This window comes from Lycium barbarum, chromosome 4, assembly GCF_019175385.1.
Source record: "Lycium barbarum isolate Lr01 chromosome 4, ASM1917538v2, whole genome shotgun sequence".
In the NCBI taxonomy this organism is placed as follows: domain Eukaryota; kingdom Viridiplantae; phylum Streptophyta; class Magnoliopsida; order Solanales; family Solanaceae; genus Lycium; species Lycium barbarum.
In genome coordinates, this window is record NC_083340.1 from 78,854,346 (window position 1) to 78,926,434 (window position 72,089).

Here is a 72,089-nt window from a genome sequence, read left to right on the forward strand (position 1 = left end):
AGTATAAGATTAATGAATGAACGCTTGATGTGTACGATGGGTAATAGTACGAGCGGTGCTCGGTGGTTATCCCCGGGTACCCGTCATGGCCCCTAGTCGAGTCGTGACAAAAGTGGTATCAGGGCAGTTCAGTCCTAGGAAGTGTCTACGAGTCGTATCTAGTAGAGTTTTGTTTATGGTGTGTTGCGTGCCACACTAATAAACAGAAGACTACAGGGCATTTAGGAAAAATGACCATTCTTCTTCTTACGAGATCGTGCGATAGAGCCGTGCATAAGATTTTCTCCTCCATAGGGAAAAGCTACAGCTGCCCAGAAGGGCAAGGTTACAATGAAAAGGTGGGTAGAAAGGGAGCCGCCAATGAATGTAGAAGAGGGGGAATCACATAATGAGGCTCCATCTAATGCTTCTTCCACTCCGCCTAATTTAGAAGAACAAGAGAGAGTTTCAGCTCCAGCTCCTATCAGTTCCTCCACTGGCTACTTCGGGTCAACAAGTGACCGAGGCTATTCATCTATTGATGCAGTTAGTTGCCGCCCACGCACAGCGGTAGGGTTCGGGTTCAAGTGAAAGGGTCGTTAGTACTAGAGCCCGTGATTTCATGAGTTTGAATCCTCCGGAGTTTTTCGGGTCAAAGCCGGATGAAGACCCGCAAAGTTTTATCGATGAAATGTTGAGAACATTAAAGATTATTCATGCCTCCGAAACTGAATCTGTGGATTTAGCATCTTATAGACTCCGAGATGTGGCGGTATTATGGTTCAATAATTGGATATCATCAAGAAAAGAGAATGCGCCTCCTCCCGTTTGGCAAGAATTCGTAGATGCCTTTATCCGCCACTATTTGCTGCCCAAGGTCCGCCGAGCTAGAGCAGATAGATTCTTAAATTTGAAACAAGGAAATATGAATGCCCGGGAGTATAGCCTCAGTTTAATTCATTGGCTAGATATGCCCCGACAATGGTGACATGGGAGATAGGGTACAGAGGTTTGTGAGTGGCTTAGGGCCACATTTATTTAAGGATTGTTTGACGGCTTCATTACAAGACGGGATGGATATTTCCTGCATTCAAGCCCATGCCCAGAATTTAGAAGGACAACAACATCCACAAAGGGGTGATCGTGATATTTATAGAGGGCGAAGCAAGAGGGCCATATCTATGGGGGCAGGTAGTGATTATAGAGGGGGATCGAGGCAGTCATATCCCAGACACTCAGGCCAGTTGGCAACCAGTGCACGTCTACGATTTGCAGGTAGGAGATTTGACCTCTCCATTCCTTCAGGACAGGGTTAGAGTTCGAGAGCTTCAGGTTCCCAGTTTGGGGGTGATTATAGTCAGAGGAGACCACAAGTTCCACGATGTAGTCAGTGCAGAAAATTGCATTCGGGGCCATGTCGCCAGGGCACAGATGCTTGCTATGTTTTTGGACAGACTGGGCACTTGATGCGTGATTGTCCCTCGAGGTATGGTAGAGGTGTAGGGTTCAGCCCACAGGATCAGCAGCTGGTTCCTCTTCAGTGCACCCGGTAGGGCAGACTCCCCAGATTCCAGTGGGTCGAGGTAGAGGCAGAGGGGGAGCATCTACTTCAGGTGCCACTCAGCCCCGTATATATTCTTTAGCCGGACGACAGGATCTTGAGTCCTCCCCGGATGTGGTTACAGGTACATTATCCGTATTTTCCCATGATGTGTATGCATTGATAGATTCGAATTCTACCCTATCTTATATTACTCCATATGTTACTGGTCATATTGGGATGAAACCTGAGCCAATTAAACCTTTTGGGGTATCTACTCAGGTTGGTGATCCTGTGATAGCTAGACAAGTTTATAAGAATTGTGTAATCGTGATATGCGACCGCCAGACGAAAGCTGATTTAATTTTGCTGGAAATGTTAGATTTCGATGTGATTATGGGTATGGATTGGTTGTCCTCATGTTATGCTAATGTTTATTGCCGAATGAAAGTAGTTCGATTTCAATTTCTGGGAGTGTCCGTGCTTGAATGGAAGGGTAATACAACATCTCCAAGAGGTAGGTTTATTTCCTACCTTAAGGCAAGAAAGATGATAGCTAAGGGCTATATTTATCACTTAGTCCGAGTTCAGGATATTGAGGCAAAGTCGCCTACTTTCCAATCTGTTCCGGTAGTGAATGAATTTCTGGATGTATTTCTAGATGAACTTCCAAGCCTTCCTCCAGAAAGAGAAATTGATTTTGCTATTGATGTGTTGCTGGACACCAAGCCTATTTCTATTCCTCCTTACCGAATGGCTCCGGCAGAATTGAAAGAGCTAAAGGCACAATTGAAAGATTTGCTTGAGAAGGGGTTTATTAGACCCAGTTCATCACCGTGGGAAGCACCTGTCCTATTTGTAAGAAAGAATGATGGTTCGTACAAATGTGCATCGACTATAGGCAGTTGAATAAAGAACAAATATCCTCTCCCAAGGATTGATGATTTGTTTGATCAATTACAAGGTGCCAAGTGGTTTTCTAAAATAGACCTAAGGTCAGGTTATCATCAAGTATGAGTTAAAGAAGAAGATATTCCCAAAACAGTTTTCAGAACGAGATATGGCAATTATGAATTCCGGGTGATGTCATTTGGGTTAATTAATGCCTCGGCAGTGTTCATGAATTTGATGAATAATGTATTCAGGCCACTCTTGGATTTATTCGTAATAGTATTCATTGACGATATTCTGGTATACTCTCACACAGAATCTGAACATGCTGACCATTTACATATTGTTCTTGGAATTCTTCGAACTCGAGAATTGTGTGCAAAATTTTCAAAGTGCGAGTTTTGGCTGAATTCGGTGACATTCATGGGTCATGTTATTTCAGATGATGGCATTTGAGTTGATACTCAGAAAATTGAGGCTGTAAAGACTTGGCCAAGGCCTACGACTTCTACGGAAGTTCGTAGTTTTCTGGGATTGACAGGTTACTATATATAGAAGGTTCGTAGAGGGATTTTCATCTATTTCAGCCCCATTGACGAAGCTAACCAATAAGTCAGCTAAATTTCAGTGGAATGATGCTTGTGAACGCAGCTTCCAAGAGTTGAAGGACATATTAACCTCAACCCCAGTCTTGACACTCCCACAAGGGCCAGATGGTTATGTTGTATATTGTGATGCTTTCGGTGTTGGGTTAGGATGTGTACTGATGCAACACGGTAAACTTATCGCTTATGCTTCGAGGCAGCTACGGAAACATGAAAAGAATTACCCAACTCATGATCTCGAATTGGCTGCAGTTATTCATGCATTAAAGATGTGGAGACATTACTTGTATGGTGTGCATGTCGATATTTATACGGACCACAAGAGTCTTCAATACATTTTCAAACATAAGGATTTGAATCTGCGGCAGAGGCGGTGGTTAGAATTATTGAAAGATTATGCTGTGAGTATTTTATACCACCCCGGAAAGGCAAATGTGGTAGCTGATGCGCTTAGCCGCCGATCGATGGGCAGCCTATGTGAAGTTCCTCCGGAGAAGAAAGAATTAATTCATGAGCTCCACCAACTAGCTAATCTTGGAGTACGTCTAATTGATGCAGGTAGTGCAGGAATTAGTATTAATAATCCCACAGTTTCGTCCCTGAATATGGAAGTGAAAGAGCGTCAATATGAAGATCCTCAGTTGAGCCATTATAGAAATACATTTCATGAAAAAGAGAAGTCCCCATTTGGAACTTCTATGGATGGAATTCTTAGATACCGAGGCAGGCTATGTGTTCCGAATGTTGCAGAATTACGTCACCGAATTCTAGAAGAAGCTCATTATTCTCGGTATTCTATTCATCCAGCAGCGACAAAGATGTAATATGATATTAAGTTAATTTATTGGTGGGATGGAATGAAGAAAGACATAACATGATTTGTAGCTCAATGTCCAAATTGCCAGCAAGTGAAAATCGAACATCAAAAGCCAGGAGGATTACCGCAAGCAATGGAAATCCCTACTTGGAAATGGGAAGTGATCAATATAGATTTCATTATGGGATTACCCCATTCCCGAGGAAGGTACAATTCCATATGGGTAATCGTGGACAGACTCACGAAAGCAGCTCATTTTCTCCCAGTCAGAACCACATACTCAGCAGAATATTATGCAAGGTTGTATCTCAAAGAGATTTTGCGACTCCTTGGTATCCCAATATCCATTATCACAGATAGAGGGGCACAATTTACAACTAAGTTCTGGAAATCTTTCCAAGAAGGCTTAGGTACTCGAATAAAGCTCAGCACGACATTTCATCCGCAAACTGATGGGCAAGCCGAACGTACTATTCAGACCATGGAAGATATGCTACGGGCATGTATACTAGATTTCGGTGGTAGTTGGGATTCCCGAGAACTTAACCTTCGAGAACGAATGTTCCAAAAGAGAGGGGGGGGGGGGGGAGAATGTTACACCTCGAAAAAATTTCTCGTTGATGTACAGTGGATAGAATAATGAAGGGCATGAAGTATACGATGTATTGATAAGTAAGAAATAACATTTGAGGATCCTAATTGAGATTTCAAAGGCATTTGAGATAAGAGAAGAAAGTTGTTAAGGAAAGCAAGGTATTTGTAGTGTGTCGGGACAGATTTACGAGTATCGAATTAATGAGAGCTTAATGATGTTTTGGAGAAGAGCTATAACATCCCTTAGATTGTTAATGAGGTGTTAAACAAGTGTTAAGAAGGTTCCATAAGGATTGGAGGTCAAACGAGCCGACGAGAATGAATTCTGGAAAGATGGGCAACATACGGTCCAACATACTGGCCGTATGTTCTGCCCAGAATGGGACCTTAACTGGACCAAACATACATAAAAGATACTTCCGTATGTTGGTCCGTATGTCCGAGTCGGGTCAAATTATTTAGTTGATATAAGGGACCCCAACCTCATTTATTTCATTTCATTTTTCACTCCACACCTCAAGAACCTTCTAGAAAGCTCTCCACTCTTCATCCACAAGAACCCAAGAGAAATTGATGATCAACTTCATCAAACCAACAAAATCAAGTGTATGAAACACATTAAAGTTCATCCAAGCCAAGGAATTCCAATCGATGTGAACTAGGGTTTTGGTGCAAGAGGAGTATTTCCACTCAAGGATTATTCCTACACTATCTACTGTAAGTTTTATGATCTTTTCATGTTGTTTAAGGTAATGAGAGGTTGAAAGACTTAGATTATGGAAGGAGATAGAAAATGGGTCACAAAGATCGGAATAATGAGATTTTGAGTAGTAGTTTGGAATGAGTCATGAATATTGATATGTTGAGATTGTAAGTATGCTATGAGTGACATTTAGAACATGGGATAATATTATATGTGAGAAAACGCAATAGTGAACTATGACCATGATTATGGAGGAGTTGAAGTGAAATTGTGAAATGTGGATACTGTAGATGAATGATGATTGTTGCTTATAATATTGTGAATGTTGTTATGGATGTTTGGGAGTAGATATATAATATGAGAAAAGTTGTATAAACAAAGGAACTGCTGCCCAATTTTCTCTAGCATTAGTAAGCAAGTTCATATAATCGATTAGCTAATGTTAATATGTACTTTCTTGAAGGTAGAAACGTGAGCATCGAAGGAGAACAATCAAGCGATAGAATTTCTAAACGAAAGAGGTATGTAAGGCTAATCATTTCCTTCTATGGCATGACTCCTATGGAATGAATCCTCCTAGTCTGCAAGAATCTTTCTAAATAAAGGAAACTATGAGTACGTGACCGTAACGAGTTATATATGTATAAGTTAAAGCAACGAGATACGATATGAGCATGACAATACTAATGATGAATCTAAGTCTAGAAGTTATAAAGCTCATGATATGACATTCCTACGAAGCTAATGATCCTTATATGATTCCTATGATATAATTTTCCCTACCTCTCCATGACTTTCTTACATTCCGGGAACTATGAGTCAACGTTGATAAAGAGATTCTTATGAGATAAAGATGAGAAATATGTCATGAATACGATGATAATGATGACGATGAGTAAGTATAAATAATCTTAAAGTGAGGTACGATGTCCATGAGGTTAATGATCCTAAGTATGGTTCCATTGATGCTTTTCCTTGTGTACACTCACCTTAAAATGTTAGTCCCCTCAAGGTAAGATATGATGATTATGATCACTCCATAATGTAATCGGGGGTTCACGACCTTATGTCACCCCGACATAGCCATAGTTGTCTTCAAGTTCTAATGTATGTTTTGATGATAAAGATATAGTGATGCTAGTTATGATAAGTCTATGATGTACTCACGATGATAAAATTCCACCGTGCCCAAATGGCCGGACATGTCACCGCTAAAGCTGGTTTCTTGTGATTCCACCGTGCCCAAATGACCGGACATGTCACTGCTAAGGCAGGTTGCTTATGATTCCACTGCCTAGAAGGCCGGACATGATCACCACTAGCGGCCGGCATATGATGGTTACCCGGATGCTGGTTAACTATGATGATATATATATATATATGATATGGGGATGTTTGTGCTATGATGATATATGTAATACGATTATATATGATGTATGTATGAAATGCATCCATTCTTAAAGGTTAAGCAGGTTATATCTTCATCTTATGACTTATGATTCCTCTATTGTATTCATTTCATTCATCCCTTACATACTCAGTACAATATTCATACTGACGTCCGTTTTCTTTGGACGCTGTGTTCATGCCCACAGGTAGGCAGGGAGGTGATCCGGACTCGTAGGAGCTACTAGCAGACTTTGAGAGCACCCCATTATTCCGGAGGTGCCATTGATTTATTCTTTTGTGTATATACATGTTTTGGGAATGACGGGATCCTGTCCCGTCCCTATGTCTAGCACTCTAGTAGAGGCTCGTAAATACGTATGTGTGGGTAGTATGGTGTCACGATGTCCATATTGTATGTATATTATTTTGATAGCCGAAGGGCTTATGTATATAAAGTTAATTATGTTTAAAGTCAAAAATGGTTTTCCTATGATTTGAGTATAAGATTAATGAATGAACGCTTGACGTGTACGATGGGTAATGGTACGAGCGGTGCTCGGTGGTTAGCCCCGGGTACCCGTCATGGCCCCTAGTGTTACACCTCGAAAAATTTCCAATCTCGTATAGTGAATATACTAACGAAGAATACGAGTATACGATGTTTTAATCAGAAGGGAAAGACATTTGACGGCCCTAAGCAAGATTTCAAAGGCGATGGGAATAAGAGGTAGGTTATGAGCCTAACGTCTATTTATGGGTTCTGGAAATGTGAAAAAGTTACAGATTTGTACTTTAGTCTCATTGATGAAATACAGACCGTAAAGTGGTGTACGGCCCATAAACTGCCATGTCGTATTTCAACATTCCAAAACTTCAACTTTCTTCCAAAGACTTGAATGGTTAAAGACGACGTGAAATACGGATCGTAAACTGAAATACAACCCGTAAACTGTGTCGTAAACCACCATGTCCTCAGCCTGATTTCTGGTTCTGTTATGCTTAAATACACCCACAGAATACGGGCCTTAAACTGAAATACGGACCGTAAACTGGGTTTACGACCACTGTGCACTTCAACTACTATTAATTTCGGATCAGATTTTAAGTCATTAAAAAGGAGACCCAAGCTCATTAATTCATTTCATTTCCACGATACTTCTCTCTAGAAACCTCTAGAATACTCTCCACTCTTCATCTACAAGAAAACAAAGGAAACCAAAGATCAATATCAAGAATCCAAGTGAATCAAGTGTATGAAACTCATAAAAGTTCATCCAAGTTAAGAAATTCCAAGAGAAGCAAACTAGGGTTTTGGTGCAAGAAGAGTAATACCACTCAAGGCTTGTTCCTACAACATCCGATGTAAGTTCTATAGCATTTAAATGTTATTTAGGGTATGGAAGAGCTGAAACACTTGGATTATAGAAGGATGTAAGAAATGGGTCATGAAAGTGTGAATAGTAGCAATGTTGAGTAAAGGTTTGAATTGAGCCATGATCATTGATAATTTGTGATTATAAAAATTTTATGAATGACATTTAGAACATGGAATAAGTATCCTATGTGACAAAATGCAACAATGAACCATGGCCATGATTATGGAGAAATTGAAGACAAATTGTGAAATACGAATATTGTAAATGAATGATGAGTGTTGTCTATCATATTGAGAATGTTGTTATGAACGTTTTAGAGTTAATATAGATTATGGGAAGAGTTGCATAAACGAAAGGAAATGTTGTCCAATTTTCTCTAGCGTTAGTAAGCTGTTTTTATGATCCCTAGCTAATGTCGATACAAATTCTCTTGAAGGTAGAACGTACGCACTAAAGGAGAACAAGCAAGCGATAGCTTAGTAAATTACAAAGGTATGTGAGGCTAGGCCTTTCTTTCTAATGGCATGAATCCTATAGCATGACTCTCTTTCCTCTTCATGAGTTCCTATATTCCAGAAAACTAAAAGCCTATGTCTATGAATAGCTATATAAGATAAGAGACATGTTATGAGCCCTATAATGATACGATGATCCTATAATGATAATGATGTTATTTATTGCTCATACTCACCTTATAGGTTAGTTCCTTCAAGGTGAGGCAGAATGTCGAAGAATGTTCCATAATGAAATCGGGGGATCACGACTTTACGTCACCCCGATAAAGTGTAGTTGTTCTTGAGTCCTATGCATGTACTATGATAAACATATTATGATAAGTATATTATGATGAAAATATTATAATGAGTATATTATGATAATGAGCATATGATGATGATGATACACCGTACCTATATGGTCGGGAAGATACACACACACCACTATAGTGGGCAGCTTATACCCCGGACGCTGGAGGCCTGGACGCAGGCTAATGTCATGATTATCACACCGATCTGGATGGGCAGCTTATATATAGCATCACACCGTACCTATATGGATGGGCAGTTTATATCTATACATTATGCATATATGATATGATGGTGAGTATGAGTAAGACAGTATGACTTATTTCCTTTATACCTGTCAGTCAGACACGGATGTTCCATATTGATATCTCTTTTATATCGTTGACTTATTTCATTGTTTATGCCTCTCATACTCAGTACAATATTTGTACTGACGTCCGTTTTATTTGAACGCTGTGTTCATGCCCACAGGTAGACAGGGAGTTGATCCTGATCCAGACTTATAGGAGCTAGCGGCTGATATGAGAGCACTCCATTGTCCGGAGGTGCTTATGATCTTTCTTTTATGTACATGTATATTTTGGGCATGACGGGGTCTTGTCCTGTCCGTATGTTTGGCACTCCAGTAGAGGCTCGTAGATATGCAGTGTGGGTTAGATAGTCTCACGAGATCTCTATTATGTGTATAGATATATTATTTTGACGGCCGAGAGGCATATGTATATGAAAGTATTTATGTTTTCAAATGGAAGATGATTTTCTCATGATTTGATTATGAAATTGATAAAAGAGCATTAAATGAGTAAGGTCAGAAGAAGAACTAGCGGTGCTCGGTGGTTAGCTCCGGGTACCCGTCGCGGCCCCTAGTTGGGTCGTGACAAAAGTGGTATCAGAGCAGTTCAGTCCTAGGAAGTGTCTACAAGCCGTGTCTAGTAGAGTCTTGTTTATGATGTGTTGCGTGCCACGCTAATAAACATGAGGCTACAGGGCATTTAGGAAAAATGACCATCTTTCTTCTTATGAGATCGTGCGATAGAGCTGGGGATAAGATTTTACCCTCCCTAATAGTGTGTTGTGATTTCAGAATGCCACCAAAGGGAAAAGCTACAACCGCCCAGAAGCGCAAGACTACGACAAACAGGCGAGTAGTAAGAGAGCCACCAATGGATATAGAAGCGGGCAAATCACATAACGAGGCCTTATCTAATAATACTTCCTCCACCCCGCCTAATGTGGAAGAACAAAGAGGAGCTCCAACTCCAATCCCTCCACCAGTTGCTTCGGGCCAACAAATGATCGAGGCCATACATCTATTGACACAATTCAGGACAGGGTCAAAGCTCGAGGGCCTCAGATTCTCAGTTCAGGGAAGATTACAGTCAGAGGAGACCCTCAGTACCGCGATGCAGCCAATGCGGTAGACTACATTCTGTACAGTGTCGCCAAGGTTCGGATGCTTGTTATACTTGTGGCCAGGTAGGGCACATGATGAGAGATTGCCCGTCGATGAGTGGCAGAGTTGGGGTTCAGCCCATAGGTTCAACAACTAGTTCTTCCTCAGTGTGCCCGGTAGGGCAGACTCCTCAGATGTCAGCAGGCCGAGGTAGAGGCAGAGGGGCAGCATCTACTTCAGGTGCCACTCAGCCCCATATATATGATTTACTCGGACGACAGGACCTTGAGTCCTCTCCCGATGTGGTTACACCATTATGTATATTTTCCTATGATGTATATGCCTTGATTGATCCGGGTTCTACTTTTTCCTATATTACCCCATACGTTGCTAGTCGCATTAGGGTGAAACCTGAGCCAATCAAACCTTTCGAGGTATCTACTCCGGTTGGTGATCCCGTGATAGCGAGACAAGTGTATAAAAATTGTGTAGTTGTGATATGTGATCGCCAGACCAAAGCTGATTTGATTGAGCTAGAAATGTTAGATTTTGATGTGATCATGGGCATGGATTGGTTGGCATCGTGTTATGCTAATGTCAATTGCCGAACGAAAGTGGTTCGATTCCAATTTCCGGGAGAGCTCGTGCTTGAATGGAAGGGTAAAGCAGCATCTCTGAAGGGTAGGCAATAAGATGAAAATGATAGCCAAAGTCTATATTTATCATCTAGTTCGGGTTCATGACACCGAGACAAATTCGCCAACTTTCCAATCCGTTCCGGTAGTGAATGAATTTCCGGATGTATTTCCAGACGAACTTCCAGGTCTTCCTCCAGAAAGAGATATTGACTTCGCCATTGATGTGTTTCCGGACACCACGCCTATTTCTGTTCTTCCATATCGAATGGCTCCGGCAGAATTGAAGGAGCTAAAGGTGCAATTAAAAGATTTGATCGAAAAGGGGTTTATCAGACCCAGTTCATCGCCGTGGGGAGCACCAGTCTTGTTCATGAGAAAGAAATATGGTTCCCTACGAATGTGCATCGATTATAGGCAGTTGAACAAGGTGACGATAAAGAACAAATATCCTCTCCCAAGAATTAACAACTTATTTGATCAGCTGCAGGGTGCCAAGTGGATTTCTAAGGTAGACTTGAGGTCGGACTACCATCAAGTGAGGGTTAGAGAAGAAGATATTCCTAAGACAGCCTTCAGAACGAGATATGGCCATTATGAGTTTCGGGTGATGTCGTTTGGGTTGACTAATGCTCCTGCCGTGTTTATGGATTTGATGAATAATGTGTTCGGGCCACTCTTGGACTTGTTTGTGATAGTATTCATTGATGATATTTTGGTGTATTCTCGCACAGAATCAGAACATGCCGATCATTTGCGTATCGTACTTGGAATTCTTCGAACATGAGAACTATATGCAAAATTTTCAAAGTGCGAGTTTTGGCTGAATTCCGTAACATTTCAAGGCCATGTCATTTCAGATGACGGTATTCGAGTTGATACTCATAAAATTGAAGCTGTGAAGACCTGGCCAAGGCCTACAACACCTACAGAAGTTCGTAGTTTTCTGGGATTGGCAAGTTATTACAGGAGATTCTTAGAGGGCTTTTCATCTATTTCAGCCCCATTGACGAAACTAACCCCAGAAGTCAGCTAAATTTCAATGGAATGATGCTTGTGAATGCAGTTTCCAAGAGTTGAAGGACAGATTAACCTCAGCTCCAGTCTTAACACTTCCAGAAGGATCAGATGGCTATGTGGTGTATTGTGACGCTTCCGGTGTTGGATTAGGATGTGTGTTGATGCAGCACGGTAGAGTTATTGCTTATGCCTCAAGATAGCTGCGGAAGCATGAAAAGAACTATCCAACTCATGATCTTGAATTGGCTGTAGTTGTGCATGCGTTGAAGATATGGAGACATTACTTGTATGGCGTACATGTTGATATCTATACAGATCGCAAAAAAGCCTCCAATACATTTTCAAACAGAAGGAGTTAAATCTGTAATAAAGACGGTGGTTATAATTGTTGAAAGATTATGATGTGAATATCTTATACCACCCCGGAAAAGCAAATGTGATAGTCGATGCGCTTAGTCTCCAATGAATGGGCAGTTTATGTGATGTCCCTCCGGAAAGGAAGGTTCATGAGCTCCACCAATTAGCTAATCTTGGAGTGTGTGTGGTTGATTCGGGTAGTGCAGGGATTGGTATTAATGATCCCACAGTTTCGTCCTTGAACATGGAAGTGAAAGAGCACCAATATGAAGATCCTAAATTGTGCCATTACAGAGACACGTATCATGACAAAGAGAAGTCTCCATTTGAAGTTTCCACAGATGGAATTCTTAGATACCGGAGCAGGCTATGTGTGCCGGACGTGGCAGAATTACGCCGACGAATTATAGAAGAAGCACATTGTTCTCGGTATTCCATTCACCCAGGCGCAACCAAAATGTATCATGATCTTAAATTAATATATTGGTGGGATGGCATGAAGAGAGATATAGCGAAATTTGTGGCTCAATGTCCAAATTGTCAACAAGTAAAGATCGAACATCAGAATCCAGGAGGATTATTGCAAGCAATGGAAATACCTACTTGGAAATAGGAAGTAATCAACATGGATTTTATTGTGGGGTTACCTCGTTCTCGAGGCAGGTATGATTCTATATGGTTAATCGTGGATAGATTGACGAAAGCAGCTCATTTTCTTCTGGTCAGAACCACACACTCAGCAGAAGATTATGTGAGGTTGTATCTCAAAGAAATTGTGCGACTCCATGGTATTCCATTGTCCATTATCACAGATAGAGGAGCACAGTTTACAGCCAAGTTCTGGAAATCCTTTCAAGAAGGTCTGGGTACTCAAGTGAAACTTAGCACGGCATTTCATCCGCAGACTGATGGACAAGCTGAACGTACTATTCAGACCTTAGAAGATATGCTACGAGCATGTGTGTTGGATTTCGGTGGTAGTTGGGATGATCACTTACCCCTTATTGAGTTTGAAGCATTATATGGAAGGAAGTGTAGATCCCCGATTGGATGGTTCGAAACAGGAGAAGTACAGTTGATAGGTCCTGAATTGATTCAGCAAGCGGTATAAAATGTCAAGGTGATCCGAGACCGATTGTTGACAGCCCAAAGTCGCCAAAAGTCTTATGCGGACAATCGCCGACAAGACTTGGAATTCCAGGTTGATGATTGGGTATTTTTGAAAGTGTCGCCAATGAAAGGGGTGATGAGATTTGGCAAGAAACGGAAGTTAAGTCCTAGATACATTGGACCCTATATAATTATCCGCAAGGTGGGTCATGTAGCCTATGAATTGGACTTGCCTTCAGAGCTTGAATCAGTCCATCCAGTCTTCCATGTTTCGATGCTCCGCAAGTGTGTTGGGGATCCCACAAGGATTGTCCCGATAGATGATGTGCAAGTGACAGGCAAGTACGAAGACTTCAAACGCCAACAACATAAGGTATGTACGCTTACTTTTCATGTTTTTGGGTCGTGTGTGGCCATAGATATGTTGATATTGTGATGTAGCCCTGTGAGGCAATGATATTATAGGTTGATATAACAGGATGGTAGTGCCATATTACAGGGGAAACTCTGGCAAAATTTTTCTAGAATCCCCGATGTCTTAACATTCGCGGATGAATGTTCCAAAAGGGGGGAAGAATGTTACACCTCGAAAAATTTCCAATCTCGTACAGTGAATAGACTAACGAAGAATACGAGTATACGATGTTTTAATCAGAAGGGAACGACGTTTGACAACCCTAAGCAAATATTTCAAAGGCGATGGGAATAAGAGGTAGGTTATGAGCCCAACGACTATTTATAGGTTCTGGAAATGTGAAAAAGTTACAGATTTGCACTTTAGGCTCGTTGATGAAATACGGACCGTAAAGTGGTATACGGCCCGTAAAATGCCATGTCGTATTTCAACATTCCAAAACTTCAACTTTCTGCCAAAGACTTGAATGGTTAAAGACGACTTGAAATACGGACCGTAAACTGAAATACAGCCCGTAAACTGAGTCGTAAACCACCATGTCCTCAGCCTGACTTTCTGGTTCTGTTATGCTTAAATACACCCAGAGATTACGGGCCGTAAACCGAAATATGGACCGTAAACTGGGTGTACGACCACTGTGCACTTCAACTACTATTCATTTCGGATCAGATTTTAAGTCATTAAAAAGGAGACCTGCTCATTAATTCATTTCATTTCCACGATACTTCTCTCTAGAAACCTCTAGAATACTCTCCACTCTTCATCTAAAAGAAAACAAAGGAAACCAAAGATCAATATCAAGAATCCAAGTGAATCAAGTGTATGAAACTCATCAAAGTTCATCCAAGATAAGAAATTCCAAGAGAAGCAAACTAGGGTTTTGGTGCAAGAAGAGTAATACCACTCAAGGCTTGTTCCTACAACATCCAAGGTAAGTTCTATGGCATTTACATGTTATTTAGGGTATGGAAGAGCTGAAACACTTGGATTATAGAAGGATGTAAGAAATGGGTCATGAAAGTGTGAATAGTAGAAATGTTGAGTAAAGGTTTGAATTGAGCCATGATCATTGATAATTTGTGATTATAAAAATTTTATGAATGACATTTAGAACATGAAATAAGTATCCTATGTGATAAAATGCAACAACAAACCATGGCCATGATTATGGAGAAATTGAAGACAAATTGTGAAATACGAATATTGTAAATGAATGATGAGTGTTGTCTATCATATTGAGAATGTTGTTATGAACGTTTGAGAGTTGATATAGAATATGGGAAGAGTTGCATAAATGAAAGGAAATGTTGTCCAATTTTCTCTAGCGTTAGTAAGCTGTTTTTATGATCGCTAGCTAATGTTGATACAAATTCTCTTGAAGGTAGAACGTACGCACTAAAGGAGAACAAGCAAGCGATAGATTAGTAAACGAAAAAGGTATGTGAGGCTAGCCCTTTCTTTCTAATGGCATGAATCCTATAGCATTACTCTCTTTCCTCTTTATGAGTAGGAATATTCCAGAAAACTAAAAGCCTGTGTCTATGAATAGCTATATAAGATAAGAGACATGTTATGAGCCCTATAATGATACGATGATCCTATAATGATAATGATGTTATTTATTACTCACACTCGCCTTATAGGTTAGTTCCTTCAAGGTGAGGCAGAATGTCGAAGAATGTTCCATAATGAAATCGTGGGATCACGACCTTACGTCACCCCGATAAAGTGTAGTTGTTCTTGAGCCCTATGCATATACTATGATAAACATATTCTGATAAGTATATTATGATGAGAATATTATAATGAGTATATTATGATAATGAGCATATGATGATGATGATGATACACCGTACCTATATGGTCGGGCAGATACACACACCACTATAGTGGGCAGCTTATACCCCGGACGCGAGAGGCCTGGACGCAGGCAAATGTTATGGTTATCACACCTATCTGGACGGGCAGCTTATACAGCATCACACCGTACCTATATGGACGAGCAGTTTATATCTATACATTATGCATATATGATATTGTCACACCCCGACTTTACTAGGGTGTGATGGGCACCCGACCCCATATCCGGAGCCGAGCGAACCCGCTGACTCTTGTTACATACTTAACTTCCTTAGACTCTTATATCAATAAAAATGGAAAACATAGTAAAACTTTCAAGAGATTTTTTTTTATTTTTTTTTTCCATCGTATTCAAATCAAACAGAATCTGTAATCACATGGACTTTATGATATAACATATTATCGACACTCTATACCCACGACTCTGTCTGCAAAGTCTCTAACATCAAACAAACATCATGGCTCGGATACTCTGACTCGGCAGCACTCCAGAACAAGTGGAGCCTGCCAACTCCGCTGGAACATCTTCTATGATAGCTGTGGCTCATCTGGTGTACCTGCGCGGCATGAACGCAGCCCCCGAAGAAGAGGGGTCAGTACGAGTAATGTACTGAGTATGTAAAGCATGAATAGTACCATAATAAGGAATATACAGTATGAACAATAACAGAATAGACATAAGGAGCTTATCCTGGGACAGATGTAACCTGTACATATGAGTGCCTTTCTGCGGATGCCATGCATGCTTAGTTTCTTTTTCAGAAAAACGGTGCTTCTTATTTACATATACAGAAAAAACAGAACGTTTTAGGAAACGGTGTCCTTTATTTACATTCACAGACGCCGAGTACATCGGCTCTCCCACCCCCCTCCCCAACAGTGTCCCAACATATTATATATATATCGCATATACAGACACCGTATCCGGCTCTCCCATATCCCGCGTCCGGGCATCCCGCGTCCGGGACGAAATCCAGCTGAATCAGGTGGTGATATAACAGTAGCCCTTCCCCTGTTCCCCATATACATATACATATTCATATTCATACACATATGAGAGCCCAAAGAAAATCATGTGTCCATCGGAGTGACATAAGGTCGAAATCCTCCGATTACATTATGGAATACTCGGGTCACTTGTCTCACCTTGAAGGAACGATAATTATAAGGCGAGACTATCAACGAAAGATAACTTTAAGAGGAGACATAGAATAAGATCATAGGCATTATAACCGTCAATTCATATGCTTTGAAGTCTTTTAGAAACTAGTGTCATAGCTACAAAATAGAATTAAGGTTCAAGAACTAGTATAACACTTTCATATTCACATTGGATTCTTAGCTCAAGACTCTTAGTCGTGGAATCATTCTTGTCGTACTTATCATAGGCATATTCTTTTTTTTGACATCATCGTTATCATTATCATCATGGAAGTATTCTCGTTGGGATACGTACAGTACTTGTCATTTGGTAATGGAATAAGGATCGAAGGTTTCTTTTGGATTCAGCTTCAAAGTAAGTCAAGCGGAGCAATAAGGTAATGAGGTGGCGCACCAAATTTACATATGTTACATGTCATGGCGTTACGTGTGAGGATTTTAGGGTAGTCGGGTCCTATTTATGCGAGTTCTAGAGGTTTAGGAAATTCTTCCAACATTTTGCACACTTTTTAGTTCAATTCTACTGATTGAAAAAGAGGAAACTTTAGGCGCGGATTTCGGAAGGTAGAGTTATTCCCGAGGCTCACATCCAACATATTCCATCTAAGACATGCCATAGAAAGAAGGGTGAAGCCTTACATACCTTTTCCGCTCCTTATGCAACTCCAATTTCACGTTCCAAATCCGCCAAAATCTATAAATTGGTCATGTTTACCAAAACTTGATTAGAGCCTTTAGAAGTTAATTCTTTAAAGTAACACTTTGTCTGCCGAAATTTCGGCAGCATTTCCCCTGTAAATGTACCAACCCCGAGAATACGGCTCGGCCCCAAATCAACAACAACAATCCGGGAATTTGACCCGGCCAAACCAACAACAATACTAACAATCATAACAACAATATCGACAAGTAATTCAAAACGTCCAAACCAACACCCAACCTTACCCGAAACCTTCCAACTTAATGAATACGACAACAATGCTTTTCTTTCTTTCCAATTCATAAACTATGTCAACAATTCCATACATTACCACATTATCTTCATAAATATGAGAAAACATATTGGAATCATATTATCTTTCAAAACAGCCCACAACACTACAACTTCGACATAAGTCATTAAACCTTCATTTTTCACCATGGCGTTCACAATACGACAACCAATTCATGCCTAATAAAATCAGTCCATTTCTTTCACACAAGCAGCCACCATTCGGCCAACACATTAACACACACAACTTCATGCATTTCATCCATTTCAACACATTACGACATGTTCAAAACGCTCATAACCATATCAGCCAACACTAAATAAAAGTAGGCCATTACCTAACATACAAAGCAGCCCATTTTCGGCCAACACATCAACAAGCATCATATTCATGAGTTTTATTCATTCCTACACATTACAATATGTACAAGATATTCACAACCACAACAACCAAAGTACCAAATAAAATCAATTCATTTGCCCTACACACCCCACTACATTCGGCCACCACTACATATATATGTATTCCATGAATTTCATCCACTTTTACATACTACAACACACATAATCACCCAAAACACATGAGAGGAGGATTAAATCATACCTTTTTCCTTCAACTTCTCATTTGACTATGATCATGAACTTGCAACAAAGAGGGGGTTTCTTGCTCCAATACTTGTACCATGTTAAAGAGGACCTTAAATTTAGTAGGAATACTAAAGGAAATTATTTTTTTGATCAAGAATTCAAAGGGGTGATTTCCCAAGCCCTTGGCCGAATGGCCTAGGCTTGTTTTTCTCTCTTCTTCTTTTTCCTTTGTCTTGAAGTAGAAGGTGAACTTGTATATATATGTATATATCTCCAAGCATGTGAGGGGCACATGCCCCTCTCTAGAAATTTCTTGACTTTTCCACCTTTTTTTCTTCAAATTAAAGAAAGAAGACTAAGTGTCTTCTTATGTACACCTTAGTCCCTATTAATTAAAAATGTGCACATATTCCACACAAGTCACACGGCCAACATGGCCTTTCAAGAACCTCCATGAAAATTTTTGTGACATTCCCGTCTTGCCCTCCTACTTTCCTTAATATTACCATTTTGCCCCTAACCTTCCGCATTGTTACCATGTACCATTTTGCGAATTTTCCTTCTTACCCTTGGCCTTTCTCAACATTTACATTCTAGTAATGTCCATAATTGATATTTATAACCAACTTGTACATTAACAAAATTTTTGAAAATAGCCTTACCCTTAACTTGCCACGACTACTTTGGAATATCTGAACGTATGAAATACGAGATATAACAGATATGATGGTGAGTATGAGTAAGACAGTATGACTTATTTCGTGTATACTTGTCAGTCAGACACAGATGTTCCATATTGATATCTCATTTATATCGTTGACTTATTTCATTATTTATGCCTCTCATACTCAGTACAATATTCGTATTGACGTCCGTTTTCTTTGGACGCTGCGTTCATGCCCACAGGTAGACAGAGAGTTGATCCTGATCCAGACTCATAAGAGCTAGCGGCTGATTTGAGAGCACTCCATTGTCCGAAGGTGCTTATGATAATTCTTTTGTGTACATGTATATTTTGGGCATGACGAGGTCTTGTCCCGTCCGTATGTTTAGCACTCCAGTAGAGGCTCGTAGATACGCAGTGTGGGTTAGATAGTCTCACGAGATTGCTACTATGTGTATATATATATATTATTTTGACGGCCGAGAGGCATATGTATATGAAAGTATTTATGTTTTCAAATGGAAGATGATTTTCTCATGATTTGATTATGAAATTGATAAAATAGCATTAAATGAGTAAGGTTAGAAGAAGAACTAGCGGTGCTCGGTGGTTAGCTCCGGGTACCCGTCGCGGCCCCTAGCTGGGTCGTGACACCTAGTCGGGTCGTGACTGTCACGACCCAGCTGGGGCCGCGACGGGTACCCGGGGCTAACCACCGAGCGCCGCTCGCCTTCATAAATTTCATAAGCGAACTCTGATTGTTTTAGAAACTTTCGTGGGGTGTGGGGGGGTTCTATAATGAATGATGTCCATAGCGATATTTGAAAGGTACTTGGTATGATTGTTGCTTTAATTTTACAAAAAAAGCTTCTGAAACGTTCGTAGGAGGGTCTGTACTTCAAACGCTCATAACTTTCTTATACTAAACCGGATTGACCCGAAACTAATGATTTCGAGAAAAATTAGTTTTATACTAAAGGAAACATAAAGTTTGATTTTCAAAACCACTCCGAAGGGGGTGCGAGATTTTACTATTTCGTTTCGGGTACGATTTATGTTTACACTCCATAGCATTATTTCTTTGTATTGATATTTGTGGATTAAGTTGTGTTGACACCATCATCATTAGTATTATATCGTAAGTGGCATGCCCGAAGGGTCCAGGGCTAGTATTATTATGTCACGAGCGGTATGCCTGAAGGGGCCAGGACAACTATTATTATGTCGCAAGCGGCATGCCCGAAGGGGCTAGGACTAGTATTATTATGTCGCAAGCGGCATGCCCGAAGGGGCCATCATTATTATAATGCCGGACGCGGCATGCCCGAAGGGGCCATCATCATTATTATTATGTCGGAACCGGCATGCCCGATGGAGCCAGGACTAGCATTATTATGCCGGCGGCATGCTCGAAGGGGCCATCATCATTATTATTATGTCGGAACCGGCATGCCCGAAGGGGCCAGGACTAGCATTATTATGCCGGCGGCATGCCCGAAGGGGCCATCATTGTTACTATGCCGGAAGCGGCCGTCCGAAGGGACTATTATGATACTATATTCACATTGTGTATTCTAAAATTTGGGCATGATGTACTTATATTGTGTATGCTAGAATTTGTGTAAGGCACTACATGGCACGGTTCAAAATGTTGTTCCAGGTTACTCCGGGTTGCCTCTAAACTTGTTTACTGTTACAACTCTCCTTGTTTATGATTCAGTGACGCTTTACATGTTCAGTACATATTCCGTACTGACCCCCTTTCTTCGGGGGCTGCGTTTCATGCCACGCAGGTACACCCAGATAAGTAGAAGACCTTGCTAAAGGTGTTCCAGCAGGATTGGCGTGCTCCATCTCAGTTCGGAGTGTTGCCGGATCAAAGTATTTATGTCATGGTATTTTGTATATGTTAGTGACTTTGCAGACAGTGTCCTGTGGATAGGGCGTCGGGAAGTGCGAATCATTTATAGATGTTAAAAGAGTATGTATTTTCTGATGATTTCAGTTGGTAAAAAGTACGTAGTTGATTGAAAGTTTTTCATAATCTGTATAAAGATAATGACCTCAATTTGGAAAAGTCTCATGTTTTTAAAAGTTTTTGAAATGACAGGTTTTGGTAAAGCGAACGTGTAAGGGTTCGCTCGACTCTGATGAGGGTCGGGTGCCCATCATGCCCTATCAAGATAAGGGTGTGACAAAGTGGTATCAGAGCAGGTCGTCCTAGGAGTTTTCTGCAAAGTCGTGTCTAGTAGAGTCTTGTTTATCGGTGTGTTGTGCACCACATTTATAAACAGGAGGCTACGAGACATTAATAGGGCGTCATCCTTTCTTTCATATCTAAGATCGTGCGATAGAGCCCAGTCGTAGGAAATGAAGTCCCTTGTACTAACCTTGATTTCAGCTAAAGGACGACATCGAAGGAAGAAAGCGACCGATGGCATTCGCAGTTACAAAGTACAGTGGTAAGTAACGGTGCGGAAGAGGCATGTTGGATATGATAAGAATATTGAAATATGATTGAAATGTAAAGTTGGGGGATGAAAGTGAAGGTGAATATTAGGGATTGAAAAGGGTAAATTAGTAATTGTTAAGGAGAAAGACGTGTTACGAGAATGTCTCGGAATCTGTAAGACTTCGACTTGCTTCAGATCATGTAATGAAGGTCACGCGAAGAGGTGGATGCGATTATAATGCACTGGATTTCACCGAAGTTTCATGGTTAAGCGTGCTAGGGCGAGAGAAATTTTAAGATGGGTGACCCCCTGGGAAGTGTACTAAAAATTCCATAACTGTAGATATAAGAGACAAATGGGAAGCTAAAGTAGCCTAAGGGAAATTAGAGTATACAGAATGGCTGGAAACCTTAAGAGGTCGCATAGGACGAGGCGGACATGAAAATAAAGGAATAGCTTATAGCCACACTGGATCGTCAAGTGAAGATTGCGTACCAAAGACGTGGCTTTTGTTAAGATACCGTGGCAAAACAATAATAGAGAGGAAATGAACTGGAAAGCCGAAGAAAAGATGAAGAAGAAGTACCCCTACTTATTCCCTATGCCTACAAGTAATCTGAATTTCCAAAGCGGATATGTGGATTGAAGAATGAGCTGTATGCGATAGCTATAAAAGAGACCTCCCCGAAGTATTATAATGCACCATGAGGCCAGTTCAACATTCGAGGACGAATGTTCTAAAGGGGGGGGGGGGGGGAGGATGTTATATCCCGTATTTTTGCGCATTCGGATAATTCAAGATAATTGCGGGAAGTGAAGGACAAGGCTATATTTTGACCTTGTTAGCACATAAGTTGCTTATGAAAATTTTGATGTGGAAATATTAGGAAAGGCTAGGGGTAAAAAGGGAAATTCGCAAGATGACTCATAGAAATACGGAGGAAGGCTAAGGGCAAATTTGGAATTTGAAAAATAAATTTTCATGAATCACAAAAAAAAAAAAAAAGTGGGCTTAAGTTATGGGCCAAAGTGGCCGGCCATGATGGTGTGGGCCAAGGCCCACATGGATGCTCTAATAAGTAGTCCAAAAGATAACTTATTAGTCATATTATTCATCTCCAACCTTAGAAATTTCAAGAAACTTGGAGAAGGGGAACAAGGGCCATTCGGCCATAGCAACCAAATAAGAACCTTGAAAAATCTTGATCAAAAAAATATTTTCTTCTAGTATTCCTACTAATTTGAAGGTCCTCTTTAACGTGGTATAATTGTTGGAGCAAGAAGACCTCTCTTTGTTGCAAGTTCACAATCATAGCCAAGCGAGAAGTTAAGGGAAAAAGGTAAGAATTTATCTTCTTTTATATGTTATGGATGGTTGTGTATGTTGTAGTATGTAGAAAATGGGTGAAATTTATGAAAATACGAATATAAGTTGTGGCCGTGTATATGGGTGCTATGTAGAAATTCTGAACCAATTATTTTATCTAGTGTTTTGATTGTTGTTGTTGTGGATTCCATGATAAAAATGAAGGTTTGATGAATTGAAATGGAGTTGTGATCATTGTGGGATTAGTGAAGAAGTTAATGTGACAATAGTATGGTTTCTTACATTTGTATGAATAATATTGCTAAAGTATAGATTGTTGGTGTAGTTTATGAATTTGGAAGAAAGGAAATGTGTTGCTAGTGTTCTTGTGGAATTTGGAAGGTTTCGGGTGAAGTAGTATGTTGGTTGGGTTGTTGTGAATATTATGTGAATTGTTTGAAGTATTCTTGAATCATGTTAGAATGTATTTTGGAATAATTGTTGAAGTTGGAGTTATGATTGTTGGTAGTATTGTTGATAATTTGGCCGAGTTGAATTCTCGGATTTGTTGTTGATAAATTGGCCGAGTTAGATTCTCGGGGATGGTGTATTTACAGGGGAAATGCTGCCGAAATTTCGGCAGAATATAAATGAATTCATTTGAAGGACTAAGACAAGCATATGTCGATGAGTCTAATGATTATGTCGATTCTCTTGAATGTAGACTAGCAAGTTTGGACGAATAAGCGTAGCTAATTGGACGTGGCACAGGTATGTAAAGCTTACCCTTTTCTTTCTTTTGGCATGTCCTAGAGCTAAGCAAGCTATGATACTTATCTTGGGGTAACTCTATTCTTGATTCTGAGCTTGTTAATGATTATTATTCACTTCTTGATGTGAGTATACTTAGTATAGCCGAGCTTATTGTATGATTGAATAACAAGAAAAGTCTAAAGAGTTCTATAAGTAGTAATGTCCCTAACTTTCGTAGACGGTCTCGGATTGTTTGAAAATGGTCGTAGAGGTTCCTATAATGAATAATGTTCATAAATTTCATAAGCGAACTTGGATTGTTTTAGAAACGTTCATGGGGGGGGGGGGGGGGGGGGGTTCTATAATGAATGATGTCCATAGCGATATTTGAAAGGTACTTGGTATGATTGTTGCTTTAATTTTTCAAAAATAGCTTCTGAAACGTTCGTAGGAGGGTCTGTACTTCAAACGCTCATAACTTTCTTATACTAAACCGGATTGACCCGAAACTAATGATTTCGAGAAAAATTAGTTTTATACTACGGGAAACATAAAGTTTGATTTTCAAAACCACTCCGAAGGGTGTGCGAGATTTTATTATTTAGATTTTCAAAACCACTCCGAAGGGGGTACGAGATTTTATTATTTAGATTTTCAAAACCACTCCGAAGGGGGTGCGAGATTTTACTATTTCGTTTCGATTACGATTTATGTTTACACTCCATAGCATTATTTCATTGTATTGATATTTGTGGATTAAGTTGTGTTGACACCATCATCATTAGTATTATGTCACAAGTGGCATGCCCGAAGGGGCCAGGGCTAGTATTATTATGTCACGAGCGGCATGCCCGAAGGGGCCAGGACTACTATTGTTATGTCACGAGCGGCATGCCCTAAGGGGCCAGGACTACTATTATTATGTCGCAAGAGGCATGCCCGAAGGGGCAAGGACTAGTATTATTATGTCGCAAGCGGCATGCCTGAAGGGGCCATCATTATTATAATGCCGGACGCGGCATGCCCGAAGGGGCCATCATCATTATTATTATGTCGAAACCAGCATGCCCGAAGGGGCCAGGACTAGCATTATTATGCCGGCGGCATGCCCGAAGGGGCCATCATCATTATTATTATGTCGGAACCGGCATGCCCGAAGGGGCCAGGACTAGCATTATTATGCCGGCGGCATGCCCGAAGAGGCCATCATTGTTACTATGCCGGAAGCGGCCGTCCGAAGGGACTATTATGATACTATATTCACATTGTGTATTCTAAAATTTGGGCATGATGTACTTATGTTGTGTATGCTAGAATTTGTGTAAGGCACTACATGGCACGGTTCAAAATGTTGTTCCAGGTTACTTCGGGTTGCCTCTAAACTGGTTTACTGTTACACCTCTCCTTGTTTATGATTCAGTGATGTTTTACATATTCAGTACATATTCCGTACTGACCCCCTTTCTTCGGGGGATGCGTTTCATGCCACGCAGGTACACCCAGATGAGTAGAAGACCTTGCTAAAGGTGTTCCAGCGGGATTGGCGAGCTCCATCTCAGTTCAGAGTGTTGCCGGATCAAAGTATTTATGTCATGGTATTTTGTATATGTTAGAGACTTTGCAGACAGTGTCCTGTGGATAAGGCGTCGGGAAGTGCGAATCATTTATAGATGTTAAAGAGTATGTATTTTCAGATGATTTTAGTTGGTAAAAAGTACGTAGTTGATTGAATGTTTTTCATAATCTGTATAAAGATCATTAACCTCTATTTGGAAAAGTCTCATGTTTTTAAAAGTTTTTGAAATGACAGGTTTGGGTAAAGCGAACATTTAAATCGCTCGACTCTGATGAGGGTCGGGTGCTCATCATGCCCTATCAAGATGAGGGTGTGACACTTTACTCCTTAATGCTCGCCTCGTCCTTCGATCAACTTATTAGTATACTTTCTCTACTTTCATCCTTAGCTTTCCTTAGGTTCTGGTTCCTTCCTTCTCGAGCGCTCTTCTCCTCTTGTTATTTACAGTATCACCCCTGAAGTTCATGAAATATTCCTTTAAACGTGCAAATCCGTTCTATTCTTAAGTCATCCTTTAGGAAAGCTTCTCCATGTCCGAGGCAACCATATCAATATGACTACACATTTATCCCTTTATATATATCTTTCGAGAGTTGGAAATCTTTTAGCATCATAGCTTGGCCTAATCATTCTTTCTCTTACTTCACATTCCTCGTCGTGGTCACTATCCTTTTAGCCCCACTTATCGAAATCTGTTCACTAACCCCACACATTCCTCTTTTGTTCCATACTATCACACTTTACCCCTTTCACATGCCTACCTTCGAATTTTTACCCAAATTGTCCCGTGCTTTGCCTGTCGTCTCTCTCGGAGGCTTCACTCACCCATATTTCTTACTTTTGACATTTTGATCTCCTTACCTTCCATATACTCACTTTCTTTCTTTTCCAAATGTCATTGCATTAGAACTCTCCAAACCTAACATGTAGTGAAAATAACATCAGTTTACATGGTAACGTTTGTCACTTGAACTTTATTACCCTATTCGATCAATGCCCTCAATATACCGCAACGCCGGTTGCTGGGATACACATACCCGTTGATACATCCACATATGGGATATCATACACATTCATATATATATATATATAATTACTAACACTTCGCTTACAAAGTATTCCCAAACGCTATTCAAACTCATCCTCGTTCTAGAGCTGTGATGTACTTTCTTTCCTTTCACCGATCTAGTCCAACTCGTCCTACACGACCTCTTAAGGTCTCCAACCACTCCGCCTACTCCAGTTTCCCTTAGGCTACTCTAATTTCCTATCTGCCTCCTATGTCTGACTTTGTAAGATTTTTAGTACACTTCCCAGAGGGTCACCCATCCAAGGATTTCTCTCACCCCAGCACGCTTAACCTTGAAACTCTGATGAATCTGGTGCTTTAATGCTGGTTTGGCCACACACACCTTACTGCATGACCTTCATCATATTATCTATAGCAAGTTAAAGTCTTAACGGATTCCAAACCATTCTCGTAACGCATCTCCCTCCGAGTTAGAAAGGGTCTCTTACTCTTCCGACTACACAATTACCATTTTGGCCTTTTTAATTCTCAATATTCACCTTTCATCTGTATGTATGACTACTTTCCGTCCTAGATTTCCAAATACCCAATTGTGGCGAAAACACCTTGGTCGCCGTTACTTATAAATACTTGGTTATCGGCCCTTTGGATTTCCGCTCGCCGCTGTTAAGTGCTAGTCTCCAGCTTACACATACATAGGAAATTTCAATACAAGCTTATATACTTGCAGCTGATCGGTCTCTAGTCTGATCTGGTGGACTATAAGGTGAAGTGTGCTCCTCGTCATCGTTCACCCTGGTTTACCGACGGCCAGGATAGAGGGCTAGAGTAATCCGTAACACTCATCGGGGAGGCTGATCTGACGTAGTGCTCTGCCATAGGAGCAGCTCGTACGGCCTTGGGAATCTACTCCTCCGGTGTCCCAGACGAATACTCGGACGGATCTGTGTCATAACTGCCCTCAGGGGGTCCTCCTCCCTGAAAGTCAAAAACTCTGGAGGAATCGTCACTGGGTCCTCCGAGGGATCAGTCTCAATGGAATAACTGAGGCTCCTCCTGCTAGGTCTTGGATCTGATCTGGGGGCCTTCTTAGCGCCCCCACTGCCCGAAGTTGATCTCTTCATCTTTTCATCAATCTGCGCCAACCTACAGGAAAAGAGGTCAAAAGAAATCTTCCCTAGACTCTGGCTCTGTCGCATGATCTAAGATAGAAGGAAAGGTCAATGATTCCTAAATGCCCTGCAGCCTCCTGTTTATAAATGTGGCCGGTTTCACACCCATAAAAAGGACTCTGCTAGACACGGCTTGCAGACAACCCAAGGACAGAACTGCTCTGATACCAATTTATCACATGTGCCCCACCTTTGGCAGGGCGTGATTAGCACCCGGCACCTAACGGAAACCGAGCGAACCAACTTATAACTTACATCCTTCGGGTCTCAAATAGAAACAATCGGATCAAGAGGCTAAATACGAACATAATATCATGCATAAGTATATGTACATTGGACCCATGATGCAAACATTACTATCGTCACACTATGACTAAGCTGTACACAGGAACTGTCTGCAAAGCCTCTATGAACTTGATTGAAGTATACAAGTTGGGACAGGGCCCCCGACATACCCTGGACAAAATCATACATATATATATATATATATATATATATATATATATATATATATATATCTAGATTCGGCAGTGCTCCAGGAAGAAATGGAGCTCACCAATCAAAACTGGTACCTGAAAGCAGCCTACTGCGGAAGATCCTCGTCTCGTCTACTTGCACCTGCGGGCATGAACGCAGCGTCCACAAGAAGGGACGTCAGTACGAACAATGTACTGAGTATGTAAGGCATGAATAGTAGTATGATATCAGAGTGAAGATAACATAAGATAAAGTAAGTAATTATACCTCGTACTCTTCTCAAGATCTTTGTTATGTAAACTACTCGTCTACAGGAAAAACATTTCATACACATCCACACACAAATACATTTATGCATTCACATACACTTACTATACATACATCTGTCATATCCGTACCCGGCCCTTTCAGGACTCGGTGTTATCCGTACTCGGCTCTTGCGGGACTCGATGTTATGCGTACTCGGCCCTTGCGTGACTCGATGTTATCCGAACTCAGCCCTTGCGGGACTCGATGTTATCCGTACTCGGCCCTTGCGGGACTCGATGTTATCCGTACTCGGCCCTTGCGGGATTCGATGTTATCCGTACTCAGCCCTTGCGGGACTCAATTTTATCCCCAGCTGATCAGTGGGAGTGCAATGAATACATACATACATATACATAAAAATACATAAATGAAATGAACATCATCATTAGCATTACCGTTATCATCATATCAATCCTTGAAGGATCAACCATCGCAAGATGAAATCGACGATGTCACGGCAGTCTCGAGAATCGTGAACTTAGGGTAGCATTGCAAAATAAAATCGTTATCATCGCTACATCTCAACTCAAACTCGATGAGGTGAGACAATCAACAATAGGTACGGTTTAGGGATTCATGGAATTGCTCAATAATCTCATAATAAGCTCAAATCATAGCTTCAGAGTTTCAAAAGAAGAGAATCATCATCATCGTCACAATCATCACAGAACATATTCCATTTAACATCATAAGAGGGTGGAAGCAAGGATATTATGGATATGGCACAAAGGTTTATAACAAAAGAATCATGCCTTTAGAAAGAAAGGGTTTAGCCTTAACATACTTGTTCCACCTCTTATTAGCTACGCTTATTCGTCCGAGCTCGCAATTTAAGAGGATTTACACTAACGTTAGCCTCTTTATCACACACTTGTTCCATGTTTCAAATCAAACTATTCTATATTTTGCCGAAAATCGGACAACATCTCCCCTGTTTATATGCCTAGCCTGAATTCTCAATTCAACTACCAACAACAACAACAACAATACAAACATTATCCATAATATTTCCAACTCCAAAATATTCCATATAACAGCCCATATGGTGTTTGTACCATATTTTCTCCACAGAATCATTTTATAACAATTTTACAGCTCCTTCTCGGTAAATAAACCAAGATTAACGTTAATAGCAGGGGATTCATACCCTTCTATCGATAATATTGCCGTATCTTCACTTCTGCACCTTGATCTTAAGCCACAACACGCTGCTATACAATTTTGTAGTTGTAACTATACGCTGTCTGGACCGGGATTTGGGAATTATACCTGGTTTCGGGCTAAAAAGTTGATGATGGAAAGTTGGGGAATTTTCTGGAAGGTTTGGGGAGGTTTTGGGTGTGTTTGGTTGAAAAATAAGGGGGGCTCCCCGTTTATAGAACAGTCCAGGTTCTGCCTGGACTGACCTAAAATTAACTCAGCGTGATCGCGCCCCCTTTGGGCGCGTTCGCGCAGCCTTAATTTTCTAACTGCGCGTTCGTTTAGTAAAAAGTTCATAACTCTTTATCCCGATATTATGTGAGGGCCCGCGACCTGTGGTTGGAAAGCTCTTTCAATCTACAACGTTAATTCTTGCTTTTTTTCCAAATTCCAAACGTATAATGTCGTTTTGGACCCTCCAACTCATATCATCCGAAAATGTTTCCTTAAATAGTCCTTTTGGAGGGCTTATGACCATATTTGGCTTAAGGGTCCTTCTTAGGACTTGCTCAAATTTTCATGTACTACTCATATATCTCTTCATATGTCCTTTATAAAAGTCCCGACGTGTGGGCCCCACTTGGCTTACAGTGACGAGGTCTTTTCATCAAGCAACATATGGACTGACTCACCCCTTATGGTCTCCAAATGTCATACATTTCCGGGCTCAGATCATCTAATCTTCATCCCTAATCCCTGTATAACTTTTCTCTTTTCCGGGCTCGTACCACGCCGTCTACGATCTTGTAGCACGACATTTTCCGGGGTGTAACATGATCTTTACCTTATCCACTCTAATTCCTTGAGTTTCATCATCTTCAATTTCCATATTCACATAGGAAGGAAGATCAGCCAACAAGTCTAGCAAAACTTTAACTCGTGCACAGCTTGGTCTAGTTCTATTCTCATTTGCTTTATCCAGGTGTAGAGGAATTCCAATAGCAGAAGCAAGTGAAAATAGGGACTCTTGACCAAAGAAAGTTGGCATAAGATCTTGGAATGAGATCCTAGTAATCACCCTAGATGTTTCTTCGTCTATTTTAAACTTAGTATCATAAATTAACGGCCTTATTTGATAAGAACATCCATCCCTCGACTGTATATAATATGAACCTTTGGAACATAGATTAATAAAGTCCTCCCTGAGGGATAAACGTATCAATACATGCCTATGTCTAAATAGACCGATTTCACATTGTCCTTTAATCCCACATTGCGTAGGCACAATGGTATATAGTTCTTCCATCTCAGGCCAGCCGTAGGAAAACTTACCAATGACGGCATATTGTAGTTTCTGCATTTGTTCCATTTGTTCAACTTCATTTTGTTTCCAACGTAATACTAGTACACCATTGCAAAAGGTGTAGTCTTCAAAGGAATAGTTGACGTAGGGTTAGGGTTTTGCATGGGGTTCAAAGTGTGTGGTTTAAATAATTCATTTTATTTGGTCTTTGAGGTTTCTAGGTGAGTTGGAATATTGTCAATGATGGTGGTGGATGTGTTAGCAGCCTAGCCAGCCATCAACGACGGCTGACCAGTGGCCAATATGGCCATCTTCTCGTAGAGACGACTAGGTTAGGGTTTGCATGTAGGGTTTACGAGAGAGAAGAGAGCTTTTTAATATGTATGCGACACTTGTAATCCACAATATCATCATAATCAATAAGTTAGATTCAATTTAACCGCAAATTTATCCAAAATCCCTTTTGAGGTTCGCCTCATAGACATCTTCTTCACCCCACACTATATGACTTCTCCACTTTAATTCTTTTCCTTTCCAAGAGTTACTAAACCTTTATATCAAATCAATCATGTTAATAATAGGAAGAACATACGTTTTTGTAGAAGAACTTCACCTTCCTCAACTCCTTTCAAGACAAAGTTATCACAACTTTGAAGAGAAGCAAGAACAATCAACTTCCATGGATTATCTTTGGGTTTTGATGTTGATCTTCTCTCTTTATGATATGTAATGTTTTGGAGTCTTATGGAACCTTCAATAACTCTCAAGAACTCTCTAGAAGTGTGGGGAAATAAATGTGGAAGGTCGGGATGAAAATGGGATCCTTTGGGATTTAAAAAGGTGGCAAAGTCGCACCAATTTGCGGTGGAGATGTGACACAACCTAGCATAGTAGATATGTGGCCGCATCTCCCCTCCTATCCTTAATGAGGAGGTTGGGCAGTGAGCCCAGCTGGTCGACAAACTTCAATTTTCGGCGAAAAGTGTTCTTTTCGATTCGTTTGACCTCCAATCCTTATGGAACCTTCTTGGAACTTATATAAAACTTCATTAACCATCTAAGGGGGCCTATATCTCCCCCTAAAGGTAATACTAAGCAATGTATAAATCAAATGCTACGAAATCTTCCCAAAACATGACTAAAACTACAATTTCTCCAACGAACTTACTTCCACCGATTCATATGACTCTGAAACCTTAAGGTATACACTTAAAATTATCAAATACCCATCCTAAACTTATAAGGGATTCATGTCAACTTTAGGATTGCATTAGTTCACTCATAATGCTAATGTCACGAGATTTCCCAAGGTGTAACATTCCTTCTCCCTTAAGAACATTCGTCCTCGAATGTTTGACTCTTAGGGATTCTACAAAAAATTTGCCAGAGTTAACCCCTATACCTATGCCACTACTATCCTGTCACAACAACCCAAAATATACAACGCCTCACAGGGCTACAACAATAACAACAATAACGGCCACACACGACCAAGAAATTATCAAAAGGAAGTATTACATACCTGAGGACAATGGTGCCCCTGCTTGAACCTTCTCTGGGAGTGGAAACAAATATGGATACCTGAACTTCATATCTTCCTCAGCTTCCCAACTCATTTCTTCTTTATTATTATTTCTCCATAGAACTTTAACTGAAGCTACATCTTTAGTCCTAAGTCTCTAAACTTACCTATCTAGAATAGCAAGGGGAACTTCTTCGTAACATAGTTTCTTGGTAACCTGGACATCATCTATAGGTACAATTCTGGAAGGATCTCAAATTCATTTGTGAATCATTGGCACATGGAAAACTAGGTGGACTATCTCCAAGTCCGAAGGCAGATCTAACTCATAAGCCACCTAGCCTACCTTGTGCACAATCTTGTAAGATCCAATGTACCGAGGACTAAGCTTTCCCTTCTTACCAAATCTCATCACACCCTTCATAGGCGACACCTTCAAGAATACCCAATCATTAACTTGAAATTCTAGGTCTCGTCGGCGATTATCCGCGTAAAACTTCTGTCGGCTCTGGGCTGTAAACAATCGGTCTTGGATAAGCTTGATCTTCTCTATCTCTTGCTGGATCAAGTCTAGCCCTACTAACTTTGTCTTCCTTACTTGAAACCATCCAATTGGCGAGCTACACTTTCACCCATATAGAGCCTCATACGGGGTCATCTGGATGCTGGAGTGATAACTATTATTATATGCAAACTCAATGAGCGGCAAATGATCATCCCAGCTACCTCCGAATTCTAACACACATGCCCGTAGCATATCCTCGAGGGTTTGAATGGTGCGCTCAGCTTGTCCATTAGCCTGTGGATAAAATGTTGTGCTAGGTCTCACCTGAGTTCCCAAACCTATGGAAGGACTTCCAAATCTTAACAAATTGTGCTCCTCCATCGGAAATAACGGATGCTGGAACACCATGGAGTCGTACTGTCACGACCCGGCTAGGGGGCCGCGACGAGCACCCGGTGCTACCCCACCCGAGCACCCCCTTATCGTACATAACATAACTTCTAGGTGAACCATAAGTCAATTCGTGCTTTTCTTATCGTTAATCATATTGATCCCATTAGACGACCATCATCATTTAACATATCATAGGCATCTGTGCCACATCATAAGTACAAGGCCGACGTGGCTAACAAAAGATATACAAAACATAGGCCGACATGGCCGAACATCTCTACCCACATACACATGACTACGAGCCTCTAAGAGTATGACATATCGTATAAGCGGGACAAGACCCTGCTATGCCCATAATTTTATATACACAAAAGAATAAGTACCCAAAAGCTACCGCTCCGAAAGAAATGGAGCTCTGCTATGCAATCTCTGAATAAGCAGCTATGGATCAAGTCTGTCTCCTTGTGCACCTGCGGGCATGACGCAGCGTCCACAAACAAAAGGACGTCAGTACGAAGAATGTACTGAGTATGTAAAGCGTGATCAACAACAATATAGAAGCATAATAGATATCGTATGAAAATAGCATAGGAGGGGAGACAGTAATATCATCATCATCATGTAGCTTACTTGCATACATCGTCGTTCGTATCCCATAATAATACTCGTACCATACTTGTGCTCATATTCGTATACATGTCCTTATTCGTATCCTTATACATAGTCTTATCACATTCATATTCATATTATATACATAGTCATTTCATATACATAGCCTACCCGACCTCATAGGATCGGTGTCTTATACATGCTTGGCCAACCAAGGCTCAAGGTCATACATACCTGGCCCTACCAAGCATCAGGGTTATCCGTACCATCTGCAGAGGTGTGCGCGCGTTTCGTAATCGTATACATACTTTATACATAGTCATATACATATAGTCTTACCCGACATTATAAGCTCGGGGTCTTATCATAGCTCTTCATAGACATACATATACATATATCATAGCTCGTAAGCATCTCTAGTCTCATTTTACTCTCATCATCGTTACTATCCTCATCATTATCGTTACATTTACATTATAGACTTACTCGTCATACGAGGAACATAGTATAATCATAGTACATATCAAGGGTCGTGAGCTTATGAGCTCGGAATGTCAACCATGTGAAGACAACATACTCATATAGAGGATTTAGGAATTTGGCCAAGAACCATGCCTTATGAAAGAAGGGTTAGCCTTACATACCTTTCCGTCGAACTATTCTACACTTGCACGTTCCCTTCCAATGCTAGCGTTTATACCTTCATTAATATCATAACAATGGCCATTAGTCATTCACATTATCCACATTATCTAGATTCCTCAATTTGCCTCTAATTCACCTACATTCATGGTCATAACACCCATCTTCGTCCGTTCGTCTAAAGTGTTTAGTTCATGATCTTAATACCATTTATAACACATTCATATCACAACACAATAACATTCATAACTCAATTCAAACTATTTCTCAAAATGTCACTATTCATCATTCATGACCTAGTTGACCACATTTTCTACAATCCATGTATTTTAATTCTCCAATACCTTAAACATCTTGTAAAAATCATGAATCTTACCTTAGAAGTTGTAGGAACAAGCTTTGGTTGATAATACTCTTCTTTGAGCAAAACCCTAGTTTTTCTCCATTTGGATTTCTTGACTTGGATGATCCTTGATGATTCCCTTACCCTTGATTCACTTGTCTTAATGTTATTGATGGCTTATAATCCTTGAAAACTCATATAATAAATGTAGAGAGAAGTTTTAGAGAGAAGTGGTGTAATGTTGTAATGAAATAAAATAAGTCTTGATCCTCATATTTAATGAATTGAAACATCTGTGCTGGGTGAACAGTGGTCGTCCATGGAGGTTTACGGTCCGTATTCCACTTTACGGACCGTCCCTCGTGGTCGTCTTTAAGCTTAAGCAGGACCAGAAACTTTGGCCTGCATGCATGGTGATTTACGACCATGGTTTACGGGCCGTAAATCACTTTACGGTCCGTCCACCAGGTCGTATTATACCTCTTCCTCAGCTGGCAGAAAGTTGAAGTTTGGCATGCCAGTTTACGACCTGGTAGTTTACGGACCGTATACCAGTTTACGGTCCGTATTTGCACTTTACGACCACTAGTAGAAAGCTGAAGCTTTTGCATGGCAGTTTACGACTGCCAGTTTACGGACTGTATTGCACTTTACGGTCCGTATTTTGCAATATACGACCACTGGGCAGTTTTGCCAACTTTCAATATTTCTCATTTCTCGACTTTTCATTCTAATCATCCACATCCCTTCACATACATTTCCCATGAAACATTATACACTCGCACTCCTCGCACACATCATTAGTTCATTTACTTGCGTACCAACGGGAAATTTTCCGAGGTGTAACACGTACTATCTCTTTGACATACAGCTTTGCATAATCTTCAGCCGAATACGTGATTCTGACTGGTAGAAAATGAGCTGATTTCGTAAATCTATCCAGAATTACCCATAGAGTCATACTTACGCTAAGAACGAGGCAAGCCTGTAATGAAATCCATATTAATCGCTTCCCATTTCCAAGTTGGAATTTTCATAGCTTGCAACAATCCCCCAGGATTTTGATGCTCAATCTTTACCTGCTGATAGTTAGGACAATGAGATACAAACTCTGCTATGTCTTTCTTCATTCCGTCCCACCAATATATGGATTTAACGGGAATGATGGGCTTCCTCCAGAATTTGTCGACGTAACCTTACAACATCCGGAACACATAATCTGCCTATATACATGAGATCTCCATCTGCAAAAATTTCAAATGGTGACTTTTTCTTCTGAGAAAGTGTATCTCTATAATGAATTAACATGGGGTCTTCACCTAAACTACTAAAGATGAGACAGCTGAATTATGGACAGTGACTCCCGTATTTCCTAAGTCTATCAAGTGAACTCCTGGGCTGGCTAGCTGTTGAAGCTCACGGGCTAACTCCCTCTTCTCCGGCTGAACATCACATAAACTACTCAAGGACTAGCGACAAAGAGCAGCAGCTACTATATTCGCCTTTCCAGGGTGATATAAGATACTCATATCATAATCCTTCAATACCTCCAACTACCGTCTTTGCCTTCGATTCAACTTCTTCTGTTTGAAAATATACTGGAGACTCTTGTGATCTGTATAAATATCAACATGAACGCCATATAAATAATGTCTCTACATCATCAATGCATCAATAACTGCAGCTAACTCGAGATCATGGGTCAGGTAGTTTTTCTCATGTTTCCGCAACTGCCGTGAAGCATAAGAAATAACCTTACCGGGTTGCATCAACACATAACCTAACACCACGCTTGAAGCATCGCAATAAACAATATAGCCCTCCGATCCTTCTGGAAGCGTCAGAACCAGGGCCGAAGTCAATCTATCTTTCAGTTCCTAAAATTTGCACTCACATGAGTCCGTAAATTGAAATTTAGCTGATTTTTGGTTAGCTTCGTCAATGGTGCAGAAATAGAAGAAAACCCTTCTACAAATCTTTTGTAATAGAAAACTACGAACCTCCGTAGGTGTTGTAGGCCCTGGCCAAGTCTTGACAGCTTCAATCTTCTGGGTATCCACTCGAATACCATCAGCTGAAATAATATTCCCCAGAAAAGTTACAGAATTCAACCAGAACTCACATTTTGAAAACTTTGCATATAGCTCTCGAGTCTGAAGAACTTTAAGAACATACTGTAAATTATCTGCGTGCTCTGCCTCGGATCGAGAATATACCAGGATATCATCGATGAACACAATCACAAATAGATCTACAAAAGGCCTGAACAAATTATTTATCAAATTCATGAATACTGCCAGTGCATTAGTCAATCCAAACGACATTACCCGAAACTCGAAATGACCATATCTAGTTCTGAAAGCTGTTTTTGAATTGTCCACTTCCCTGACTATCACTTGGTGGTATCCTGATCTCAGATCTATCTTTGAAAACCATTTGGCACCCTGCAACTGATCAAACAAATCATCAATCCTTAGAAGTGGGTATTTATTCTTTATTGTTACCTTATTCAACTGTCTATAGTCAATACACATCCGCAAGGAACCATCCTTTTTTCTTACGAACAACACAGGTGCTCTCCACGGTGATGGACTATGCCTTCCTGATAAAGCCTTTTTCAAGCAAATCTTTTAATTGCTCCTTCAATTCCCTCAATTTTGAAGGAGCCATCCTAAAAGGAGGAATCGATATGGGCTTGGTATTTGGTAACACATCAATGGTAAAATCAATCTGTCGTTCTAGTGGAAGGCCTGGAAGCTCATCCGGAAACACATCTGGATACTCATTCACTACCAGAACAGATTGAAGAGTCGGCGGCTTTGCTTATGTGACTTGAACTCGAACTAAATGATATATACAACCTATAGCAATCATATTCTTTGCCTTAAGATAGGAAATAAACCTACCTCTCGGGGACACTGTATTACCCCTCCATTCTAAAACTGGTTCTCACGAAAACTGGAAATGAACCATTTTTGTTCTACAATCAACATAGGCATAACAGGAGGGCAACCAATCCATACCCATAATGATATCAAAATCTACCATTTTCAGCTTAATCAAATTAGCCATAGTATGACCTTTAAAAACTACAACCACACAGTTTCTATATGCCCGTCTAGCTATCACTGGGTCATCAATAGGTGTAGACACCTCAAAAGATTTGAATGGCTTAGGTTTCACCCTAATACGGTAGGCAATATAAGGAGTAACATATGACAAAGTAGAACCCGAATCAATCAATACATAGACATTATGAGAGGATACTGATAATATACCTGTGACAACATCAGGGGAAGACTCAAGATCTTGTCGACCAGCTAGTGGATTGATATGGTTCTGAGCGCCGCTCTAACTAGATGCTCCCCCTCTGCCTGTGCCACGACATGCTGGTGCTTGCGAACCTTGCCCCAAAGGGCGTACGGTTAATGAAGAACCAACTGATGATCCTGTGGGTTCCCCTACCTCTGCCACCCATCGATGGACAATCAGGCATCATATTCCCAGTCTGACCGTAGGCATAACAAGCATCTGAACCTAGGCGGCACAGTCCTAAATGTGGCCTACCATATTGATTGCACCGTGGTAAGGGTGGTCTCATCTGACTGGAATCACCTCTATAATGAGAATCTGAAACTCCGGAGCTCTGACTCGATCCAAAATAAATAAAGCGATCGAATCTCTTGCCTGCAAATTGAGGAGGTGTACTAGCCGCTGAATGGCCCGAGTGCCTGCAATGCTGCTACCTATAACCCCCTCTGAACTCACTTATAGCACCTGAAGATCTAGCGCTCTTACTATAACCCCTAATATAGTCACGCTCGCTCCTCCGCTGTTGCTGCCGCTCTTTCAAATTCTGGGCATGTGCCTGAATGCGAGAGATATCCATACCTTCCTAAAGTGAGGTTGTCAGACACTTATCCATCAAATGTGGCCCCAAACCATTCACAAATCGGTGTACGCGATCCCCCATATCAGCTACCACGGCTGGACCATACCTAGCCAAAGAATTAAAATGAAGGATATACTCCAGAGCACTCATGTTCCCTTGTCTGAGATTCAAGAACCTGTCAGCTCTGGCCTGTCAAACCTCTGGCGGCAAATAGTATCGGAGGAAAGCATCTACGAACTCTTGCCATACCGGGCGAGGTGCATTTACCCCTCTAGAAGATATCCTATTGTCGTACCAATGAACAACCATATCTTATAATCTATAAGAAGCCAACTCCCCCGACTCAATATTGAAAGCATGTATTATCCGCAATGTCCTCAATATCTCATCTATAAAGCTCTGCGGGTCCTCATTCGATTTTGACCCAAAGAATTCTGGAGGGTTCAAGCTAATAAAATCACAGGCTCTAGCACTGACAGCTATATCACAATGAACTGCACCCTATCGCTGGGCCTGAACGGCGACTAACAAGGTCAACAAATGGGTGACCTCTCTCATCTCCTGGCCTGAGGCATCTTGATAGCAACCAAGGAAGCTTAATTTTCGTTGAAGACTAAAAAATATCAAGATGCTTTAATGGGCTTCATTTGGTAATGACATGTCATGTAATGGAGGAATAGCTCCAGCCCAAAGGAGATCTTTAGGGAAAGTCTTAATACTAATTGGAGGCCCCAATTGAAAACCAAGATGAGTTGGATTATGGCCCAAAATATGCCCAAAGAAGGAACAAGTTCAGCAGCCCATACTTGTGTTTCTAGAAGATCATTTAATGCCATGTTGACTACATTTAATGTTTTTATTGAACAAAGTGTTGGTGGTCTTCTATGCACATTGGAACAAATGTTTGGTGAAATGTTGGTGGTCTTCTATGCACTTTGGAACAAAGAATTGGTGGTCTTCTATGCAGCTTGGAAATTGCACCTTAATTAATTTGGTTTGACCAACTTTAATGTCTAGAATGTTCTTTATTTTATTTAGGGTGGCAGCCACCATTTCTCCTATATAAAGGGGTGTTTTCTTTTTCATTGTAACTAAGTTTGAATATTAATAATATTAGCCTTGTGCTTGTGGAGACCTTTGAGGTTCTCTTTTGGGTTATGCCCTTTTTGTTCTACTTTGAACCGCAACTCGGATTCTTCGATGGTAAGATTCCTTGTTTGAGTTCCCTCCCTCCATTTCTTCTTCTTCTTAATTGATTCAACTCCTTCTTTCACTATTAAACAACGTTTTAAGTATCAAATACTTAAACTTGTGAACTTCTTTCTCAAGAATCAATCCTTCCCCCTTTCTAATTTTCAATTCTAAAGTCTTCCGCTAACCGTGTTGTTATCAAGTGGTATCAGAGCTTTGGATGGTTGAGAATTCCTATACTCACCCGATCTATTGATTTGAATTCTAAATACCAAAAAAAAAAATCTGGAAAAATACTGTAGCACGTGAACAGTAGCAAAAAAAAGTTAGAAAAAAAAAACTGCTCAAGTGGACAGTGCCGTGAACAGTACTCTCTAAGTTTTCTTTACTTATTCTTGATTTCTTCAATCCTTTATCTTGTGATTTGTTGACTTTAAATTATTGGGAAACCCATTGTGGTTGTTATCTCTTGAAAATCGCATTAGTTTTAAAGATTCTTTGACTAAAACTCATCAAGGAACTCAAAAGTCACATTGAGGAGTGCAAGATCATTACAATACATTTGTATCCAAACTCATTGATATGTTCTAAATCTTTTCTTGAAAGTGTTAATTTCTTGCATTTGGTTTTCTTTATGTTCTCTTACTAGATACTTGAAGTATTTGTCCATACTTAGAGTTGTCTAGTAATTTTGTGTCTATTTCTTTGTTTCGTGCTAATTTGTTCAGTGTTTCTCTCTCTCTCTATTTTCATTGTATATTTCTTGTTTCCTGTCAATTTAAGTTTTTGTTGTCCTTTTCTTTGTTTGACATAAACTCCATTCTTGAACCAAGCTTTGGAACTTACTTTGAGGTGTTTGAGTTGCTGGTTTATTGAAGAACTTCGAGGAGCAGCCCTTGAGTGGTAAAAGGCGAGAGTGGTGAGATTCTTTGAGGGTAAAAGCCTACTTGTGTGATACACGAGTGTTGAGAGTCACTACTTGAGTGATGTAAGGGTGTGATGCTTTTGGTGAGGTCCTTTTGCTTCTAACAATTTTTTGTTTATAATTAAGCAATTTGCAGGTCTTTGGGAGGTTGTGGCTACATCCATGGATACCAAAAGAAAGGAAGAAGATAAAATATTAAAAGAAAGAGATGAAAATGACTTTTACTGGTTACGAAAACTCTATGAAGCAATGAAGAAAGCAAATGATGAGTGGGATGAAAAAAAGAAGAAACAACATAATTCCAAAAAAACATCTTCAAACTATCCGTCATCTAATGAGGGGGAGTTGAAGCACAAGGCGTATGAAAAGAAGGACCAAAGGGACACATCAAGTGCTTGTAGAAAATCAAAAATCAGAGTTGATGTTAGAAGTCCTCCAAAAGATAGTAGAGGAATTCTTGGCAAGTATGTGGGTGCTTATGATACTTCAAATAACATATTCTTCCAAGGAAAGCAAGGGAGTGTTTCTTCATCAGTTGGATCCTTTTTCAATTCAAACAAAAGTGAGGATGAGCGACAAAAGAAAGAGAGAAGTAAGGGTGAGAAACTTGACAACTCAAGAGAGGAAAAAGTAGAGGAAGTGATGAATGAAGAGAGTGAGTTGTCAAGAACTAGAAATGAGTGGACAGAATCGAGTGAAGTGCGTTTGGGAGGTAAAATAGAGGGTGAACAAAAGCACTTGAGAGATGATAGAAAAGAAGTGCTTAAAAGAAAAGAGTGCATAAGTGTGAAAGGATCTTGTTCAAGCTCTAACCTTTTAACTCATTCTTTTTCTAGTATTTGTGCTCCAAATGTGCAGGTTGTTGAAGAAGAACCCATTGAAGTGTTGGAACAACAATTGAAGGAAGAATCTAGCTTCAAATGGGATTTGAAAGTAGCAAAGGCTAATGATTTGTGGAAACAATTGCAAGTAGAAGACAAAGTTGAGCTTGATGATCTCATGTGGTATGACCTTATCGATGATCTATTTGTAGATGCAAACAAAACTGAACTTGTACCACAATTTGTTGAATCAAGGGTTTTAGGTGAAGATATAACTCAAATTGAGAGTGAACATAACTATTTTTGTTGTTCTTCTCACGTGAGCAGTCTGCCACAATGTGGTGAACGTGGGAAACGAGATAAGTTGAGTGAACAAATCCAAGAGAATTTGAGAAAGGATGAATCTTGTTCATATGCTAATAAACTAACTCTTTCTTGTTTTAGTCTTTTATCTCCTTTCATGCAGAACATTGAGGATGAACTTTGTGTAAAGGATGATGACAGCTCACTTGAAGAAGACAATCTCATGGGTCAAGGTTTTAAAGTGTGGGATAACCCATTATGGGATGATACTAAACATGAGTTTACTGTACATTTTTGTCCACTTTGGGATTCCAATGAAGGAAGCAAAGGTGATGAAGTTTCCAATGAAGACATTGAGACACATGAAGCTTTTGGTGCCGTAGATATTGAGAAAGTTGAGCTAGGTGCAGAATGTAGTAGCTCAAGTGTGGAAAAGGACAAGTGCTCACATGTTTTCAACTTCACAATATCTTTATCTTGTTTTCTAGATCCTTATTTGCAGGTTCATTCCAAGCCACTTCACAAGAAAATAACTTTTGATCCATATCATGACCATGGTATATTGAATGGTGAGGTTAAGTTGTTTAGAAAGAGCAAATATGGTATGTTTTCTTGGTATTCATATTCTTTTGGTCTGGCTAATGATCCTCTACTGTTTAAAGAGCTAATGAATTGTGTTTTTAGTTCTTGTGTTGGAAATTACATTGTTCTATTAGATGATGTAATGCTTAGATATTTAAAAGGGGTGTTTGTGCATAAAAGAACTAAGTGGGTTAAGTGGTTGCATGATCACTACCTTGTGTTGTTTTTACCAAATGCTTGTTTTGTTTCCTTTGTTTGCTCCCTACGTATTGTGATTATCATGTTGGTTGCAGGTCAATGTCAAGATTCGCGGACGAATCTTCTTTAAGAGGGGGAGAATGATAGCAACCATGGAGGCTCAAATGCATTAAGGATCAAAAAAGGTCACCACCAAGATTCGGGACGAATCTTCTATAAGAGGGGGAGAATGATAGCAACCAAGGAAGCTTAATTTTCGTTGAAGACTAAAAAATATCAAGATGCTTTAATGGGCTTCATTTGGTAATGACATGTCATGTAATGGAGGAATAGCTCCAGCCCAAAGGAGATCTTTAGGGAAAGTCTTAATACTAATTGGAGGCCCCAATTGAAAACCAAGATGAGTTGGATTATGGCCCAAAACATGCCCAAAGAAGGAACAAGTTCAGCAGCCCATACTTGTGTTTCTAGAAGATCATTTAATGCTATGTTGACTACATTTAATGTTTTTATTGAACAAAGTGTTGGTGGTCTTCTATGCACATTGGAACAAATGTTTGGTGAAATGTTGGTGGTCTTCTATGCACTTTGGAACAAAGAATTGGTGGTCTTCTATGCAGCTTGGAAATTGCACCTTAATTAATTTGGTTTGACCAACTTTAATGTCTAGAATGTTCTTTATTTTATTTAGGGTGGCAGCCACCATTTCTCCTATATAAAGGGGTGTTTTCTTTTTCATTGTAACTAAGTTTGAATATTAATAATATTAGCCTTGTGCTTGTGTTGACCTTTGAGGTTCTCTTTTGGGTTATGCCCTTTTTGTTCTACTTTGAACCGCAACTCGGATTCTTCGATGGTAAGATTCCTTGTTTGAGTTCCCTCCCTCCATTTCTTCTTCTTCTTAATTGATTCAACTCCTTCTTTCACTATTAAACAACGTTTTAAGTATCAAATACTTAAACTTGTGAACTTCTTTCTCAAGAATCAATCCTTCCCCCTTTCTAATTTTCAATTCTAAAGTCTTCCGCTAACCGTGTTGTTATCACATCTGGTGGAGGAACTGGGGGGGATTGGAGCTAGAGCTGAGGCTCCTTCGTGCTCCTCTGAAATGGGTAGAGTATGAGAAATCTGAGATGGAACCTCATTCTGGGACTCACCTTCCTCTATCCTGTCGGCGGCTCCCGCTCAGTCCTCCTTCCGGCCACTATCTTGCCCTTCTAGGCCGCTGTAGTTTTTCTCTTCACAGGGATCGCTGAAAACATAACACACGGTTAAGAAAAGGGAATTCTTATATCGTGGCTCTATCACACGATCTATGATGAAGAAGAAGGTCAATCATTCCTAAATTCCCCACAGCCTCTTGTTTATAAGTGTTGCGCACTTTACACCCATAAACAAGACTCCACTAGATACGGTTCGTAGACATCCCCTAGGACGAACTGCTCTGATACCACTTTTGTCATGACCCGACCAGAGGGCCATGATGGGAACCCAGAGCTAACCTATCGAGCACCTGTTAGCATACTTCTCATTATCATTCTAGGTGGACCATGAAAGATAACAGATGAATATCATAATAAAAAGGGACATGGATTCACAAAAATAATAGTTCATCTATTTGAGCATCATTAACTAAGCCCATGTGTATATACAAGCCGACAAGGCTTTCAAAATGATATATACAGATGAACCGATAAGGTCATAGGACGTCTAACTATACACATCCTTATAAGAAAAAATAAGGATGGGACGGACCCCACCGTGCCCAAATAAGTACACAAAAGGGAAATACCAATAGACTGCGGCTCCGAAGTAAGTGGAGCGCTCCTGACACTCTGCTGATGAATTACCTAGGGATTTGATCCGTCTCCCTGCCTACCTGGGGCATGACACAGCTTCTACAAGAACAGGACATCAGTACGAATAATGTACTGAGTATGTAAGGCATGAATAAGGATATAAGAAGCATGAAATAAAAGAGATAACTTGTACATCTGATTTCCTCTTAAGTCGAATATCATGCATGCTTATCTTTCCTTTCAAAACAACATCTTATACATACATCCTATATATATATATATATATATATATATATATATATATATATATATATATATATATATATATATATATATATATAGTATACTGCCCTACCATATAGGTGCGGTGTGATTATCAATATCTCGTGTCCGGGCATCCCGCATCTGAGACGATATCATAAGCTGCCTGCTGCAGTGGTGTGTACATCTATATGTCTGCCCGGCCAGCTATGGCACAATGCGGTGTGAGAAAATACATACATATATAATAAGCATGCATGAGAGCCCACATGAAATGTTACTACTCTATCAGAGGTAAGGTTGGTAAACCTCCGATTTCTATTATGGAATCATCATCATCGCTATATCTCACCTTAGAAGAACAACTATTATAAGATGAGATCAACGACAATGGATGCAATCGATAATCATGTGACAAGCTCAATAGTACCATGAGAATATTAAGAACTTTAAGCTTTGGCATCTCTAGAATTGAAATCATCATCATAATAATTATCATTATCATCACAAAGAACATTGTCAACAATATCATTAGAATAATGAAAATTATGAGCTTCTAATATTTCTAGGTATAGGAATATTGTGGACATCATGTATAGGTTCACAACTAGGGAATCATGCCATTTGAAAGAAAGGGTTAACCTTATATACCTTTTACGTCTTCTTAACCACTAAAAGTTTTCGTCCAAAGCCCGCAAAATCTACATTCAAAAGGATTCATACTAAGGTTAAGTCTTGAAAACATTCTTAAGTTCAAACTAGCATCATTATTAACGAGCCAATGAAATTTGGGCAGCACTTCCCCTATTTTGTCAACTTCCACCATATCACAAAACAACTCCCAAACAACAATAACAACATCCACAATATCATAATCAAGAAACTAGATTCAATTTAATCTCAAATTTATCCAAAATCCCTTTGTAGGTTCACCTCATAGTCATTTTCTTCGCCCCAACACTCTATGACTTCTCCACTTTAATTTTTTTCCTTTCCAAGAGTTACTAAACCTTTATATCAAATCAATCATGTATATAATAGGAAGAATATACGTTTTTGTAGAAGAACTTCACCTTCCTCAACTCCTTTCAAGACCAAGTTATCACAACTTTGAAGAGAAGTAAGAACAATCACCTTCCATGAATTATCTTTGGATTTTGCTGTTGATCAACTCTATGATAATATGGAAATGTTTGGAGTGTTATAGAACCTTAAAAGAATTCTCAAGAACTCTCTAGAAGTGTGTGGACATAAATGTGGAAGGTTAGGATGAAAATGGGATCCTTTGGGATTTATAAAGAAGGCAAAGTCGCACCCCCCCCCCAGCAATTTGCGGTGGAGATGCGGCCTAACATAGTGGATCTGTGGCTGCATCTCCCCTACTCTCCTTAAGGAGGAGGTTCGGCAGTAAGGCCAGCTAATTCGGTGAGTTTGCATCCAGTTTGCGACAGCAAACTGGCCCATAAACTTTGATTTCCAGCGAAAAGTGTTCTTTTTGATTCGTTTGACCTCCAATCCTTATGGAACCTTCTTGACACTTATATAAAACTTCATTAACCATCTAAAGGTCCCTATAGCTCCCTATCAAGGTATTACTAAGCAATTTATAACTTAAATGCTATAAAATCTTCCCAAAACATGACTCAAAATCCAATTTATCCAATGAACTTACTTCCACTGCTTCATATGACACTGAAACCTTAAAGTATACACTAAAAATTATCAAATACCCTTCCTAACCTTATAAGGGCTTCATGTCCACTTTAGGATTGCGTTAGTTCACTCATAATGCAAACGTCACGAAATTTCCCAAGGTGTAACAATATCTAAGGAATGGTGGATACCAAGAAGATTGAGGCAGTTCGAGATTGGGTTAGGCCCACTTAAGTGATCGATATTCAGAGTTATGTGGGTCTTTCCAGTTATTACCATCGGTTTGTGAAGGAAATTTCTTTGATAACTTCCCATTTTACTCTTCTAACTCAGAAGAATGTGCCTTTTTAGTGATCCTATAAGTTTGAAGATAGCTTCCAAAAGCTCAAGACCTTGTTGAATTCAGCTCCCATGTTATCTCTACCAGTTGTGGGGAAGGATTTCATAGTGTAGTGTGATGCTTCATGTATAGGTTTGGGTTGTGTTTTGATGCATAATGGTAAGGTTATTGCCTAGGCTTTGATGCAATTGAAGGTTCATGAGATGAACTAACCAGGCCATGACTTGGAGTTATCGGCGGTAGTTTTTGTTTGAAGATTTTGAGGTACTATTTGTATGGGGTCCATTGTGAGGTTTTCACCGATCACCGTAGCCTTCAGTAAGTGTTCAATCAAAGGAATTTGAACTCCAGATAGCGTAGATGGATGGAGTTGCATAAGGACTATCATTTGACTACTTTGTATCATCGAGGTAAGTCTAATGTGGTGGCAAATGCCTTAAACCGAAAGGCTATGAGTATGGGTGGTTTGACCCAATTGGTATTTGAAGAGAGGACTTTGGCTAGGGATGTTCAGGCTTTGGCAAATGGGTTGATGAGACTTGATATATTAGATTCAGGTAGAGTTTTAGCTTATGTTGAGCCGAGGTCGTCGCTTTTGGATCAGATTAAGGCAAAGCGGTTTGAGGATGCTAAGTCAGGCAAGATTCGTCATAAAGTGTTGATTAGAGAGGCCAATGAGGCCATTCTAGATAGTGAGGGGGTTTTGAGGATTAAGGGTCATGTTTGTGTTCCTCAGGTTGGTGGCTTGATCAACTTGATTTCAGAGCAGGCTCACAGTTCTAGATATTCTATTCATCCTGGTGCTAACAAGATGTATCGTGATTTGAGGCAGCACTATTGGTGGGGTAGGGTGAAGCGTGATATTGTTGAGTTCTTTTCTCAGTGTTTGAATTACCAGCAGGTTAAGTATGAGCACCAGAGACTACGGGTACGCTTCAGAGGATGCCTATTCCCGAGTTGAAGTGGGAGAGAATAGCCATGGATTTTATTATTGGTCTTTCGAAGACCTTGGGAAAGTTCGACTTGATTAGGGTTATTGTGTATAGGTTGAGTAAGTCTGCACATTTCATTCCAGTCCATATTACCTACGCTGTAGAGAAGTTGGCCAAGATCTATATCCGTGAGGTTGTTCGATTGCATGGAGTACATTTCTATTATCTCAAATAGAGGCACTCAGTTTATTTCCCATTTCTGGAAGACTTTGCAGGAAGAGTTGGGGTCTCAGTTAGATCTCTGTGCAACTTTTCACCCTTCAGACAGATAGTTAGTCTAAGCAGATGATTCATGTTTTAGAGGATATGCTCTGAGCTTGTATGATTGACTTTGGTGGTCATTGGGACTAGTTCTTACTTTTGGCATAGTTTGCGTATAACAACATCTATTATTCGATTATCAACATGGTTCCATTCGAGGCGTTATATGGGAGGAGATGCCTATCTCCGGTTGGTTGGTTTGATGCTTTTGAGGTGAGACCTTAGGGTACCGATGTTTTGAAGGAGTCGTTGGATAAGGTGAAAGTGATTCAAGAGATGCTTGTAGTGGCTCAGAGCAGGCAAAAGGAGTATCAGAATCAGAAGGTCTGAGATCTTGAGTTCATTGTTAGAGAGCAGGTTATGTTGAAGGTTTCGTCCATGAAGGGTATGATGAGGTTTGGAAAAAAGGGAAAGCATAGACCTAGGTTTATTGGCCCATTTGAGATCTATCATCGTGTGGGAGAGGTATCTTATGAGTTGGCACTACCTCTAGGATCTTCGGGGGTTCATCTGGTGTTTCGTGTGTCTATGCTGAAGAAATATCACTGATACAGTTCTTATATCAGTCAGTGGGATTCAGTTCTATTTGATCAGAATTTTCTTATGAGGAGGAGCCAATAACCATCTTGGATAAAGAGGTTCGAAAGTTGAGGTCAAAGAAAATAGCCTCGGTGAAGTTTTAGTGGAAGCATCCTCCAGTCGAGGAGGCTACTTGGGAGATCGAGTCTAATATGCGTAGTAGATATCTCCAGTTTTTTACCCAATCCAGTACCCTTCCTTTGTTTCATTCCTTTTCCGTTCGAGGACGAACATTGTTTAATTGGTATCTGATGTAATGATTCGTTCAGTCATTATGCGTGTTTAGACGATATTAACCCCGTCAACCCAGTTTTGGAGGTAGTTGTACATTTTTAGTGGAAGTGGAAAGAACTAGAATCCTTAAGTGAAAGAATTTGAACAGTAGTTGATTTTTGTATAAACAGACCTTTTTAAGAATTTTGTCATTTTTGTGAGGTCCAGAGGGTCATTAATGACTTAATAGGGTAGGTGGTTCGGTTCCCGAGGCTTCTGGATACATTTTGGGTACTTGGTTGGAAACTTGGTTTTAGCCGTTTGGGGGATGACCGAGTCAATATGACCTCTATTAGGAATTTTGAGGTCATGGATGGAATCGTAGCTTCTTTTTACTTGCGTCTGCATGTTTTGTTGGTAACTAGGAGGTCACGAATAGTTGTTAGGATTTTGGGTTGTGCCTTGGTGAAACCAGAAATTTGCTAGTTTCTGGTGTCTCACCTTAGCGAATCCGCCTAAGCGGGATTCTGTCCATAGTAGCTAAAGTCTGATGTGTTTAAGGAATTTTGCCCCAGAGGATAGGTATCTGCTGAGGCCGGATCGCGGAAGCAGAAATGGTTCGCCCCAGCGAAGATCGCGAAACATGAATCCCTATTTTGTTCCTAATTTTGAATCATTAGTTCCATTCACCAAAAACCTAAGTCTAAGAGCATTGGTGGCGATTTCCAGAGAACTTTTGGTGGAATCATCTTGGGGTAAGTTCTTGAACCTTAATCTTTCATTTGTCTTTCCTTTATTAGTATACATAGTAGTTAATGGCTATTAAGGGTGATGGGTTATGGAAACTAGGGTGTTAATGATTAAACACTCTAATCAATATGGTTATTATTGTCCTAATTGCTGATTCTATGATCTAAAATTGTGGATTAATTGATTCTAGGATTGAATCTCTCTTAGCTTCTATCATCAATTCATGAATTTAGGGTTCTTGCTAATATGGGGATTTTGGCTTAATTGATGAAATTGAAGGATTTGTTATGGTTAGAACTCCATGAAATTAAGGATAATGACTAATTGGATTATGGGCAGTGTAATTTCACCCTTAATTTTTTGTTTACCCTAGTCAGTCAATAGGGGTATTTTGGGTATTTTGAAGTAATTCTCCACCCATTTCTTTCTCCGATTAGTTGTCTTATTGTGGTCATTTACTTACTTAGCATTGATATTCTTAGACTTCGATCGTTCTGAAGCACTTTGGAAGGGGAAGGCTCAGGTGGAGTAGTATGTGACTCTTGTTTGGCATTTGAGGTAGGTTACGACTTACTTTAGTTAGACTTTGATTAGTGAAACTTATGTATGCGTAGAATGACGGGAGAAAGCATGATTAGGTCTTAAGAAATGACGTTGGGATGGATACTCTTAGGTTGGTATGACTTTTGATTATGTGGGCTTGTCGCTATTATTTTACGCATTGCGACATGTGGTGTATTTATTGATGTGATTGGGTGATGTGAGGTGATAGATTCAGTACGATGATTGGACTCTATGTTGTTTCCATTGTCCATGGTTGTGGTGATTTATGCCAGTCTTGTTATGGCTTATGGTTGTTTGTGATCTCTATAGCATACTCTAGCTTGATTTCTTTGATATCTTATTCTTGCATTCATGCATATGGAAATGTTGGGGAAAGCATCGAGATGAAAAAATTGTGGAACAATTGATGGAAAGGGACTTTTGTAACATATGATAGAAAGTGAAATATGACAGTCATCTATGGGCTTTTTGTGGAGTGGCTAGTTTTATGGAAGTCACCTCTGGGCTTTGTGCGGAGTGATTGGTACATGGACACCATGGGTTTCCCGTGGGTCATGACTGCCGAGATGTCGAGATTTCCGTTTGGAGTATGTGTGTACAAGTTCTGTTATTAGCTATTGCATTGCATTTACATCCATCTCATTGCATTGCATATATCGTCATCTCATTTTACATCTATTGATTGGATTGTTGTTGTACTTGTGTTGTGGCTTTTCTGAAGAATAGTGAAAGACTAGGCTGACTTATGTTTAGGTGCTACACCATAGGCCATGTGTCACATCCTAGCTAGGGGCCTCGACGGGTACCCGGGGCTAGCCACCGAGCACCACTCGTTCTACTACTTATCTTACTCATTTAATGCTCTTTTATCTACTTTTATCTCAAATGGTAAGAAAATCATATTTCATGTGGAAACATAATTACTTTTATATACATGTGCCTCCCGGCCATCAAAATAATATATACATATAATAGCATCTCGTGAGGCCATCTAACCCACACTGCGCATCTACGAGCCTCTACTGGAGTGCTAAACATAAGAATGGGACAAGACCCCGTCATGCCCAAAAATACATATATATGACTATACAAAAAAGAATCATCATAAGCACCTCCGAACAATGGAGTGGTTTCAATCAGCTGACAGCTACTACGGATCTGGGTCGAGCTCTCCTCCCTGTCTACCTGTGGGCATGAACACAACGTCCAAAGAAAACGAACGTCAGTACGAACATTGTACCTATGAGAGGCATAAACAATGAAATAAGACAACGATACAAAGGAAATATCAATATGAAACATCTGTATCTGACTGTCAAATATAAAAGAAGTAATGCACACTGTCTTACTCATACTCATCGTCGTATCATATATGCAAAAATGTATAAGTTGCCCGTCCATATAGGTACGGTGTAATAATGTATAAGCTGCCTGTCCATATCGGATCGGTGTGATAATCATAACATTAGCCTGCGTCCAGGCCTCCCGCGTCCGGGGTACCATCTCATGCCGCCCACTAGTGGGGTCTGCCCATGCCGTTTGGCCATGGTATATCGTATAGCTGCCCGCCTTAGCGGTGACTGCCCGGCCAAATAGGCGCGGTGTTATATCATCATCATACATGCTCATCATAATATGCTTATCGTAACATACTTATCATAATACATGCAAAAGGCTTAAAAACAACTTTACTTTATCGGGGTGACGTAAGGTCGTGATCCCTCGATTTCATTATGGAGCAATTATTGACATCCTGCCTCACCTTGAAGGAACTAGCACATATGTTGAGTGTAAGTAATAAATAACATCATTAACATTATAGAATCATCATATCATATCTCTTATCTTATATTGCCACTCATAGATATGGGCTTTTAGCTATCCGGAATATAGGAACTCACGGAGAGGAAAGAATATCATGCTAGAAGATTCATGCCATTAGAAAGAAAGGACTAGCCTCACATACCTTTTACGTTTAACTAAGCTATCGCTTGCTTGTTCTCCTTCGATATCACGTTTCTACCTTCAAGAGAGAATTCGCACTAATGTTAATTAATTCTACTATAAGAACGCGCTACTATTTCTAGGGAAAATTGGGCAGCACTTTCATTTGTTTATACTACCTTTCCCATATTCTATATCAACTCCGACACGCTCACAACAACATTCACAATATCGCAATCAACAATCATTATTTATATACATTGACCACAATCCACCATTTCTCTTCAATTTCTCCACATTTATGGTTATAGCTTACTATCGCTTTTCCTCATATATAGTACTTATATCATGGTCTAAATGTCATTTATAACGTATTCATAATCACCACACTCCAACGTTCATAATTCAACCCAACTACCATCCAACCATGACACTATTCACTCATGAATGACTCATTTCCTATGTCCTTTTACAATTCAAGTATCTTAACCTTCAAATACCTTAAACAACATGGTTTAGTCATGAAACTTACCTTAGATGATGGGTGAACAAGCCTTGAATGGAATTACTCCTCTAGCATCAAAACCCTACTTTACTTCCTTTGGATTTTCTTGAGAGAGATGAACTTTAGCTAGGTTTCATACACTTTGTCTCATGGATTTGGTGTCATTGATCATGGATTTCCTTTGATTTTATTGTAAATGAAGAGTGGAGAATATTTTAGAGGTTTCTAGAGAGAAGTATCGTGGAAATGAAATGAATTTAATAAGCTTGGGTCTCCTTTTACTGACATAAAATCTTATCCGGAATGAATAGTAGTTGAAGTGCACAGTGGTCGTAAACCCAGTTTACGGTCCGTATTCCAGTTTACGGGCCGTATTTCGTGGTCGTATTTAAGCATAACAAAACTAGAAAGGTATGCTGGGGATCATGGTGATTTATGATCGCAGTTTACGGTTCGTATTCCAAGTCGTATTTAACCATTTGAACATTTGACAGAAAGTTGATGTTTTGTAAGTTGGAATACGACATGGTAGTTTACGGGCCGTATACCAATTTACGGTCCGTATTTCATTTTACGATCGACTGGGCCAAAGTACAAATATGCGACTTTTCACATTTTTAGGACCCGTAAGTAGTCGTTGTGGAGCATAACCTATCTCTTATTACAATTACCTTTGAAATCTTACTCAGGGTCGTCAAACGTCCCCTTCTTATTAAAACATCATATACACTTCGTTAGTCTATTCGTTGTACGTTCACGGGGAAATTTCCGAGGTGTAACACTCTTCCCCCCTTTTGGAACATTCGTCCTAGAATGTTAAACACTTGGGATTCTACAAAAATTTTGCCAGAGTTTCCCCTGTAATATGGCACTACCACCTGTCACAACAACCCATAATATCATTGCCTCACAGGGCCACAACACAATAAAAAGACTTACGAAAGCTCCCGAAAGTAGGGGATTTAATATCTGAGTAATGATGGAGATAGGGGTGTTCAAATACTCTAATTATTATGCTTCATTTATTGCATGCTTACCTCATATTGTTGGCGTTCCACCTTGGGTCTCTTCTGGGGGTTGGAATAAATGCGGGTACTTGGACTTCATACTCTCTTCCGCTTCGCAAGTCATTTCTTGTCGGTTGTTGTTTCGCCACAAGACTTTGACTGAAGCTACCTCTTTATTTCGAAGTCTCCACACCTGCCTGTCTAGAATAGCAATAGGCACCTCTTCATAGGTTAGCTTTTCTGTTACTTGCACATCATCAATCGGAACGATTCTCATGGGATCTCCAACACACTTGCGGAGCATCGAAACATGGAAAATGGAATGAACTTATTCAAGCTCCGAAGGCAAGTCCAATTCATAGGCGACATGACCCACCTTGCGGATAATTCTATAGGGTCCAATGTATCTAGGACTTAGCTTCCCTTTCTTGCCAAATCTCATCACCCCTTTCATTGGTGATACTTTAAAAAATACCCAATCACCGGCTCGAAAATCCAAATCTCGTTGGCGATTGTCCGCATAAGACTTTTGGCGGCTTTGGGCTGTCAACAATCGATCTCGGATCACCTTAACTTTTTCCACCGCTTGCTGAATCAATTCGGGGCCTACTAGCTGTACTTCTCCTATTTCAAACCATCCGATTGGGGATCTACATTTTCTTCCATACAAAGCTTTATATGAAGCCATCTGAATACTGGTATGGTAACTATTGTTATACGCAAATTCGATTAGCGGCAAATGATCGTCCCAACTTCCACCAAAATCCAGCACACACGCTCGTAGCATATCTTCCAAGGTCTGAATAGTACGCTCGGCTTGTTCATCGGTCTGCGGATGAAATGCCGTGCTAAGCTTCACTTGAGTGCCTAGACCTTCTTGAAAGGACCTCCAAAACTTGGCAGTAAATTGTGCTCCTCTATCTGTAATAATAGATAATGGAATACCATGAAGTCACGCAATTTCCTTGAGATATAACCTTGCATAATCTTCAGCTGAGTATGTAGTCCTAACTAGGAGAAAATGGGCCGCTTTCGTCAATCTATCCACGATCACCCATATAGAATCATACCTGCCGCGGGAACGAGGTAATCCCACAATAAAATCCATGTTAATTGTTTCCCATTTCCAAGTAGGGATTTCCATTGCTTGCAATAAGCCTCCTGACTTTTGATGTTCAATCTTTACCTGTTGGCAATTTAGACACTGTACTCTAAATTCCGCTATGTCTCTCTTCATGCCATCCCACTAATATATTTGTTTAAGGTCATGATACATCTTGGTTGCACCTGGGTGAATAGAATACCGAGAACAATATGCTTCTTCTAGAATTCGTCGGTGCAATTCTGCTACATTCGGCACACATAGCCTGCCTCGGTATCTAAGAATTCCATCCATAGAAACTTCAAATGAAGACTTCTCTTTTCCATGAGATGTGTCTCTGTAACGACATAATTGAGAGTCTTCATATTGTCGTTCTTTCACTTCCATGTCCAAGGACGAAATTGTGGGATCATTGATGCTAATCCCCACATTACCCAAATCGATTACACGTACTCCAAGATTAGCTAGTTGGTGGATCTCATGAACCATCTCTTTCTTTTCCTGAGGGACTTCACATAAACTGCCCATTGATCGGCGGCTAAGCGCATCGGCTACCACATTCACTTTTTCGAGGTGGTATAAAATGCTAACATCATAATCTTTCAACAATTCCAACCACCGTCTTTGCCGCAGGTTCAACTCCTTCTGCTTGAAAATGTACTGAAGACTTTTGTGATCTGTATAGATATCAACATGCACCCCATACAAATAATGCCTCCATATTTTTAAGGCATGAATAACCGCAGCCAATTCGAGATCATGAGTGGGATAATTCTTTTCATGTTTTCGTAATTGTCTCGAAGCGTATGCAATAATTCTACCATGCTGCATCAATACACATCCTAATCTGACACCGGAAGCGTCACAATATACCACATGGCTATCACCCTTCTGGAAGTGTTAGGATCGGAGCTGAAGTCAATCTGTCTTTCAGCTCTTGGAAACTGCGCTCACAAGCATCATTCCACTGAAATTTAGCTGACTTCTGGGTTAGCTTTGTCAATGGGGCTAAAATAGATGAGAAGCTGATAGCATCCATGGTGGCATACCTCCATTAAAGGTTGACGAGCTTCAGTGAAAAATCAAGAAGTTGTTTATCGTAGAAGAAGAGCCCAAGAATAATGACAAAGAGTGTACTAAGTGCTACACATATTTCATGATCCAAGTCCAAACCTAAAAGGAGGAAATTGGGCCCACATGGAGCCCCAAAAGGAGGCCCAACGAGCTTAAAATTCTGCCCAAAGTGGGCTGCTTCTCACGCCCAAATAATGGGCTGAAAAGTGATGCCTTGGCCACTTTGTTCTGGCCGTGGGATTTGGTGCCAAGATTTGGCACTTCTTTCCTTATTTTTGTTAGGCAATTCTTGGAAAGGTTTTACTTATTTTAAAAGTTTCCTAGTTAGGTTTTAGTATTTAATTATTTCCATAAAAGTAGATTCTAATCCCATTATATTTGGGATAAGTTTCCCCTATATATAGGGGTGGATTTTGTTATTTTCATCAGACAAAAATATTATTATTATTGAGAGTTTCTCTATTTTACACCTTTGTGTGGCTACTTTGGATTTATCTTGCAACCTTATAAGAACGATTCTTTTTAAGAGGTAAGATTAATTCGTACTTGATATCTTTGGTTCTTATTCGTCAATTAAAGAAGGTAATTAGTCTTATACTAATTATTGTCTCTAATTTCTTCGAAATAGGGATCTAGATCACCTTTTGATATAAGTTCTTGAATTGACTCTATTAGTATCTTAATTAGTCTTAATCCGCTAATTTTGAATACTAAGACCAATTAGGGTTCTTATGATTTAATCTTGAAATTTGGGGATTTTATTCTTGAATTTCGCCTATCTTTATATTCTTGTCTTTAAATCTTCATATTTTTCGCTTCCGCATTATAATCTTGTTTGTTCAAGTAACCCGATTCTTATCAAGTGGTATCAGAGCGGTGCTATCAAGGGTTCCGTTCTTGATAATCTTGGGAGTTTCGTAAAAAAAAAAAAAAAAAAAACGAAAATTCTCTTTTTCTTTTAGTAGCTTAAAATAGTAAAGCTATATAGCCAAATAAAAAAAAAACTTGCAAATTAAGAAACTCCATAGTTATTGTGTTTCTTGTTTTTTTCCAACATCAAGAAGGAAAATCAAGAAGAGGGGAAATTTTTTTAAAAAAAAAAATTCATACAAATTGGTCTTTTTCTTGTCTCGCCAAACCCAATCCGTCTGGGAGTTGGTAGTTTTTTTTTCTTTCTTCTACATCTTACTTCTAAAGGATTGTGCTAGTACGGTTTATATAAATCCTAAAGGATCCAACCAAAGGTAGTAATTTGAGTGGAAAAAGGCAAGAGAGGGTAAGATCAATAGAGAGAGAAAAAGAGCCAAATTAAGAGATACTTGTTTCTTTGATATTTTCTTGAGATGTCTCAAACAGGTAAGGAAATTGAAGCTAGAACTCAAAACGACACCAACTTAGCTAAAGTGTCCCGTATGATGACCACACGATTGGAGGATATGAATGTCAATGTAGCTGATTTAAGGAGGGAAAATATTTTTCATACAAGGTGTGGGATAAATGGTAGACTTTGCTCTATGATTATTGATAATGCAAGTGGTGCTAATGTGGTGAGTTCGTACGTGGTGGAGAAGTTGGAACTTACATGCATCAAGCACACTACTCCTTATAAGCGGCAATGGTTGAATGATTTTGGTGGACTTAAGGTGACAAAGCAATGCGTAATTTCTTTCGCCATTGGAAAGTATTCTGATAATGTTCTTTGTGATGTAATTCCAATGCAAGATTGTCATATCATGCTTGGACGCCCATGGTTGTTTAATAGGAATGCAATTCATGACAGGGAGAAGAATAGAGTTTTTCTTGAGCTAAATAGAAGAAAACATATACTTGCACCTTTACCTCCATCAGAAGTTTATGAAGATCAAGAACGTGTTAGGGAAGCAATGAAAAATTTTGAGAGAGAAAGGTATGAGAGAAATAAGGGAGTGCGTGTTGACATCTCCAGAGAGGAAAAAGGAGAGGTTGTGTTATGTGAAGAGAGTGGGATGTCAAGTGAGAAAAAAAGTGCGCTTGAGAGAAAAGAAAAGAGAGATGACAATGAAATAGAAAAGGAGAGGGATAGTCGTGAGGTTGAGAGAGAAAAACAAGAGAGTTTGAGTGAGGTTATTTCTTATTCTAACTCTAACATTCCTACTTCTTCTCCTAGTTTTGACTCTCTTGTAGGTACTCATGGGAAAGACTGCACTGTAGAACCATCATTGGATGAAATTAATCCTAAAATGGTCGAAACTACCCATCTCATAGGGCGAGTGCATGTTGATGAGAAGGATAAAGTTGTGAATCTAACACCAATGAACAAGGAAAAACGAGGTGATATTAATCCTTTGCTACATAGGACCAAGTACGGTATGTATAATTGGTTTATTCACATTCTTGGAATTCCTAGAACACCTAAGCTATTTTTGGAGGTAATGAACTACACTCTTAATTCTTATGTTGGTGACTTTATTAATTTGGAGGATGATTCTATTTTTCTATATAATAAGTCATTAGCTATAACCTCTAAGTTCAAGCATAAGAGTAATTTGTTCCATTTTAAAATTGAGCATGACATTGTTGATTGTGGATTCCCACTTGTTGAAAAGAGGTATGATGTTTGTGAGAGGAGGCTTGTGAATGAGTTTTCATGTGATAACTTGTTGGAATATGATTCTTTCCGTGTGATGAGACATAATTTTTCAAGTATTGATGATTGTGTGCTTAAAAAGGTGTTTGCGACCACTGACGAGGAGATACATGATTGTTATGATACTAGTATTCAAATACTTTTTGTTGAACGCATCCATGATTCCTTGTTTGAGAATTTGAGCAATTATATAGAACTCAATCAGATCGAAAATATCATTTGTGATGATCCTAATAATGAGCTCAGATTTAATGGAGGTTTTGTTTTGAAATTTAATGGTTCTTCTAACTTTCTTGAAAACTCTAGTGCTTGTGTGAATAGATTTTATGTGGGAAAATTTGTGGGAAGCTTAATTAAGGATGCTTGGATATATCATAAAAGTGTTCAATTTGGAGAATGTTTTAGAGATTTTATGTCATCTTTATCATGCACACTGAAATACTTTATTGATAGAAATAAACTGGAGAGACACATATCATTCTTTATGGCATCAAGGCGAGAATCTTGTTGTGCTTATATATGTAGGAAAATTTTCTATTGGGATGATGATGAGACATGATTTACAAGGGTGTATTTTGGTAACCTGGACATCATCTATAGGTACAATTCTGGAAGGATCTCAAATTCATTTGTGAATCATTGGCACATGGAAAACTAGGTGGACTATCTCCAAGTCTGAAGGCAGATCTAACTCATAAGCCACCTAGCCTACCTTGTGCACAATCTTGTAAGATCCAATGTACCGAGGACTAAGCTTTCCCTTCTTACCAAATCTCATCACACCCTTCATAGGCGACACCTTCAAGAATACCCAATCATTAACTTGAAATTCTAGGTCTCGTCGGCGATTATCCGCGTAAAACTTCTGTCGGCTCTGGGCTGTAAACAATCGGTCTTGGATAAGCTTGATCTTCTCTATCGCTTGCTGGATCAAGTATAGCCCTACTAACTTTGTCTTCCTTACTTGAAACCATCCAATTGGCGAGCTACACTTTCACCCATATAGAGCCTCCCTCATACGGGGTCATCTGGATGCTGGAGTGATAACTATTATTATATGCAAACTCAATGAGCGGCAAATGATCATCCCAACTACCTCCGAATTCTAACACACATGCCCGTAGCATATCCTCGAGGGTTTGAATGGTGCGCTCAGCTTGTCCATTAGCCTGTGGATAAAATGTTGTGCTAGGTCTCACCTGAGTTCCCAAACCTATGGAAGGACTTCCAAATCTTAACAAATTGTGCTCCTCCATCGGAAATAACGGATGCTGGAACACCATGGAGTCGTACTGTCACGACCCGGCTAGGGGGCCGCGACAAGCACCCGGTGCTACCCCACCCGAGCACCCCCTTATCGTACATAACATAACTTCTAGGTGAACCATAAGTCAATTCGTGCTTTTCTTATCATTAATCATATTGATCCCATTAGACGACCATCATCATTTAACATATCATAGGCATCTGTGCCACATCATAAGTACAAGGCCGACGTGGCTAACAAAAGATATACAAAACATGGGCCGACATGGCCGAACATCTCTACCCACATACACATGACTACGAGCCTCTAAGAGTATGACATATCGTATAAGCGGGACAGGACCCCGCTATGCCCATAATTTTATATACACAAAAGAATAAGTACCCAAAAGCTACGGCTCCGAAAGAAATGGAGATCTGCTATGCAATCTCTGAATAAGCAGCTATGGATCAAGTCTGTCTCCCTGTGCACCTGCGGGCATGACGCAGCGTCCACAAACAAAAGGACGTCAGTACGAAGAATGTACTGAGTATGTAAAGCGTGATCAACATCAATATAGAAGCATAATAGATATCGTATGAAAATAGCATAGGAGGGGAGACAGTAATATCATCATCATCATGTAGCTTACTTGCATACATCGTCGTTCGTATCCCATAATAATACTCGTACCATACTTGTGCTCATATTCGTATACATGTCCTTATTCGTATCCTTATACATAGTCTTATCACATTCATATTCATATTATATACATAGTCATTTCATATACATAGCATACCCGACCTCATAGGATCGGTGTCTTATACATGCTTGGCCAACCAAGGCTCAAGGTCATACATACCTGGCCCTACCAAGGCATCAGGGTTATCCGTACTATCTGCAGAGGTGTGCGCGCGTTTCGTAATCGTATACATACTTTATACATAGTCATATACATATAGTCTTACCCGACATCATAAGCTCGGGGTCTTATCATAGCCCTTCATAGACATACTGATACAACTCGAATGGCATCAAGACCTTTTACAAGGAGCCAAGCGAGGGAACTTCAAGCTATGCAAGCATTGTTCATGAGGAGGGACATACTTGAATACACTCTAACACCTTCCCGGGGATTGCAAGTGTTCATGATAGCATGGGAGGATGGTTTGGAGAAGAGGTTGGAAGATGGTCATACTTTCAATGTGACTATTACTTGAAGATTTGCAAATTCAAGTTTTGTTCCCAAAAGAAGACACCCAAACAAGGCCCTTACTTCATTAAGGGTAAAAGTGTAATAGTGTAGTTGTCTTCTTTTGAACCTTAGTATAAGTAGTAGTCTATTTCATTTGGAAGACTTAGTCTATGTTGAATATTGATGTCTTGAAATTGTGAACTCTTTTGAGTGTTGAGAGCTTGCTAAGCTAGAGATTGTAAATCTTGTGAGAGGATTGGTTATTAGGGTATCTAATCCCTATTGGTCATCCTAAGAGTTTGGTGCTCTTTAGTTCCTAAATTAGAGGTCAAGTTAATTCAAGAACTTTGGTTGCTAATTTGGGTCTTTAGTTGTGTCAAATTATCTATCCTTTATGTTTCTTGTCCTTTTTCTTCATTTTCGTATGGAATATTGTATCAATTGGTATCAGAGCTTAGTTTAGGTTTGTTCTACCAAATCTAATCTTGGGTTTTGATTCAACAAAAAAAAAAAAAAATCCGAAAAAAAAAAAAACGAATTTTCTTGTTGATTTTGTTGAATCTGGTGTTAGATTAGAGTTTCTTAGTGTTTCTAGAGTCTAAATCTTCAATTTCGAATCCATTGGGAGTTAGGGTTTGTGTTCCACCATTGTTGAGCTTCAAAACTTCAAGAACTTGAAAGTGGGTCTTGTTGGAGAAGGTGAAGTTGAAGGTTGAAACCTATTGGGCTTTGTTCTCTACATTGAAGAGAACTTAAATCCGAAATTTGAGTCAATTTGGAGTTGATTTGAGGGTAGTTGAATTTTTGACTTGTTCTTGTGTTCTTGAACACCTTCAAATCTTCATAAGAAAGAAGACTCTCCAAAGGGCCATTTGATCCAAAAGTTGTCAAAGTTTTCTGATTTTTGCGAAAACAAAAAAAGCATCGAATTGGCCCATATGCGACACTACATGCGAGCCGCATGTTGAACATGCGAGTCGCAGGTTGTGTCGCACCTTGTGACAGAGAGTTGAACGTTTTGGGGTGCCTCATCTGCGAGTCGCGGAACACCATCGCGGGTTGCACCTGCGAGTCGCAGGTGGTGTCGCACCTTGTGACAGAGAGTTGGCATTTTGGCTGCATCATCCGCGAGCCGCGGATCACTATCGCAGGTTGAACCGCGAGTCCCTAATCCTTTGGTAGGGAACAAAAAAAAAAAAAAAAAGTATAGAAATTTAAAAAATTTCATTATTTCAAATTGATACCTTGGATCAATTGGGGCTTCCCGCTCGTGTTTTCAAGTTATCACCTACCCGGACCCGAAATTTTAGTTATTTTCCCGATTTTTGCAATTCCATTTTCTTGTGTCTCTTAACTAGTAGCCAAGTAGTTGTTCCTATTTGTGTTGCTAGTTCTTGTGTCCGCATTTCTTTCGTGCCAATTCTTTCGTGCTTTTCTCCTTTTTTTTTACTTCGTTGTCATTTCTTGGCTCAAGTGCGTTTGTTTTATTGAGTCGTCCTCGTTCTTTTTTATAACAAGAATCTATTCCGACCAAGAGTAGAATTTGAACCTTTGGGACTAGTCAACATTAATAAGCACACAATCTTTGGCGGAAGCAATTTGTGAGGCAATCAAAGGTGTGCATACTTGAGCGATTGTGAGTTGATTTTACTAATATAACGTGTTTGCTTGCTTTGTTGAGTGTCTTAATAGGTACCATGGCTACGGAGGATGAAACTCGAGTTCCCACCGGGGAACTCACACTAGCTGATGTAATGAGAGCCTTACAAGCCTTGAACGATAAAGTGGATAGTATGGGTGGTCGAATGGAAAACTTGGGAAGTAGGGTGGAAGCAATTGAAGGAGGTAGTAGGGAGGTCTCGTATTCGCCCCAAGTGCAATACCAAGGTGGCACAAGTGGAGCTACTCGAAGCACTTCACCTACAGTGTCCTCAAAACCCGGCACCTTCCATCATCTATATAACCCCACTTCCCAAAACACTCCTCAAAACACGACTCTTACCCCACCAAACAACATTCCCATAGGCCAACGGAACAACCTACTCCAACAAGATCAAGCTCCAAATGACCCACATCCAAATGACCCCCACCCAAATGCACCAATGCCACCCCAAAACCGTCCAAACATCCAACAACCAAATGAGGAAGGGATAGAGGAAGCTCTACTTGAGCACGAACATTATGGTGACCAAGGTTGGAGGCCACGAGGGCAAGCACAAGGAGGTTATCGAGGAAGGGGGGGAAGGCATGGTCCTAACCCTCACATGGGTAGGCAAAGAGGGTACCAAGCTCGTGAAGGGTACCAAGGTCGTGACCATCAAGGTTATGACGACGATGGAGATTTTAATAGGAATCACGGTTATGGCGGAGGGCGAGACACGAGTCTCAATTCCATCAAGGTTACTCTCCCAACCTTCAAAGGAAGTAGTGATCCCGATACATTCCTTGATTGGGTGATGCATTGTGATAGAATCTTCTTGACGAATGACATGTCCGAGGTGAAAAAGGCTTCTTACGCCATTGCTCAATTCGAGGGGTATGCCTCCACATGGTGGGAAACTCAAGTGAAGGCAAGAAGAATTATTGGACTCCCGCCCACACCTACTTGGGATGAATTGAAGGAGGCCATGCGGCGTAAGTATGTCACCGAACGCTACAAACAAGAACAACTCAAGAAGGTGTATACCTTAAGGCAAAACAAAAGGAGTGTGGAAGAATACTATGATGAGTTTCAAATTGTCAAGATGAGAATCGACTTTGACGAGGATGAGTTAAATGCTATGACTCGGTTTCGAGCCGGGTTAAATGGTGACATTGTCTCCCAAATGAGACTCCACAACTATGGGAGCATTGAAGAAACCCTTCAAGCGGCTATTGAAATTGAGGAGGGTCTCAAGGAGGACAAAATCAATAAATCAAGGGGCTATGTGAGTTCATGGAACCATAACAAAGAACGAGGAGCTTTCTCCTCCAATTGGCAAAAGAATTAGGGCCCCATGCAAGAAGCCAAGAAACCATTTGTGAAGAATTCTCAAGTTGAGAAGCAAGTTGACAAGCAACCTCCGAAGTTTGCTCCAAAAGAAGGAGGTACGAAAACTCCTATTCAATGCTTTAAATGTCATGGCTTCGGTCATAGAGCAAGTGAGTGCCCTAACACCTTCCCGGGGATTGCAAGTGTTCATGATAGCATGGGAGGATGGTTTGGAGAAGAGGTTGGAAGATGGTCATACTTTCAATGTGACTATTACTTGAAGATTTGCAAATTCAAGTTTTGTTCCCAAAAGAAGACACCCAAACAAGGCCCTTACTTCATTAAGGGTAAAAGTGTAATAGTGTAGTTGTCTTCTTTTGAACCTTAGTATAAGTAGTAGTCTATTTCATTTGGAAGACTTAGTCTATGTTGAATATTGATGTCTTGAAATTGTGAACTCTTTTGAGTGTTGAGAGCTTGCTAAGCTAGAGATTGTGAATCTTGTGAGAGGATTGGTTATTAGGGTATCAAATCCCTATTGGTCATCCTAAGAGTTTGGTGCTCTTTAGTTCCTAAATTAGAGGTCAAGTTAATTCAAGAACTTTGGTTGCTAATTTGGGTCTTTATTTGTGTCAAATTATCTATCCTTTATGTTTCTTGTCCTTTTTCTTCATTTTCGTATGGAATATTGTATCACATACATACATATATCATAGCTCGTAAGCATCTCTAGTCTCATTTTACTCTCATCATCGTTACTATCCTCATCATTATCGTTACATTTACATTATAGACTTACTCGTCATACGAGGAACATAGTATAATCATAGTACATATCAAGGGTCGTGAGCTTATGAGCTCGGAATGTCAACCATGTGAAGACAACATGACTCATATAGAGGATTTAGGAATTTGGCCAAGAACCATGCCTTATGAAAGAAGGGTTAGCCTTACATACCTTTCCGTCGAACTATTCTACACTTGCACGTTCCCTTCCAATGCTAGCGTATAAACCTTCATTAATATCATAACAATGGCCATTAGTTATTCACATTATCCACATTATCTAGATTCCTCAATTTGCCTCTAATTCACCCACATTCATGGTCATAACACCCATATTCGTCCGTTCGTCTAAAGTGTTTAGTTCATGATCTTAATACCATTTATAACACATTCATATCACAACACAATAACATTCATAACTCAATTCAAACTATTTTTCAAAATGTCACTATTCATCATTCATGACCTAGTTGACCACATTTTCTACAATCCATGTATTTTAATTCTCCAATACCTTAAACATCTTGTAAAAATCATGAATCTTACCTTAGAAGTTGTAGGAACAAGCTTTGGTTGATAATACTCTTCTTTGAGCAAAAACCCTAGTTTTTCTCCATTTGGATTTCTTGACTTGGATGATCCTTGATGATTCTCTTACCCTTGATTCACTTGTATTAATGTTATTGATGGCTTATAATCCTTGAAAACTCATATAATAAATGTAGAGAGAAGTTTTAGAGAGAAGTGGTGTAATGTTGTAATGAAATAAAATAAGTCTTGATCCTCATATTTAATGAATTGAAACATCTGTGCTGGGTGAACAGTGGTCGTCCATGGAGGTTTACAGTCCGTATTCCACTTTACGGACCGTCCCTCGTGGTCATCTTTAAGCTTAAGCAGGACCAGAAACTTTGGCCTGCATGCATGGTGATTTATGACCATGGTTTACGGGCCATAAATCACTTTACGGTCCGTCCACCAGGTCGTATTATACCTCTTCCTCAGCTGGCAGAAAGTTGAGTTTGGCATGCCAGTTTACGACCTGGTAGTTTACGGACCGTATACCAGTTTACAGTTCGTATTTGCACTTTATGATACAATATTCCATACGAAAATGAAGAAAAAAGGACAAGAAACATAAAGGATAGATAATTTGACACAACTAAAGACCCAAATTAGCAACCAAAGTTCTTGAATTAACTTGACCTCTAATTTAGGAACTAAAGAGCACCAAACTCTTAGGATGACCAATAGGGATTTGATACCCTAATAACCAATCCTCTCACAAGATTCACAATCTCTAGCTTAGCAAGCTCTCAACACTCAAAAGAGTTCACAATTTCAAGACATCAATATTCAACATAGACTAAGTCTTCCAAATGAAATAGACTACTACTTATACTAAGGTTCAAAAGAAGACAACTACACTATTACACTTTTACCCTTAATGAAGTAAGGGCCTTGTTTGGGCGTCTTCTTTTGGGAACAAAACTTGAATTTGCAAATCTTCAAGTAATAGTCACATTGAAAGTATGACCATCTTCCAACCTCTTCTCCAAACCATCCTCCCATGCTATCATGAATACTTGCAATCCCCGGGAAGGTGTTAGAGTGTATTCAAGTATGTCCCTCCTCATGAACAATGCTTGCATAGCTTGAAGTTCCCTCGCTTGGCTCCTTGTAAAAGGTCTTGATGCCATTCGAGTTGTATCATTCTCCCCTTCTTGAAGAGAATTTGTCCTCAAATTTAAGGGATCAACATCTTGCACCACCATAGGAGAGAGATCACACACATTGAAGGTGTTATGAACTTGGTATTCGGGTGGAAGATCAATTTTGTATGCATTATCATTGAGTCGTTCAAGTACTTCAAATGGACCATCTCCTCTAGGCATCAACTTGGTCTTTCTTTTGTTGGGAAACCTCTCCTTTCGGAAATGTACCCAAACCCAATCACCCGGTTCAAGCACAACTCGTTTGCGGCCCTTGTTTGCTCTCTTGGCCGTTTCTTGATTCTTTTTCTCAAGGTGAAGCCTCACCTTCTCATGCAACTTCTTCATGGCCTCGGCTCGTTTGTTTCCATCTAAACTCAACACAATATCTTGAGATAAAGGGGTTAGATCTAAAGGGGTTAGGGGGTTAAAACCATAAACGACTTCAAAAGGTGACATGCCAATAGTGCTATGAATGACTCTATTGTAAGCAAATTCAACCAAAGGCAATTGATCTTCCCAAGATGTTAATTTTCCTTTAACCATGGCCCTAAGCATAGAACCCAAGGTCCTATTGACAACTTCGGTTTGGCCATCGGTTTGTGGGTGACAAGAGGTAGAAAACAACAATTTAGTACCAAGTCGTCCCCACAATCTTTCCAAAAGTGGCTAAGGAATTTTGGATCCCTGTCGCTCACAATGGTTTTGGGAATACCATGCAACTTTACCACATGTTCAACAAACAAAGAGGCAACATGAGGAGCATCATCAACTTTATGACAAGCAATGAAATGAGCCATTTTAGAAAATAGATCAACCACAACAAAGATGCTATCTTTACCCCTTTTGGTTCTAGGCAAACCCAACACAAAATCCATCGAAATATCAACCCAAGGTTGTTGAGGGGTGGGGAGAGGGGTATACAAACCATGGGGAAGGAGTCTAGACTTGGCGCCGCGACATTCAATGCATTGGCCACAAATCTTAGCCACATCCCTCCGCATATGAGGCCAATAAAATTGTTCCTCAAGAATCCCCAAAGTCTTATCAATCCCAAAATGTCCCATCAATCCCCCATTATGTGCCTCTCTCACAAATAACTCCCTCCAAGAGCTCATGGGCACACATAGTCGCTTGTTCTTGAACAAGAAACCATCAAACTTGGAATAGGGAGTAGAAGACCTATCCCTAATCCACCTCTCCCTTTCCCACTCTTCGCAATCTAGAAAGATTTTGGCAAAGACGGGGTCCTCGGGATACAATGTCTTCAAGCTTTCAAAACCCATCAATTTGGAAGACAAGGTATTAATCAAAACATGTTTCCTTGATAGGGCATCCGCCACTACATTCTCCTTTCCCTTTTTGTATTGGATTACATAAGGGAAGGTTTCAAGGAATTCAACCCATTTAGCATGCCTTTTGTTCAACTTTCCTTGGGCCTTGAGATGTTTTAAGGACTCATGGTCGGTCCTAATCTCAAACTCTTTAGGCCACAAGTAGTGTTGCCAATTTCCCAAAGCACGAATCAAGGCATACAACTCAAGATCATAGGTAGTGTAATTCAAAGTCGCTCCCTTGAGTTTTTCACTAAAATAGGCTATGGGCTTTTGGTCTTGCATTAAAACGGCTCCAATACCCACTTTGCTTGCATCACATTCAATCTCAAATATTTTGTCAAAGTCGGGTAATTGCAACAATGGTGCGGAGCTAAGCATTTGTTTCAAAGTTTCAAAGGCATTAGCTTGCTCCACACCCCAAGAAAAAGGTTTGTCCTTTCGGATTACCTCGGTCAAAGGAGCGGCTATGGTACTAAATCCTTTAACAAAACGCCTATAGAAACTAGCCAAGCCGTGAAAGCTTCTTACATCTCCAATGGATTTTGGAGTGGGCCAATTTCTTATGGCTTCTACTTTGGATTCATCAACCTCAACCCCCCTTGAGCTCACGACAAATCCCAAGAAAACAACTTCATCCACACAAAAGGAACATTTATCAACATTGGCATAAAGTTGTTCTTGTCTAAGCACTTCAAACACACATTTCAAATGACTAACATGCTCATCCATGGTTTTGCTATACACCAAAATATCATCAAAATAAACAACCACGAATTTGCCAATAAAAGGTTTCATCACATGATTCATCAATCGCATGAAAGTACTAGGAGCGTTACTGAGACCAAAAGGCATCACCAACCATTCATATAAACCAAACTTGGTCTTGAATGCAGTTTTCCACTCATCTCCGGGTTTCATCCGGATTTGATGATACCCACTCCTAAGATCTACCTTAGAGAATATGCATGAACCATTTAACTCATCAAGCATGTCATCAAGACGGGGTATGGGATGGCAATACTTTACCGTTATCTTGTTGATGGCCCGACAATCAACACACATGCGCCATGATCCATCTTTCTTTGGCACCAAGATCACGGGCACGGCACAAGGACTCATGTTTTCTCTCACAACTCCCTTTTCAAGGAGCTCATCCACTTGCCTTTGAAGCTCCTTAGTGTCATCCGGGTTAGCTCTATAAGCTGGCTTGTTTGGCAATTGAGACCCCGGAACAAAGTCAATTTGGTGTTCAATTCCCCTCAAGGGTGGTAACCCCTTTGGGAGTTCCGTTGGGAACCCATCATCAAATTCCTGCAAAAGAAGAAATAGAGCTAGGAAAAAAAGGGGTTAGTTCATTAGTGTGCAATGCATAGTCCCTATGCATGAGGAGAATCACCGGTTGACGCTCCCCCAATTCCTCCCTAATTTCCCCACAATTCGCCAAAAGCGACACCTTAGTTTTTCCTATAAGCTCTCCTTTCTTTCCACTCAACTCTTGAGAACTACTCTCCTCTACTCCCTCGTCCCCCACATTCTTCTTTTGCAATGCACCATGTCCCTTCTCCTTTAACTCCCTCATTTTGTTATAGATCTCACCCACTTGGGAGGGGGTCATGGGATTCAAGACATGTTTGGCACCATTGTGGCCAAGGGTGTATTGGTTAGTTCGCCCATTATGGTTGACGGACCTATCATATTGCCATGGTCGGCCAAGTAGAAGATGACACGCTTGCATGGGAACAACATCACACAACACCTCATCATGATACTTCCCAACCGCGAATTTGATGATAGCTCGTCTAGTCACCTTCAATTCACCACATTCATTGAGCCATTGAAGTTTGTAAGGGTTTTCATGGCGGGTGGTGGGAAGTTTCAAGAAATCAACAAGGGTGGTACTAGCAACATTGGCACAACTCCCACTATCAATGATCATGATGCTAGTGTTTTGGTTAATGATGCACTTGGAATGGAAGAGATTTTCCCGTTGACTTGGGTCATCCATTGCTTTACTTATCATGGTTCGTCGCACCACATATAGAGGTACAATAGGCTCATCATCACCTTCAACACCATCCCCTTCACTATCATGATGTTCATCCTCATGATTGCCCTCTTCATCCCCTTCCTCACATTCTTCCTCATCCTCACTATAAGTGTCTTTCAAAATAAACGCTCTACGATTAGGGCACTCACTTGCTCTATGACCGAAGCCATGACATTTAAAGCATTGAATAGGAGTTTTCGTACCTCCTTCTTTTGGAGCAAACTTCGGAGGTTGCTTGTCAACTTGCTTCTCAACTTGAGAATTCTTCACAAATGGTTTCTTGGCTTCTTGCATGGGGCCCTAATTCTTTTGCCAATTGGAGGAGAAAGCTCCTCGTTCTTTGTTATGGTTCCATGAACTCACATAGCCCCTTGATTTATTGATTTTGTCCTCCTTGAGACCCTCCTCAATTTCAATAGCCGCTTGAAGGGTTTCTTCAATGCTCCCATAGTTGTGGAGTCTCATTTGGGAGACAATGTCACCATTTAACCCGGCTCGGAACCGAGTCATAGCATTTAACTCATCCTCGTCAAAGTCGATTCTCATCTTGACAATTTGAAACTCATCATAGTATTCTTCCACACTCCTTTTGTTTTGCCTTAAGGTATACACCTTCTTGAGTTGTTCTTGTTTGTAGCGTTCGGTGACATACTTACGCAGCATGGCCTCCTTCAATTCATCCCAAGTAGGTGTGGGCGGGAGTCCAATAATTCTTCTTGCCTTCACTTGAGTTTCCCACAATGTGGAGGCATACCCCTCGAATTGAGCAATGGCGTAAGAAGCCTTTTTCACCTCGGACATGTCATTCGTCAAGAAGATTCTATCACAATGCATCACCCAATCAAGGAATGTATCGGGATCACTACTTCCTTTGAAGGTTGGGAGAGTAACCTTGATGGAATTGAGACTCGTGTCTCGCCCTCCGCCATAACCGTGATTCCTATTAAAATCTCCATCGTCGTCATAACCTTGATGGTCACGACCTTGGTACCCTTCACGAGCTTGGTACCCTCTTTGCCTACCCATGTGAGGGTTAGGACCATGCCTTACCCCCCTTTCCTCGATAACCTCCTTGTGCTTTCCCTCGTGGCCTCCAACCTTGGTCACCATAATGTTCGTGCTCAAGTAGAGCTTCCTCTATCCCTTCCTCATTTGGTTGTTGGATGTTTGGACGGTTTTGGGGTGGCATTGGTGCATTTGGGTGGGGGTCATTTAGGGGTGGGTCATTTGGATGTGGGTCATTTGGAGCTTGATCTTGTTGGAGTAGGGTGTTCCGTTGGCCTATGGGAATGTTGTTTGGTGGGGTAAGAGTCGTGTTTTGAGGAGTGTTTTGGGAAGTGGGGTTATATAGATGATGGAAGGTGTCGGGTGACACTGTAGGTGAAGTGCTTCGAGTAGCTCCACTAGTGCCACCTTGGTATTGCACTTGGGGCGAATACAAGACCTCCCTACTACCTCCTTCAATTGCTTCCACCCTACTTCCCACGTTTTCCATTCGACCACCCATGTTTTCCATTCGACCACCCATACTATCCACTTTATCGTTCAAGGCTTGTAAGGCACTCATTACATCAGCTAGTGTGAGTTCCCTGGTGGGAACTCGAGTTTCATCCTCCGTAGCCATGGTACCTATTAAGACACTCAACAAAGCAAGCAAACACGTTAGATTAGTAAAATCAACTCACAATCGCTCAAGTATGCGCACCTTTGATTGCCTCACAAATTGCTTCCGCCAAAGATTGTGTGCTTGTTAATGTTGACTAGTCACAAAGGTTCAAATTCTACCCTTGGTCGGAATAGATTCTTGTTATCAAAAAGAACGAGGACGACTCAATAAAACAAACGCACTTGAGCCAAGAAATGACAACGAAGTAAAAAAAAAAAAAAAAAAACACGAAAGAATTGGCACGAAAGAAATGCGGACACAAGAACTAGCAACACAATTAGGAACAACTACTAAATGGCTACTAGTTAAGGGACACAAGAAAATGGAATTGCAAAAATCGGGAAAATATCTAAAATTTCGGGTCCGGGTAGGTGATAACTTGAAAACACGAGCGGGAAGCCCCAATTGATCCAAGGTATCAATTTGAAATAATGAAATTTTTTAAATTTCTATACTCTTTTTTTTTTTTTTTTTGTTCCCTACCAAAGGATTAGGGACACAATACCATCAACTAAGGATCAAGAAATTTATGTTTTGAGAAATGAAATCAAAGAGAATTTAAGTCGAAAAAACCTGAAATGTGCAACCCACGACGCCTGTGCAGAACCTGCGACTCGCGGTTCAACCTGCGATAGTGATCCGCGGCTCGCGGATGATGCAGCCAAAATGCCAACTCTCTGTCACAAGGTGCGACACCACCCGCGACTCGCAGGTGCAACCCGCGATGGTGTTCCGCGACTCGCAGATGAGGCACCCCAAAACGTTCAACTCTCTGTCACAAGGTGCGACACAACCTGCGACTCGCAGGTTCAACATGCGGCTCGCATGTAGGACAGCATATGGGCCAATTCGATGCTTTTTTTTTTTTTTTTTTCGCAAAAATCAGAAAACTTTGACAACTTTTGGATCAAATGGCCCTTTGGAGAGTCTTCTTCCTTATGAAGATTTGAAGGTGTTCAAGAACACAAGAACAAGTCAAAAATTCAACTACCCTCAAATCAACTCCAAATTGGCTCAAATTTCGGATTTAAGTTCTCTTTAATGTAGAGAACAAAGCCCAATAGGTTTCAACCTTCAACTTCACCTTCTTCAACAAGACCCACTTTCAAGTTCTTGAAGC

The 72,089-nt window shown here is 40.2% G+C and overlaps 1 protein-coding gene across 1 annotated transcript; it reads left to right on the forward strand.

Moving 5' to 3' along the window:
• The first annotated feature begins 40,285 nt into the window (after positions 1–40,285).
• Positions 40,286–43,111, forward strand: LOC132636095 (uncharacterized). Its single transcript, XM_060352791.1, has 2 exons — positions 40,286–42,125; positions 42,432–43,111. The coding sequence occupies exons 1-2, from the start codon at positions 40,595–40,597 to the stop codon at positions 42,464–42,466; spliced, it is 1,566 nt and encodes a 521-aa protein (XP_060208774.1). The 5' UTR covers positions 40,286–40,594; the 3' UTR covers positions 42,467–43,111.
• The last annotated feature ends 28,978 nt before the right edge of the window (positions 43,112–72,089 follow it).

Coding starts and splice junctions, on each gene's coding strand:
- LOC132636095 (XM_060352791.1), top strand. CDS start 40,595: ATGGATACCAAAAGAAAGGAAGAAGATAAAATATTAAAAGAAAGAGAT. Junction 42,126..42,431: donor TGACCATGGTATATTGAATG/GTGAGGTTAAGT, acceptor TGTTGGTTGCAG/GTCAATGTCAAGATTCGCGG.